The sequence below is a fragment of the Protopterus annectens genome, chromosome 6.part0, assembly GCF_019279795.1.
Source record: "Protopterus annectens isolate FY-2018-M chromosome 6.part0, PAN1.0, whole genome shotgun sequence".
Taxonomy (NCBI): domain Eukaryota; kingdom Metazoa; phylum Chordata; order Ceratodontiformes; family Protopteridae; genus Protopterus; species Protopterus annectens.
This window is the reverse complement of record NC_056737.1, coordinates 1,523,479,240-1,523,551,328: the sequence shown is the minus strand read 5'-3', so window position 1 is coordinate 1,523,551,328 and position 72,089 is coordinate 1,523,479,240.

Genomic DNA, 72,089 nt, shown 5'->3' with positions numbered 1-72,089 from the left:
GGGCTGTTTGGCCCAGGCCTATGCTGGTCCTGCTGTAGCTGTTTTCGCAGGATCATATGTAGCATAGCACATACCATGACAATTTGGGTACATGTAGTTGATGAGTACTGCAAGGCTCCACCAGATGTGTCCAGGCACCGGAACCGTGCCTTGAGCAGACCAAACACATGCTCTATTCCATTACATGTTTGTGCGTGTGCCTCATTATGGCGTTCCTGTTCAGGTGTGTGTGTGCATTTCTGATGGGTGTCATCAGCCACAGCTCCAGTGCATAGCCAGCATCCCCCACTAGGTGACCATGTGGGATGTCCCCATTGGCAAATGTCTGGTACAGCTGCGTCAGATGCCAGATATGGGAATCATGGTAGCTTCCAGGGCAGCCTGCACACACATTCAGTATTATGCCCTGGGCATCACACATGACCTGGCAGTTGATGGAAGGGAAGCCCTTGCAGTTGAAGTAGACCCTACCCCACTTGCTGGCTGGTGCTTTGATGCATATGTGCGTGCAGTCTATACACCCACTACCTCAGGATATTCCGCTGTTTGCTGGAAGAGATGCATATTGCTGGCCAATACCTCATGGGAATTGGGGAAATATACATGATCACCGACATGTGCTGACATGGCATCCAGGAACTGGTGTAGTACCCTGGATGCTGATGCCTGTGATATCCCCATCATATCACCAGTTGGTCTCTGGAAGGTACCTGTTGCTAATATTCTTAGGCCAACACATACCTTGGTTTCCACTGGGATGGGTTCCCCTCTGTTGGTTCTGTGTGTGAGGTGTGGCCTGCACAGCTCAACAATTTGCTGCAGGAGGTCTCTATCCACTCTATAGCACACCACTATCTCCAGCTCATGTAGCCCCTGGTAGGTTAGCCTGAGCCTGTACACTCTTCTCCGTCTCCTCACTGTGGGTTGTCCAGCAGCATTTCCATTGTCACCACCCTAAGCATGTTGCATATGTCGCCATATAACACCAATGGCAGCCCCTAATATTTCTTTGTCTCAGTAAAGCTTTTTCAGTTTTCACTTCTATTAGCTTACTGCAGTGTCTGTTGTGAGAAACATAATGGACTGTTGTTGGCAGAGTTTTAAGTGCTAGGCTGGGCTGGGTTAGTGTACTGCCTGTGTAATTGCCTGATTCTGATTGTTTTCACCGACTAGCTCTGCTAGTACTCCCTGGTAGCTTCCTACTATTTGTTGTGCTTCCTTTTTCCTTTCTGTTTCCTCAGGGGGGAGCGCTGCGCACACAAGCGCAAACACGAGTACAGCAGCTAACATGCGCGCACACATGCTTACATGGACTAAAACTTGCTTATTCAGGTTAACACGCACGCACACCAGCGCAAATGCACTTACAACTCTTTATACGGCCTTATACATGCTTACTCCGGCTTAAATGTGCGCACTCACGATTACACGCTCGCACTCTGTCTTACTCGGGTTTACAGGCGTGCACACGCGCATGCATGCTCAGCAAGAAACTTTAGTGTTATCCATGGTATACACCTTCCATTTCATGGCTTACCTGTTGGCACACCTCTTTCCATGATGTCTAACTGACAGCGGCCACATGCCACTCTGCTTCATTGAGCTTCACTTCTTTCAAACATACCCCCCTCATGAGGTCACCTATCTTCTACTCTGTTACTTCCCATATCCTACTCCTACACTCCACTGACTGTGCTCATTTGCTATGTAAACTAGCAATTCACTATCCTAACACTCATTTACATAGGATTGCCTACTAATGCTTGGTTACATGTCTTAGACTGAGCTTCCCCCCTTAGCAACCTCTACTCAGTGGTCATGTTGTCTTCAGCCTGCCATTCCCTTGCATTGTACATTAACAATTTCAATAAAATCCACATTTGTGGGTTATAATTTTTAGTATTCTGTGTTTTAGAGCGCAGCCCGTTTGTGCGGCGCTGCGCTACGCTTAAACATCGGAAATCGGCGTAAAAAAATATTTTTATTTTAATTTTGCATCAGGGAACATTTCCAATGGCCGTATATTTGGCCATTGGCATGCTTCCTGCACTGGATGCAACCTTTATTTGGAGCTGTCACGGCTCCGTTTTGCTATTTGCAGAATGGTACTCAGTTGTCAACTGAGTACATTTCTGCAAATAACACTGCTCTTACTCAGACAGGTTCGGGTTTCCTGAATCACAAATCTACCTTATTTGCATGCCTTTCGCCTGCAGTTGAGATGATTTGCATGTCCCAGCCCTATCCGTTTAAGAGCCATGTTATGAGCTCTCTTACACGCCCCTACAGGCTGTTCCTGGATCGCTCGTCGGACATGATGGCTGCATGGAGTCTTACTCTACTCTTAGACTCCATGCAAGCCATCATGAATCCAGCCAGTGTCTTTGTCATGCAGCCTTAATCTACATTTTTTTCAGGCATGGATTTGATGCCTCCCTCTTGTACTATGTTGACACAATGCCTAAGTAATTGAAATGAGAATGCAGTAAAATTTTGTTCTGAATTACAACTTATAACGTTAAGGTAGTATAAAACTGCACAACTACAGTTTTCTGGGTATGTGACTAACAAAAACACTTCACTGCATTGCCAGTCTCAAAACAGTTGAAATAAGCAATGAGCAGTGAAGGCACACTGTAGCACTCTTCCAGAAATACATGCTCACACACACACACACACACACACACACACACACACACACACACACACACACACACACACACACTGGCATCTCCCATACATGTGGAAATGTGTCAAATGAGTGCACTTAAGTATATTCACATGCAAAACATCACAATCTTTTTTTTGGGGGGTGGGGTACTCTGTTGGATAATATTTGGTTCACAAGTGGAGGAGTAGGCCTTAAAGAGATCACTGGTGCTTAAACAGTTGGCCATGGGTCAAAGGAACAGGTGTTAGTATGCATGCTGGAGATCAGGGCACATTGTAATGAATGCCAAATTCATTCCAGTTAAACTGTGCACTCATCACCCATTAACCAACTGCAAGACCAATATGATTTGAAATAGGCAGGAATTAGCATATCAGGGCAATATTGACAACAAAGTATCACAGTGCCAACTCACATTTATCAGAGGACCTTGTCTCATTGTTCAAAACAAGGTGGCCAACAACTTGCTGGCTTGGAGGTCAATCATGAAATCTATATATATTACACATGGTCTCTAACTGTTAAACTGAAAAAGTGAGTGCCATGCACAGATTTTTTTCTGTAAAATACAAGAATGCCATCACTACAACCTACATCCTGCTCTCTTTATTTCCCTAAGGACATGGACAGACCACATCTTCCAAGAAACCAGTCAATTGGGATGAATATGTCCTGTATCCCGCCATTCAAGATTACAGGCATCCACAAGTCCATCAGGCTCATCACCATAGATAGTGGATGTACTTCAAAAGCAGATAGAAAATTATCAGTGCATTCTGATTAAAGGTTTCTACAAAACACCTAACCAACCTTTAGAGGCTGATGGTAAGGTAAGTTTGGTCGAGTGATTAGACCAAGTCACTAACTCAGCAAGTAGGTCATGAACAGATAATCCAACCTTGAATGTGAGATCAATAGTATAGCTATGAAAATGATTAATAGAGTTGATCTCCTGAGAATACCCAATGTCCATTATAATGCAAAATAGTTCCTTAACAAAGGCTGAAGATGTCTCATAAATCCTAATACTAAACTCTCCAAGGACAAGCCATTGGGGACAGCTCAATTCCAAGAAGGCAAGAAAGTCCATGAACTCCAAAAGGGAATCTCTACTAGGGTACTGTGTACAGTAAATGACATTAAGTGTACAGTAAATGAGAAGTTAGCCAAATGAAGATCCAGCCCCCTTGACATATTCAGATGACATGGTTGATTCTGCTTTAGATTAACCAAAAAATAACACAGAATGGTGGATGACTGTTACATAATTTTAGCCTGGTCTGTCCTAGGGTGATGTAAAATCAGAAAAAAATTGAAGGGCCCAGAGTCACAACAACAAAACCAAAGTTATTATCCAATCATGTTTCAATAACAAAAACTAAATCTTTATTTAACATTTGTTGACTGGGAAAGTCCGACTTGAAACAAAGCCAATTTTCAGCAGAGGCTCAGAGAGAAACACTCCAGACACGTCTTTGTAATGTGGGAGGAAACCCACATGAACACAGGAAGGACATGCAGACTCAACACAGAAGGCAGCACAGCATTGAACAAGAGAACCTCTTGCTATGAGGTGACAATGCTACCTCTGCACCACTGCACTGTCCAAAGTACTAACTAGGTCCAAAGGAATAATTGTCTTATTACAAACTGATCAAACCTTGAGAGATAATCTATGAAGGGATGTCACAGGATAGTTAACAAGTCTGTTTGGTTGCACAAACATGTATCTTCTTAAATATTAATTACAATGTCCAGGCATTAAAAATAAAGGTCAGCAATGTAGCATTTTGTTATGTACTAGTTCAGACTGCATGGATAAATGTTGCCTCCCAGGTTGCATGGATGATCATTGACTTATACTGGTCTCATAAAAAGGAATAATTTTCAAAAATATATTTTAGTACAGAGGTTCTAAATAAATCAGTAATATTAGGACACTTAGTCTCTTCCGGAATAAAGATGGACTTGCAGGGTAGGCAACTCACTGAAGCAGTGTATATGCATCACCATGGTTGCCAACCATAACACAGTACCCTATGTAATTTACTTTTCCACTGGGAAAAGTATATGGCCAGTTGCCATCAACTACATAAGGATTGTCAGCTAGTTACCAAATCACTGTAGTATTCTGAATACAAAACAATGTTCTGTACTTAAATATGTATTTATTTAAAACTTACCCTATTATGCCTCTTAACTTATCACAATGAACTGCTTTGAATTCTACTGCTAAAACTAATTGTTTTTGAATTGTAAACTAAACTGTTATGTATACTTAAATTGTCTGTAACTGGAGCTTTTCTCCTCGGGTCTTCACTGAGAAAGGGTCTCTGACCCAGCTGGACAAATCCGGTTAACACATGTCAATAAATAAATAAATGTATTATATAATCTTCCTTTGTTATATCAATTATCTGTCTGTCTGTTTATGTAGCTATCTACTACATAGATAAACTGACCAAAAAGCACTTTATAGCTATGACCAATATCATGCAAACTTCAAAATTAGCCATGTATTCAAATCCTAAATGATAGATAGATAGATAGATAGATAGATAGATAGATAGATAGATAGATAGATAGATAGATAATAGCTATATAATTATAGTATTATTCAGTGCAATGCAAGACATAAGATGAAAGCAAAACAAACTTTTGTTTAGAACAGGACTCAGCAGTAGCCTGGACAGACAAGCAGTTTAAAACTGTTTCTGTTAACAAATGAGATATGCAATAGGCATGAATTTCTTTTTTATTAATTTATATAACATTTGACCCCTGTAGTCTTGTTAGTGCATGCTGCTCCATTATTTTTTAACTATCATAGGATCTGCGTCACATACTTCAGCCATGCTGTGTTGTAGATATGAAGAACAAATCCAGTAATCTTTCCATTTAGTTTGAGCAAAATGTTTCTTACTACTCAGCTGCACAGAATCTGATTTCTACCTGACTCAGCTACAAGCAAGACAGTCATACTGTCTACCTAATAGCAAAACTTTCCACCAGGTCCAGTAAATGAGCCACTGTGCAGCAGCCATACCCCCAGATTCACAAAAGCTTGCACTGAGTGCAAGATTGGTGCAGGAGGCAACACAGGCAATATGTCTGCCGTGCGATCCAGGAACAGCCTGCAGGGGTGTGCACGAGTGCTCCTGCACTAATCCTGCATGGACTAAGCCCTGGTATGCAAATCACCCCATTTGCAGGTGAAATCCATGCAAATGAGTTGATTTTGCAATCCAGGAAGCTTGCAACAGTCCATGCAAGACTAGTGCTATCCGCAAAAATGTACTCGGTTAGTAACCGAGTACATTCCTACAAAATCCAAAATGGAGCTATGACAGCTCCAAATAAAGGCTGCATATCATTGAGGAAGCATGACAATGGCCAAGTATAAGGTCACTGGCATTGCAAACAATACAAAAAATAAAAAAAATCAACTTTTATTTTTTTTTCGCCAATCTTGGTTGTTTAAGCATAGGGCAGCGGTGCGCAAACGAGATCGGGGGTAAAATAAGAAAATATACCTAAAATAAGCATTCTAACTAAAATCAGTATTCTGCCATGCAAGTCAATGGCAGGCAGAAGACAACCTGGCCAGTGAGTAGTGGTTGCTAAGGGGGGAAGCTCAGTGTGAGACATGTAACTATGCATTAACAGGCAATTCTATGCAAATGAGAAGAAGGATAGTGAATCCCAGTTTTCCCCAGCATGTAAGGCAGGTCCCAACAGTGTAAGAGTATGAATAGCTGGGTGCAAGACTAGGAGGTAGGTGACATCATGGGGGTGTGTGTCAGGCATCCTGTAAGTGGATTGGAGGCCTGTGGCTCGGGTTTGATCCTAGCTTAGCACAGCAAAGCTAGGGGGTGTGTCTAAATCTGCCTAGCACTCTTTACAAAGTGTAAGCAGGTGTGCATGCTGCACACCGGATTTTACAGGAAGAACAAAGAAGTTAAACCAGGAAATAGCAGCAGTGTGCACATAGGAGCCCTCTGTTTGTGTGGCGCTCACCCGGGCTTAAACAGGGAGGCAATGGGAAGCAGTAGGAAGGTAATCAAGGAGAACTAGCTTATCTGGCAGGTGAAATGTATCAGAATCAGACAATTACACAGGAAGCAGACCAGCCCAGCCCAGCACTCCACTATAAACTATGCAAACACCTTTCCCCCTTGTTTTTCCCAAAAACTCTGCACCACAGGTGTATACAAATGGGGTAATTTTACAAAACGAAAGCAAGAGAAGAAATGTTAGGGGCTGCTTTTGCTATCATAAACCAGCATGTGCAAGAGGCTGAGGGTGGTGAAGATGTCAATGCTGATGACCAACACACGGTGAGGAGGAGGAGAAGAGTGTACAGACCCAGGGAAACCTACCAGGGGCTATATGAGTTGGAGATAGTGGAGTGCTATAGGGTGGACAGGGACCTCCTACCGCAGATTGTTGAGCTGCGCCGGCCACACCTCAGACACAGAACTAACAGAGGGGAACCCATGCCGGTGGAGACCAAGGTATGTGTAGGCTTAAGAATACTAGCCACAGGTACCTTCCAAAGGCCAACTGGGGATATCATGGGGATCTCACAGGCATCAGCATCCAGGGTGCTCCACCAGTTCCTGGATGCCATGTCAGCACATGCCGGTGAGCACATATATTTCCAACAAATAGCAGAATACCCTGAAGTAGTGGGTGCTATAGACTTCATGCACATATGCATAAAAGCACCACCCCATGAACAGGGCAGGGTCTACATAAACCACAAGGGCTTCCCCTCCATCAACTGCCAGGTCGTGTGCGATGCCCAGGGCATTATAATGAATGTGTGTGCTGGAAGCCCTGGGAGCTATCACGATTCCCACATCTGGCATCTGATGGAGCTGTACCAGAGATTTGTCAGTCGGGATATCCCATACAGCCACCTAGTGGGGGATGCTGGTTACGCACTGGAGCCATGGCTGATGCCACCCTTCAGAAATGCACACACACACACACACACACACACACACACACACACACACACACACGAGAGCTCCATAATGAGGCACACGCACAAACAAGAATTATAATAGACCATGTGTTTGGGATGCACAAGTCATGGTTCCGGTGCCTGGACACATCCGGTGGTGCCTTGCAGTACTATCCAGCTACATGTACCCAAATTTTCATGGTATGCGCCATGCTACACAACATGATTCTGTGGAAGCAGCTGCAGCAGGAACAGCATGGGGTAGGGTCACACAGCCCCCCATCATTGCCAAGGTCAGCACAGGCACAGAGTGACTTGGAGGAGGAACAACCTGAGCCTGCCCCTGTAGGCAGAAGGAGGCGTGCACAGTATGCCTTGGCATTGGCATAGAGGTAATGCATAGCACACACACTGACAGAGAAGGAACCCAGGGAATGGAAACTCTCTCTGACTCGCACATAGAGTAAAAGGGATACCAAAAATGACACTACCTGCGCTTTACCATGTATAGGGAGTGTACTATGTGCATCTAACATAGACAGTCCTCCAGCATCATCCTCAATACTAGCACATCCGAAAGGTAAATCACCCTTCCTATCAATCACTGAATGCAGCAGAATGGTCTGCTAGTTGTATCAATGGTATGGATGTGAACATGCAAGGAAGGGAATTGGGTGGCTGAATGGTATGACAGCAGATAGTGGACAGATATATGGGCAGCATGAAACCATAACAAATACTGGTGTCAACAAAGTAGACAGTAACAGACAAGGTGAAAAAACCTACTGCAGGACATGTGCTGGTGCAAATGTGTGTCCCTAGGGCACAAACATGCATGTCATGGAGGTTCACATACCCAATAGCAGTCCCACCCATCCAGCAGGACAGGTGTAGATAAACACAAGGAAAGGCTGTGCTAAGGTCCTCAAGGTATGGCAATGGAGATCAACCCACCTCCAGACCTACACTGAGTATAACAGGTCAGGAAGTGGGATGTCATTCATGAAGGGTAGAAAATCTGAAATGGCAATGTAGGTCAATAAAACCTATAAACTGTACTACACTGATATACCTGTAATTTGCAGGATAGGTCAGAATACAGATTTAAAAGGAAGTCAACAGACTACCAGAAATACCAGTGTGGTCTAAGCAAATGTCCACAGTTGGCAGGTGTGTCCCCCAAACCCTATGTAGAAATGTATTAGCATCCATGTGTTGGAATAATAACAGTGAGCACAAAGTACCTGTGTTTGCCAAAGTAGAATGATGGATTGCTTCATGTGTACAACATGCAGAGCTCTGAGTGTTAGGTTGATGTGTGGAGGCCAACAGGGTACCTGAAATAGCAGGTGGGTAAAGCAGAAATGTCTGCAATTGTCAGGTGCGCCCCCCAACCCTATGTAGTATAGCAGTAGCATCTATATGTGGGTATCACAATAGCAGAGCACAGAGTACCTGAGCTGCCCCAATTATAATGATGGAATGTTGCATATGTACAATATGCAGAGATCTGAGTGTCAGGTCGTTGTGTGGAAGCCAACAGAGTACCTGACATATTAGGTGGTTGTAGGACATGCCCACAGTTGTGATGTGTGCCCCCATCAACCCTATGTAGAAATGTATTACCAGCCATGTGTGGGATTAATAGCAGTGAGCACCAAGTACCTGTGCTGGTCTAATCAGCAAGATGGATAGTTGCATGTCTACAACAGGCAGAGCTCTGTGTGTTAGGTAGTTCTGAGTGGTATGATCTTCTATGTGGCCCACCTAATCATAAAAGGTTTGCATCCAGATCGAAAGAGGTCATTGGGCCCCTCTACGCATCACTCACAAGACCCATCATAGAGTACAATGCCCCATTTGGGATGTACCTTACAAGATGCCTGCAACAACTGGAAAGACCACAGAAGTACCTCACCAAGAGGATCACTGGCCTCAAGCAGATCCCCTATGCAGCTTGACTGAAGAAACTCCAGCTGTACTCAGTTGCATACCGCCTACTCAGAGGTAATCTCTGCCTGATATACAAGGTCATGTCCAACCCAGAATTGATGGGCATGCTCCACCTAAAGAAAACCATATCCCCTCAAGCCACACACTCCAGGGATCTAAACCTCACCCCAACAATAAATAGGATGTGCTGGAGGGATAGATTCCTGTCCCAGAAACTTCCTATGCTCTGGAACAAGATTCCAATCTACATTAAACAGAGCTCCTCGCTAACCCTCTTCAAGAGAAACCTTGACGAGTGGATGGGAAACAGAAAGTCTACCCCAGGGATCACTTCAATGGCTCTGCTGGACAGAGGTACAGGGAACTAATCTAAGGGGGTGGTGAAAGCCAACACATTCTGGCTAGGCTTATAAATGCCTTCGGGCAGATTGTCTAGTACCTACCTATGAACCTATGAACCTATGCTGTGTGAAAGTGTTCAGCAAATAGCCATGGATGGTGTGTCCTGGTGTCCAATGGTCAGTAGTGTTGATGACTGGGCCAAGTCCACAAAACTGCAGTGCCAAACAGACTGGTATCCCAGCAAGAAATGTTGCTGCAGTAGACCATATGATTTGTACAGATGTCACAACTGTCACCATCTGGAAGATGGACATGGCATGAGTTTTGGCCCAGATGTACACACAGTACACAGGTGGAAGTACTGTAGAGAGAAACTGTTTAAAATTTCACAGTGAAATGGAGTCACCCTCTGTTTGTACATACAGGTTCACAGCACATCCGTTGGTTGTGTAGTATGGGGAATTGAGATGTACTGTGGGCAAACACTGGCAGAACACAAAAGGCAGAGGCATGATGTATGTAAAAGCTGCTGGTGTCCACCCACTAGCCACCAGCAGGGGAAAGGGCCATGTATACCTGTGAGGCAGTTGCAAATAGCTACCCTAGCACACATGCAGCCAGTCCGGCCCAGCATCAGCCTCAGGTAACACACAGGCCACCTCCCTGCTGCTGTGAATTAGTACAATATGATCCTCACGTTACTATGGGAATACTCACAGAATGCAGCATGCTTAAGAGGTGTCCCACACAGGTGTGTCCATAGCTGTAAGATGCACCCTGCCAGCATCCACACCAATGGATAGATAAGGACAGAAACAATTGCCATCATCACCTTGCACACGAATCCTGTCAACCCAGTGGAATGCATTGCCTTGCAGCCTGGGTCTGTACAACTGGCAGAATGCACTGGCCTGCTACAGATAGCCTGCATCAGTACCCAATGCCCCACTGTTCTCTGTCACAGGTCTGTGTCACACCCGTACAGCCACTGTATGTTACCCCATGGACTCCCACATAATGACAAAACACAGTCCACAGAACACAAATGCAAGGACATGTTGACAAATTCCAGTAGTATGTCCAGCATGTTCCAATGCATGAACTGTGGACCAACCTGTACATACTGCTGGGATGGAGTGGCAACTATAGGCATACCTATCAGATATCGTGTGCATAATGGTAGGAAGAGGACAGATTAATGTGGGGGGGTAGCATCGATACCATGGATTGTGTAAAGGGTGAAACCCTGATGTGTGCACATACTTATCATGGCTGCAAACACTGGGATGGGTGGCCACAAACCTGCTTGCAAACCAAATTGTGAAGGGTTAATGAACAGAATAATGAGCCCTGTCTCTGGATAACCTCAATGAGTCTGAATACCTGGGAGGTATGGCCACAGCATGATATGGCCATCCTGTCATGGTGATAATTGTACAGGCATGGGACCCACAGTCACAACAACACCAAGGTGCTGGACCATATACACAGACCCATCAGCAAGTGTCTGCAGTTTCCACACCAGAATGACATGAGTGTGCAAGAATATGTAGGTTGCACACCACAGTACTGGGCAAAGCTGCATTCAACTTGTAATCCCCAGGAACCTACTGCCAGCAAAGATGTATACCTGTCAGTAGTTGATGAAATAAACCATCAGTGGGTAAAACACCACATATCACTGAGTATCCCTGTCAACACCAAAACCGTGTACCAGAAGCAGCATAGACACAATTAGCAACAGTCTCACTAGCCTTTGCCCAATGTTGACCCACATTGTCAACCAATCTACAGATATCCTGCAGAAGCAGGTTACTAGCTATAGGTGTTGAGCACAAATACCTGCACTGGAGTACAGCCTACCTGGAGTCATGCATGCAATACAGACACTCATACTAGGCATGTTCACACACTTGGAGAAGCGAAGGCCATGTCAGAAAACAAATTACAGAAGGTTCATACTGGGCATGCTCACACACTTGGAGAAATGAAGCCCATGTCTGGAAACAACTGTAGACTACACACAGCAGTCAGTCACAGATGTCTGTGCAAACACTCCACATTACACACCGGTCATGCTCTGCACACACAACAGATGAGAATATGCACATATATCCAAGGACAGTACACTATAGCAGCTCAGACATACAAATAATAGATGTGGGAAGAGAGTGACACACAGTGACAGACAGCTCCCCTCTCATGAGGCCTGCCCCACACAGCACACTCCCATTTTGCAAAAACATATGATGTGCAAATGTCCATCACTGTACACAATTGCCCCTGGAGGCTATCCAGTCAGTACACCTTTCATTGCCTTTCTTTGACAAGCCTGCTGATGCCATTCCCTGTGAAATACATCTTTGGTGTAGGAGCCTCCCAGTAATCTCTATGGTGTGTTCTGTAACTGCATAATGCTCTAATGTTGTTGAATAGGTGTTCTAACCCTGTTCATGGCAGCTGTGAGTCTGTGCATATGTGTAGGGTCCAATGCTTTTGTGGACAGTCAGTACACCTGTCATTGCCAAACTTGACAAGCCTGCTGATGTAATTCCCTGTGAAATACACCTTTGGTGAAAGAGTATCCCAGTAATCTTGTGTCGCATTCTGTAACTGCGTAATTCTCTAATGTGCTGCAGGAATTAGACAGGTGTTCTAATCCTATTCATGGCAACTGTGTGTATATGTGAAGGACCCAATGCATTTGTGGACAGTCAGTACACCTGTCATTGTCCTTCTTTGACAAGCCTGCTGATGTCATTCCCTGTGAAATACACCTTTGGTGAAAGAGTATCCCAGTAATCTCTGTGGCGTGTTCTGTAACTGAGTAATGCTGTAGTAGGTAGGTGCTTTAATCCCATTCATGGCAACTGTGAGTTTGTGTGCGTATGTATAGGGCCAAATGCTTTTGTGGACAGTCAGTACACCTGTCATTGCCCTTCTTTGACAAGCCTGCTGATGTCATTCCATGTGAAATACACCTTTGGAGAATCAGGATTGCAGTAATCTCTGTGGTGCATGCTGTAACTGTGTAGTGTGATAAACTAGTTAGCTAGGGGTTCTATACTCAGACATGGTGAGTGTGAATGTTTGTGTGTGTTCCTTTGTCGGAGTGGGGAGCAATGTTTTTGAGGCCATTCACAGGCACTACAACCTCCATTGCCCTACTTTGGCAAGTCTGCTGACATCATCGACTGTGAAATAACCTTTGTGGAAAGCTATCACAGTAACATCTGTGGTGCATGCTAGAACTGTGTAATGCTGTAGTGTGATAAAATAGATAGACAGGAGTTCTAGTCCTGGACATGATAGGTGTGTGTTTGTAATACATAACCTGTGTTAAGGTGGCTGTGACTGTGTAACACCTGGACCCATTGAGGAGCCGGTTTTGTAATTTACCTATATGGTGGCCATATTATATGTCACAATGTCCACCTTACAAGGATGACAGATGTCAATCAGTGGAGATGCTGGGGTGCCAATCCACACCCCTACAGGTGATACAAGGCCTGGTGAACAAAGTAAGCAACCCTAGTATTACACAGAGTACACTATGAGCCTATGTCTCATATACAAACACACTTGCCTAGACAGCTACCGCTATGTTGATAGCACCCTACATACTGTTCACAGATAGCAAACATGGTGTGACTGCACTGGGCTAGAGAGGGCATGGCATCCTGTCCATCAGTACAATAGGCACATAACTGAAGACAGTGCACCTTCACTATGTTCCCCAATGGATGCCTACAACGTCTGTGGTGCCATCACATGTGGTCCACAAAGGACTGTCCATGAGCATGCCCTGCCACAAGAGGTTAGGAGTGGCACATGTGATGATAACAATCTGTGCAAATAACATGGGCCTGGCAATCCAGGTACACTTCCACATGTCACTGTACATAAATGTGGGATGTGTGCACATCCCAGACACTGACCATGTCATGGATTATAGAACACATACATGGCAAGCATTGCAAAGCACTGGCCACACACAATACTAACCCAGGTAACAGGATGGTGAATACAATACCCACCTGTGTGGGACATTCCGACACTACACACCTGATCCACACTGCAGACCATTGTCATCTGGCCTGATGCCAAGGTATACCCCTCACTTAGCCTTGTACAGCCAACAGCTACACACCAGTGAAGCAATGCACACATGCACGTCAGTACTGGCACCTTGTATCCCTGTGTGTGATTTATGATGCTTCCAACCACATTCACACCTGGCACAACTCCCATTGGCATACTGAAGCATTCCAATGGATGTCAGACACCTTCACATGCCCTTTGCCCATAGTACAGCACAATAGCTCCTGTGGTGCATGTGATACCTGTGCAGTACTGTATTGTGGTAAAATAACTAGGTAGGGAGTGTATTCCAGACCCTGGCAAGTGTGAAAATGTGTATGAGTCCCTTAGGGAGTGTGGCTGTGTTGCCACTGCCACCGGTCAATGTGGACAAGCACTTGTGCTACACCTACCGTATCTGTACAATAACACTGTTGCAGATGTCACTCACCAGCACATATATTTTTGGACAGCTTAGCAACACATAAGCGATATGGCACATGCAATAACTGCATGCACATGTGATAGTAATGCATTGTCAGTCAGGGGTTTGAATCCCTGTACTGATATGTGTGTCACACAAACATGCTTCAGTTTTACTCTCCCACACCTTCCCTAATGTACTTTGTCTCTGTTTGTCCCTCCCACACACTCCCTGGTGGATGTGGCTATGTACACCTGCTGTGCTTAGGCAGCAGCTAGTGTTTTGTGTTGATCATGATCAGCTTATGGCCTCTGTCCTCCTCTAGCTGATTGAATGTGACACAGCTGTGGTAAAATTCCCATAGCCAATTGCACGGAAACACACTACAATATCTAGGAACATCATGTTGGTGTTGGGCCATGAAAATCACTGTGAGTGGAACCTAGATCTGGCTTTTGGCAAACATCATCACAGATGGGTTTGGGATTTACCTCCAACAACATACACTGTGGAAAATGGCCAACAGCAACAGACAGGAGGGGATGTGCCAGACATAACTACAGAATGCAAGTGTTGTGTTCTTAATTTAGAGTAATGTCAGTTTAACAGGGTGTGTGTGGTTATGGCTAGTCTGCCTGTTTTAAGATATGTCATGACAGTGCGATATTTGTGAGGAAACCCCCATCTGTTGGGTCATCTGGAGACTGGCTAGTCTGTTGAACCTTTTGTTCCTTCTGTTACTCACAGAACACCTGTCTGAGAATGGCAGAAGCATAGTGTGAGGATTGCAGTCAATACATGGTGACAGCCATGAGAGTTACTGACTTCATATCCTAGAATGGACATACTTCACAAAACACAGTGGTATGACAGTAAATGTCTGAGGTTACCACAGCACCATGCCAATATTGTGCCAGTGTTCATAGCAATACTCACACGTCTGTCACCCTTTGTACATATGTCATGCAGGATATGTGCATGTGTTCCCCTTGCTCTGCAACTTTTCTAGATCTGGTGTCTTGTGGTAATGGGAATATCTATGCATGCTGTTATAAGTAATCCTGACTGCTGCTGATTATTACTGGCCCTTATCTGTTGTAAAATGGCAACACCATAGCCCATATGGGAATGCCAATGTCAGTCAACCCACCTGTCCCACCTCAGCTGGCCATGGCACCAGGCACCAGCAGGTCTGGGTCCCAGCCTGGGACCTCATCCTCCATTGTCCATGCATGACCTTTGGGTGGAACTGCTGCAGGTAATGGTGCTTGGCCCCCCCCTGGGAGTGGGGGAGGACAGGAACCTGTCACCCACTGTCAGGTCCAGTCTATGGTTTGTAGGGAGCTCGTCAAAGGGTTTCAAGATCACCTACACCAGCTTGGGGGCTGCATGGTGCACTCAGAGTGTGTGCTTGCACCTCCTACTCAGTCCCCAGCACAGCCAACTTTGGGGCCGTGAAGGTGCAGTGGTCACTGCCCATGGGTGGGGACCTCAGTACCACTGTTTCCATTTGGGGGCTCATGGGCTTGCAACTTCAAAACACTCCTCCCCATCCATGGTGTGTCCCCCCACATGTTTCATATACCGCCCCTGTATGTTTTTTTGTCTGTCTTGTGTCATCCTACCCAACCTATCCTCCCCAGTCACACCTACTCACTTTCCCCAACATCCCACTCGCACCTTCAAAAAAGGGCAATCTGTTCCCAAATAATATCTCTCCCCATACATAGCTGTCCATTCCACACACATGTCCACTGGGCACATGTAATGTGGTCTAATTGGCATCACAACATATTATTGTTGTCCTCACCTCTCTCTCAGGGGTTTGAGTGTCCAAACCTACCTCCAACTTCAGTGCATATGCACAGTTGTTGCTGTAGAAGAAATGGGCAGCTATGGACCTTCCCTACACCCTTCCTGCACATCCCCATGTATTTTCCCTACTGTTTTTCCCTCTTTGTGCCCCTTTTTCACCAGTGTCCTATCAACCATTTTTTCTTTTCTTTAAAGGAAATTAGAGCAGGGGTAAGTGGGAGTAAGCACATTTAAGTGTTAGTAAGCGGCTTTGCGTGGGTTTGCAAGATGGTAAGCACTGCATACACAAAGTAAGCAATTTTGAGGCTAATATGGTGTAACCAGATTTTATCGGCAGGTAGCATTGCTTACTGTCATGCAAACTCATGCAAATCTGCTTAAAAATGCCGTAATCACCCTGTATCTGACCACCCATGTTCTGCCCAACAACAAAATAAACAGCCTCTGCAAGGCTTGAACCAATGAGCCTGCACACCATAGTCAATGTGATTTACCAGTAGGCCATCACAGATATACATAGCACTGATGTTTTCACAAACATAGCATCCAGCAAAACCCTTCAGCAGTACGGGAAACATATTGATATATGTAGATGTATGTGTGTGTGTGTGTGTGTGTGTGTCCATACATATATAACTAAATAGATATATACCTTTCCCTCTCTATATTACATATGTATATATATATATATATATATATATATATATATATATATATATATATATATACATATACATATCTATACATATCTATACATATCTACATATAGGCATATAGATACAGAATACATCCTACACCTGCATGCCTACAACCATTATTTCATACCCATAGTTCCCTCACCCCACCCCCACATTCCTCATCCACAGCAGTCCTCTGTTCTACAGGCTCCAGATGAATCTAAGCACACCACTACACATTGCCTACTCTCTGCTTCTCAGACTCATCATGTAAGTTGTCTCGACCCATGGATCTTTAGGCTTCCCGAACATTTAGTGCGCAAACATATGTACTCTTCTTTGCTTGCCTTTGAGGCATGGTATGTTACTCCGAAGGCTCTTTTTAGCAGAATTTTTGGGTCGACCCACTAAGGATGAACATGCATTTGTTTCAAGATTAGACTTAGCAGGTTAACACTGTTTCTCCCACTGGTAGTATCCTGGCAGTAGTCTGGGAAGCAGTGCTGTGCTATACTTAGTGGTGCTTATTATTTGATTTGCATGATATTTGCCTTTTGGCATTGATTTCCCCTTCATTACATGTTATATATGTGTCTTGTATCCTTGAGTCATGTGTACGTACACTGTATGGGGTCCTGGGAACTTCAACACTTCATTACAATAACACCTCACATCTGGACTTACTGCAGTACTTCAGTTCACATATGTATGTTATGTAGTCAGTTATGGCACATATGACTGTATACTGATGCCTTTCACAGGTTCAGTTCGGTTATACTATGGTGAGGACATGTTTACTACTACCTCATTCATCTGTACTGCTGTGGTGGCTTGGTGGATAGCTACTGGGACTATGGTGTATAGCATCCTCGGTTCGTGATCTGCATGTCTAATTATTTTGTTGCTGGGCTGACAAAGGCCCATTGGATACAGAGTGATTAATGTACTTTAAAGCAGTTCTAAGGCCTTAAGCCATCTTACTAGTGTGTGCATATGTTTACTATTGCTTATTTGTGCTTACACCGCTTACTAGTGCCTTATTCAGTCTGACACTGATACTTCACATGTGCATTTCTTGGGGTACTCCAGTTCATATATATATCTATATATATATATATATATATATATATATATATATATATATATATATATATATATATATATATATGCTATTTAGTGGGCTTTGCAACAAAACTATTGGTTATAATGTGCTTTGCCATGTAAAATAGACTGCATTACAGTGGGACTCGAACCTGGAATGCCTGCTCATTGAGCAGATGCTCTGCCCACTACACTACTGCTGTGATGCTTCATTGTCATATATCTACCATAATGTCATACCCATAGGTCCTTCCCTGGGCCCCCAAGCTCCATGTACATAACATCCATCCATTCTCCAGTTGCTAGCCCAGCCATACCACACCTCCACACATTGCCGTCTCTGCACATCTTGGTACACCTCCAGTATACTGTCTCAACCCAAGCTTCTGCAGGCTCTTCATCCGTTTAGTCCACGTACATATGAGCCTTGCCATGATGGTACTCTGATACTAGTGCAGATATCGATGTTACTCACAATTTGTGGATAGTCCCACCAGGGTTGGATCTGTTGTTGTGTCAAGATTAGACTTAGCCGGTCTACACTGTTTCTCCCACTGATAGTATCCTGCCAGGGGTTTGAGAAGCAGTGGTTTGCTCACACACCTGGCCAGCCTCATCTCCCAGTTTTGCGGAACCAATGCCCCAGGTGTGACATTTTGTGCATGAAGTACACCCACAGGCCCCCACGGCATGCACCGTTTTTTATTATTCTCTTCAGTATTATGCAAGACTACTGTTCCCACAGTATGATTGGACAAGCACTGTCCTTTGATACACATAGACAGCCTGAAATACTGTGATTGATCAATGTACACATGTTTGCTGGTATTTATCTACATACTTACATACATTTCCTATACTGTTGAATGACTGTGCTGGATGATATGTTTGTGATAACAAGAGCTCTACGTGTATCTGCCATGGCTTAGTGGTAACTCACTTTGACTATAGTGTGCAGGGTTGGGGGGTTGCAACCTGGGAGTGCAGCTTATTTTGTTACTGGGCACAATGACAGCTGTTGGCTACAGAGTGACTAAGGCACTTTTGTGCAATTGTAAGCGAGTATGCTCTGGTTTGGGTGAGGGTCAACATTGCTGACCTCTGGTTATGGCGTCTTACACTGAGTTAGCTTCTACATTGCTTAACCACTGTGGGCATTGCTTACTGCCACCCAAACAGGCTTAAACCTGCTTACTGCTACTTACCCCTGAGCTACTTTATATATTTATTTTACATTTGTTGACTGGGACAATCCAACTGGATGCTTGTCCATTTTCAGTGGTGGCCCAGAGAGTAGAGCTCCACAGTAAACCCAGCTACTCATTACAAGTAATACAGAGGTGTTCACATTCATAGAGAATAACATACTTAACATAGCTACATAACATAGTCTTCATGTTTAGTTTACGTTAACATGTCAGTATTATACATGCTTAGTTCAAGTTTACATGTCAGGTATGACTGTTGACAAAGGTCAGTTTATGGTGAAGTTAGATTCCAGTTTAACAGGCCTGGATAGGTTACACTAAGGTATTTGGTTAGGTTTAGTTATTCCATACCTGTGTGGCAGAGTAGAAGATAATAGTGAAGGAGTAGGTAGGTAGGTAGAGGGGGTTACATTGTAACTGTATAGTTACAATGGCTGTTGGAATAATTGGTAGGGGAGCAATAGGGAAGGTTTGAAGGATGTTGGGATTTGTATGTGAGGCAGGATAAGAGGTGTCGGTTTCACTAGTTGATGCAGGGGTATAGAGTGTAAGGTGGGGGGGATTTAGTCAGTTGGTGAGCATGTGCTGATCCAAGTGTGCTTGAGGTGTTCCTTCAAGTGTTATTTACATGTATCCTTTGGGACAGCTGAGGTAATACATGTGGGTAGGGAGTTCCAGATTCTGCCAATATATTTGGGAAAGAGGGTGTCACCTACTTGTAACTTTAAACATTAATAGAAATGAAGAAGAGGTTAATACGTAAGTGGTGTTAAAGGGGCACAAAAAGGAAAAGATAGTAGGAGAAATAGCCGGGGATGTGCAGGAAGGCTGAAGGGAAGGTCCACAGCTGGCCATTTCTTCTACAGCAACAGCTGTGCATATACACTGAATATGGATGTAGATTTGGACACTGACACCCCTGGGTGGGGGTGAGGACAACAATAATAAGTTGTGATGCCAATTAGATCGGCTTACATGCCTACAGTGGGGTGTTGTGACCATTTGTTCTTTGGTGTTATTTAGTGGGTTTTGCAACAACACATTTGGTTATACCATACTTTGCTATGTAAAATAGACTGTGCTGCAGTGGGACTCATACTGGGCTTGGTGGCTCATTAGATGACAACTCTGCCCAGTTCACACTATTGCTTACGTCCACGAGGCGGTCCAATTAAAACCGCTCCAGCCAACACCTGCACGCCTTGTCTCATTATTTTATACCCATAGTCCCCCCCCGCCCCTCCTCTACAGCACTCATCCTTACTCTGGGTACAGAACAGGTCTAACCACACCACTACACACTGCCCACTCTCCACTTCTTGATACTCATCTCATATGTTGTCTCGACCCATGGGTCATCAGGCTTTCCCAACCTTGTAGTCTGAGTACATACGCGCCCTGCCTTGATGAGACATTGTACGGATGGGACTCCAATTACCCAGTAATTTTTGGGTTGTCCCACAAGAGATATTTCTGTCTATGTTTCTAGATTAGACTTAGGGGATCCACAGTGTTTCCCCCACTGGTTGTATCCTGCCTGTGGTTTGGGGAGCAGTGGATTGTTTACTTTGTTTGTGGGTTTGTTTGTATGTTTCCCCTGTTTGGCTGGTGGGGTGATGGTACATGTTATACGTATGTTGATTGGGCTCCTCTCCCCCATTGGTGGTGCCTGTGATCATATGTCATTCTTATGTGCTGTATCATATCATAGATATATATCTGTGTATACACACACACACACACACACACACACACACACACACACACACACACACACACATACACACACACACACACACACATGCATATAATTCTATATCTATCGATATATATATATATATATATATATTTATATATATATATATATATATATATATATATATATATATATATATATATATATATATATATATATATATATATCTATAGATATACGTATATATATATATATATATATATATATATATATATATATATATATATATATATAGCTGTATATATATCTAATGACATGTGGATGTATGGTTGTCTGCATATGTATATATCTATATGTGGGTATTTATATATATATATATGTATGTCTATATATGTATACAGATGTACTACAGAGAGGGAGAGGTATATATCTATTTAGTTATGGATATATCTACACACACACACACACACACACACACACACACACACACACACACACACACACACACACACACACACACACACACACACACACACACACACACACACATACATACATCTACATATTTAGCTACATCTCCTGTAATGTTGACTGGTATTGCTGGATACTATGTTTGTGGAAACATCAAGATTATGAATATCTGTGGTGTCTTAGTGATTAATCACATTGCCTATGATATTCAGGGTCCTGGGTTTGAGCCTTGCAGGAGTTGTTTATTTTTGTTGCTGGGCAGAACACAGTCCATTGGTTTGCGTGGGTTTGCATGGAGGTAAGTACTGCTAACTTCCGGTTACAGTGATTTACACTCAGTTAGCTTCTAAATTGCTTAATCTGTGTAGGCAGTACTTACCCCTGCACAAACAGGCTTAAATCCGTGTGTGTTTCCCATATACCTGAATTAGATGTTCCTATTAGGTTTCGTGTGCATACCGGGCAACCTTGTGTGCCACTTATGCTTTAGAATACCTACAAATAAAACCATTAGTGTAAACAAAGTCACACGTGAAGTCTACTGTTATTACTAGGGAAACATTCGTCCCATGCGGGACAACCCAAAAATTGGGTATTATACTTTCCTCTAAAACCATGGCTGCAAAGGTACGCATGGCTATGTGCATGGACTACAGCGTGTGGCAGACCTAGGATACTTGGATCGGGAAAACGTACAGGATGAGTCCCGAGTGGGGGAGGAGTGGAGGGTGGGCAATGTGTGGTGGTGTGCTAGCTACAGGCTGGTAACCAGGGAGGGGATGGTGGCTGCATGTGTGCAGCGGGGGTGGGGGGGTGGGGAGCGGAACTGTGGGTAATGAATGTATGGGTCAAAGATGGCCTGGGTTGGATGGGCCTGTACTGGTCGGCCCGCCTAGTGGGTGGGGGAGAGGGGAATGTGATAAAAACATGTGAAACATAAAAGAAGACTAATTTAAATCCCTATTTAAATGAAACACTTACAATAAAATGAACTTGAAAGTGAATAGCAGGGCGGACATCTTTGGCTGGGGGGGTATGCCAATTCGTATGACACATATATTGTTTGGGGCCTCTCAACCCCATTAATGGTGCATGTGGACATTTATGTTTCTGTTGATCTACCATTGCTATCTACAGATGTCTGGCCATATATACCTATATGGGTATATATATTTGCTTACATATTTATAACTATGTTCATATATACCTACGGAGATATATATCTGCGTACATATATGTAACTTGCCATATAGGTGTTGACATACATATGTGTAGATGTCGACATTTGCATGTATATATGTTCATATATTTGTATATATATATATATATATATATATATATATATATATATATGTATATATTTCTGGATATATAATATATATATATATATATATATATATATATATATGTGTGTGTGTGTGTGTGTGTAACTACATATATAGATATGGTGTATCCATTTAGATAGTAATATATTTACACATACACACACATACATTTAGATGTAAGTATACATTCTTTGTATTGTTGCATGACTAGGTCGGATGTTATGTTTATAAAAACATAAGATTTATGCATATTTGGCATGACTTAGTGGTAAACCATGGTGTGCATGGTCCTGGGTTCGAGCCTTGTAGAGGCTGCTTATTTTGTTGCTGGACAGAACACCGGCCATTAGATACAGAGTGATTAAGGCACTTTAAAGCAGTTGTAAGCGGGTTTGTGCGGGTTTGCATGGAGGTAAGCACTGCTAACTTCCGGTCACAGTTTGTTATACCCAGTTAGCTTTTCCTTTGCTTAATCTGTGTAAGCAGTGCTTACCCCAGCACAAACGCACTTAAACATGCTTACATGTGATTACTACTGTTAATCTGTGCTTACACCTGCTTACTGCTGCCATATTCATTATGATATTGACTCTTCACATGTGTATTTCCTGCAGTACTACACTTCATAAATATATTTTATTTAGTGGGTTTTGCAATACAAATATTGGTTGTGCTTTGCCATGTAAAATAGACTGCGCTATAGTGGGACTCGAACTGGGAATGCCTGCTTGTTAGGCGAATAATCTGCCCACTACACTATTGCTGTGCTGCTTCATTTGCATATATCTTCCTTGTTATCCTCTTCAGCCTTTTAAGCTGCTTTAACCATAGCTAGGCAATGGGCACACCTGCGCTCCTATGGTTAGCTATACTCGGAGTTTTAAAAAACAATAAAGGGGTTTCTTCTTTTGATTTTTATGTCCTGTTGCTCTTGTACACATGGGCGACTGTTGGTGGGGATATGCAGATGCCTATGAGCAGTCTTGCTCATTTATTTCCACTTTCTGCTGTTCAACATTTCAGGGGCATGTTTATTCTGAGAGCTCTTCTCTCAGACATGCCCCTTGCACTCATACATGCTCCGTGTAAGCCTGGGAGTTTGGGCAGTGCACCTTCATTAATATGCATTGCGCGTTGCCGTACTCCTCCTACACGGGTCCTTCCGTGCAGGACTACGCTAGTACTGCACAGAAGATTAGTGAATCCAGGGGATAGTATTGCATTAGCATGGAACTGACAGTGACCAAAAAATACTGATCACTGAGTTTAACTGCATCCTTAGAAATGATACAGAGCAGTTATTTGGAGAAGGTTGAAGGAGTTTCTGTGGATCAGAATGCTGGAAGATATCCATCAGTATGACTTTTCAATCAGGAGGTTTTGTCAGGCCATGATTATTCAATTTTGACTGCAAGTTGGTGTAAAAAGATGAGTAGAGGCAGTTATCTTGTTTGATAAAACTTGTTTAAAGCAATCAGTATGATCCACCTAGGAAACTGACAGTTAAACCATAAAGCAGATATCTGTGGTCATGAAAGTAAACTTGAATGGGTGAAGTGCTAAAATAGAGGAAGGCAGGTGGTAGAAGGGGACACTTCTGACAAAAAAAAAAAACAACTGATTAATCAAGTGAATCGTGGATCACTTCTGAAACAATTATTGCTTAATGTCTTAATGGATGCCATGAAATGTAGTCTGAAAAACTTAATGTATCTGTTTGCCAATGATATTAAGCTAGGTACAGTACTTTCTGATGGGCAACAATAAGAAATGGATTTGTCTTGAAAAAGCTTCTTAAATTGAACCTATGAACCTAAATGTGCAGTCATGGGAATCTTGGGCTCTGTGCATACATTCATGGTGATTCACCAGACCTGACATAAGGTGCTACTGCAATAGGCTTAAACTGGGGAATCAGTTTTTCCACTGAGACACACATAAAGCAGGCAAAAGCATATTTTGATACATGACAAGTCTTACACACAACAAACAGTACTCGTGAAATATCAAACCTTTGTTTCAGCAAGAAAAACTTAACTGATCTTGCATCATCACTGGTTGAAGGATATAGAATTGCAACCATTTCAAGTATACATTAAAAATAAATATGTGACATTATTTAAAAGGTGTCAATAATACTGAAATATCACTGGTAACTTAAAGATTTGCACCTTTTCTTTGCAATTACCCAGTATTTTAAGATAATTACATACATTGCTTTACTCAATTGTCTAAAATACACTGTGCTTTTAATTAAATATATGTTTCATATAGTAATAATAATTACTACATGCAGAATGCAAACAAATAATTTTACTATATGCATTTTCACAAAAAATATTTTGAGCTACACTTTTTCTTAGGAGAAATTTGATTCAAAGGTTGTATTTCGACTTGTATAGTGTCAAACAGTTCGGTTAAAAAATACAACAGATTTTTCTCTTAGATTCCAGATTTCTGTCTTTCTCAGTTTTAATTCCTACCCCCCCCCCCACCAAGACACACACTGCAGGGTACAATCACTACTACTTGATTTTTCATTCCTAATATGCTTATTATGTTGACAACTGACTCAGATCTCATGTATATATAAATTCATTCACTGATTCTGATAACTAATATCCCGTTGCTTTTACCTGGATAAGATAAAAATGTAACTATATAAATTATACATATACAGTAGTATTAGATGAAAAATTACCTTAGTAGGACTGATTCAAATTATTTGTTTCAAACAAAAACCTTATCTTGGTCTGTATGACTGCATGCCAGACAGTATCTACAGCTGAAACCACATGCAATGATTATCTGATATTTCTGTTTCCTTTCTGTGATGTCATAATTACCTAGCAACTTCATGTGTCGGGTCTATATCAGAGCATCGAAGTATTAAAACTTAGAATGTTCTGATATCAAACACTATTCAGAGAATGCTAAGAATAGCGATCTTGCAGAACAGTGAATTATTTCCTCGGGAAAGAATTTGGTTGGCTGTTTCTGTGGCTTCGTTATTTTTAGCACTGTGGTGGAAAGTTATGGGTTGGGTTCAGGTAAGTGTGCGATTGCTTGTACGTTAGGGTTAGGGGCATGTTAAGTGAGTTAGGGTTGGGGCACAGGTTAGGTGTATGTGCGATAATGACAGACTTTAGGGTTAGGGGCGGTTTAAGTGAGTTAGGGTTAGGGTGCGGGTTAGGTGAGTGTGCGATAGTGACGGACCTTAGGGTTAGGGTTTGGGTTAAGGTAAGTGGGTAGATAGTAGTGTATGTTTAGTTTACTGTAGCGTTAGATGTAGGAATTTAAGTGTATGTGTGTAGTTACTGTTTGTTTGATGTGCTTGTGTTGTGTGTATGTGTTTCAGAGCAGCAAATTTTTTCCATGGGAAAAAATTTGCTGTTCTGAATGTTCGATATTTTCATGTTTAGATGTTTTGGGGCCGATGAAATAGCGTTCGCTATTTTCATCTTTCATTAAGATGATACAAACACCATGTGTCTGCAAAAGTCATCCATAAGTAATGTCAACTTTGTTTTCTAAATGAGTTTATAAATTACCATTGGAACATAAAATATTCCAGTGCACTATTAAAAAAAGTTTGAAAGTAGGCAACCTTTAGGAGTTCATGTAGCTGTAAATTTAATGGCCTCTGCCACATTACATTGAAGCTTCTCTGAACTTGGGGTCAACTTATATTTGATGCACAAATGCTTGGTGATTTTTCAAAAACTGGAACCTGCAACATTTTTTTTATGCCGTGTACTTGCATAGTGGTATCATACAAAATATCTGAACTGCAACTATAATACATGCTATAAACAATATTGCAGGATAGCTACTATTTCTGTAAGCGTGCTCTCATTAACTATTACTTGTTAACAGCAGCCTTTTGAACATAGTGAAACTGGAGCTTTTGCTTAATGGAGTATTTTAATACAGAAAAATTATAATGCATAATCATTTTCACATCAAAGCTGTTATCAAAACCTCTTCACAATGTTTCCGTGTAGCAAAACCTTCCTTCATTTGCTGAATTTGCATATCTTTGATTACAGCAAATTAGCATCATGCTGGGAATAAATATTAAACTTTCATCATTAAATGTCCTGCATTCTATTAGAGCACCAGGTAAACAAACTTTAAGCTCTGAACACTTTAAGCATTTATTAATTAGCAAATGTTTCATGCTGATATATTCCAGCGTACATATACAAGGAAATTTATGGTGACATAAGACAGAAAAGACTATTTTTGCAAAGTTCTTTGATAATAAAAAATAGATGACCAGGAGATCCAAAGGTAAAGGTTAAGCTCTGTTTTATGATGTTTGCTAGATTTAAAAGTAAATCAGGAAGTGCTTATTTAACATTAAGTGAAAGAACTGGCTTAGTCACAAGACACAGATTTAAACTGAACCCTAATCCAAGAAATCCCCAAGGAATGAAAGGTCAGACTTTAACAGCAGTTTGTGTATAGATTAAGGCAGGCAGAACCTTCTATCTCTTAGTTGTCCTCATAATCCACTGAGGAAATGAACAAGGAAGTCTTGGTTTGTACAGGACAAACTCTTCTAGAAACTAAGGGAACCAGGGAATTCTCCCAAAGGAAATAATTAAAGTTAGTTTACTCTACCAGTGTGCAAGAGGAGTGCTTTCCACATCTGCTAACAGTGCAGTCCTGCAAAGAATGCCAACTAGTAATAACATGTAAGTTTTTTTCCATAGAAATGGCATACTTTTTACTTCAATGAATTCCCATTTATCTGTGAAGTGAAAGCGGCTTGTAACCAAATTAAAATCTTAAATTTATCCTTTACAGATGTTTGCATTCAACATATTTCTTTCCAAATGCCTATTGTTATTATTAGATAGACTACAACCCATTTGCTTTGACGTATGTCTCAGATTTTCAGTATGTTAATTGGAATTCAATCAAATACGTGTGTGTGTGTGTGTGTATATATATATATATATATATATATATATATATATATATATATATATATATATATTTTTTTTTTTTTTTTTGCATTTTTAGACAGCAGAAGTAAAGTAGCACTTCATGATGAAAGAAAGCAAAAGTGGTGTTTAAACAATGACAGGTGAATGCATTTGTTTCCTGCTGCATGGTGCTGTTATTCAAACAAGTGTTATATCCAGTATATGAAATAGTTGTCATATGAATAAATAGCATTAATATTTATAAAGAATATGGAAATGCAAAGTACTGGGGCTCAGCACATTATATTCTAATAATGACATACTGAATCAAAAATATTTCTGACATTAAGGTGAAAAAGATCTATGACAAAATTTTCATTCTTAGCAGAAAAAAAATGTGTATGCAACATTTTTGCAATATGGACTAAAGTTTGGATGGTCTCACAATTACTAACAATAAGTCTGTTGTCAATTAATGCCTAACTTGTGCAAACTGATTTAGCCACTATAATAGTAGACATTTCCTTTACTAATGCAGAATCTAACAGAAAAACTGGAAAGTTTTAGCTTTTCTCAAATGAATGTCAAATCTCAGGAATTTATTGATATTGTAATTTTGCATGGAAACATAAGAGTTATATATATATAATATTTTAAAGGAACTTCTAATAAGAAACCTCTAAAATTTATGAGTAATTTTGGGCAAAAAGATCAAAATATTGTGAAGTGGAATGTCTGTAATGAAATTAAATTTAATTATGGCTTTAGGGCCAGACATAAAGCTAACCAGTCCCTCAAAAGAGTTCAGCAATTTACTTTCAATACAAGCAGGACACCAGCTGAGCAGAAAGTGTAAACATCTATTCACATAGCTAATATATGAAGCTGTCACATTACGAAAGCTAAAAGACAATTTAAATTACACAAATAAATTGTAATTTTTACTTTTGCAATTAGTGTGACTGCATTGTTAAAAAGGTATAGCAAATAGAAACATAAGGCATGTCTGAAGTTGTTAGCTTAGCTTGGAAATTTTAAACATTTTAAAAATGTGAAATAATGTCACTGCATTCATTATGAAGGTGTGAAAACCTGCCTAATTTTAATGAAATCATAGTAATCTGCCAACATTAGCTTATGAATTGTTATGGCTTACCAGAAATGGTCAAATATTTAAGTAAAATGGTTTTCATTTATCTTTAATGCAGGGGGATACATATTTTCATTTATTTATTTAGCCTGGTAACCCTAATAAATACTTCCAAGAAAAATATTTATTTGCAATGTAATCATTAAGAAAAATGGCACATTGCAAATATCAAAAACAAACAATATCTTATGTTTTATTGCACCATTAGCAAAATACAGTAATTTAAATTAGTTAGCAAAAGACAGTAATTTAAATTAGCTAAAGGAAGGGTTTATAGATACAATATATACTATTTAGGGCTTGTATATGGATATACACCTGACCAGACACATGCAGTAACTGGAACTTTAAGAAAGGTTCCTTACAAAAAGAATACATGAATAAACAAAATGCCCAACACTGATCACCATAAAGCCCTTTCTCTTTACCCTCTGTCAGACAAACTATTCAGAGGTAAACTTTGGTGTACAAGGCATCCCTGGACCCTTTTTTGATGAACCTTTTGCACATCCAGAAAACAAATAACATCAGAACTAATAGTTCAAACGACCTAAATTTTGCTTGCAACATAAATGGGACATGTTGGCGAGACAGATGCTTCTGAGAATTTCCATTCTCTGGAGCAGGCTCCCCATCCATTTGAAGTAGAGCTCCTTCCTAAATTTATTGTAGCGCAACTTGAACCAATGGATGGGTAATCAGAAATTCACCCCTTGTCTAGTGCCTATGTCTCTAATGGACAGACGCAGTCAATAAATCAACCCCAATATAAATCAAATTTCACTTCTGGATTGCATAGAAAGGTTTATTAGGCCCCTATGAATCTATGAACTAAATCATGTTGCTCTTTAAACTTCCTGTCTTTGCTTCGCTGCCTCAGTTTAGTCACACATAATTCAATATAATTTTGAGAATTCTAATTTCTAGTGAAGGAAAATGTTGACAGTGGGGTACTTCTACTGCTTATACTGCTGCTTAAACTTATATGTTATAGCAGCCATATTAGTCTGTTATTCTGCAGCAGGGTTAAATGGACTAGGCACCTTAAAGGGATCATCTCCAGTGAGGTAAATGAACACTGACATTGCACCTTCAATGTACACTAAAAGCAGTGCTATACTGTAGGATTTTATGCAACCATTGCTTCAAGTTATTTGCCTAATTATCCTAGAGTAGCAATGATGCTGATGGAGTGATCAGTAAATCGGTACAATATGAATGATATGGTAAGCAATTTGACTGTGTAAGACAGAAGATGGCCGTTGAGCAGAAGAGATGTTAAAGAATAGACAATTTTCAGAATTTTGGCTGATTCTGGAAGGAAAATAGCTTTTTATCTATGTTTTTCCAATTTTGGCTTTTCTGGTTCTGATTTCATTACTTTCTTCAGTGTACTGCAGTCTTCATTTATTTATGAAGCTACTGCTTGTTTGATGGTCATGCCCATTTGTAAATATGTTTATATGTTCTCTTGCGCCATAGCCAAATTATGGAACTCCCTCCCACTCACAATTACCTCCATACCATCATGCACCCACTTCAAAACTTTACTAAAAGTGCACCTAAAAACATGCTGGCTATGCCCTTGCAACTCCCACTATAATATCACCCACCCCATCCAACCACTACCTTTCTTTCCATCCCACTAACTACCTTGATTATAGCAAGCTCAGATGCTCATAAGCCTAGTACTTATTATACAGCAGGAACTTCTTATTGTAACATTTGTTAATGTCTGTTATGTACTTCGCAGATAAAGATTCTGGTTGTCTACTGATGTACTATGTTCTTCATCTGTAAATATGTTTTAAGTAATTGCTATGTTAAATTGTTAATCGCTATGTAATCCAATGTAACTACTGTCTGTTAATTTTAACTGTGGAGCTTTTCACTCCGGGCCTCCGCTGAAAATGGACCTACGTCCAGTCAGACACTCCCGGTCAACAAATGTAAATAAATAAATAAATAAATAAATAAATAAATATGAAGGGTAAGTCCTTTATCAGATTTGGACTTAGCAATAGTTATTTTCTATGTTCATGCTTGGATCTCAGGGTATGCTGTATTGTGTACACCACTGTGCTGGATCTCAGGCTATGGTACACTGAGTATACCATTGGGTTGGATATCTGGTTATACTATACTGAGGTTAAAATTATGTTGGATGTCTGGCTCTGCTACACTGAGGTTACCATTGTGTTGGATGTCTGGCTATACTATGCGGAGTATACTATTGTGTTTGATCTCAGGCTATGCTACATTGAGTATACCATTGTGTCTGATCTCAGGCTATGCTGCACTAATTATACCATTGTGTTGAATCTCTGTCTATACTACACTGACTGTACCATTGGGTTGGATATAGGTTCATAGGTAAGTAATAGGCTATCTGCCCAAGGGCATCTATAAGCCTAGCCAGAATGTGATGGCTTTCGCCACCTCCATAGATTAGTTCCCTGTGCCTCTGTCCAACAGAGCCATTAGTTCCCTGTGCCTCTGTCGAGCAGAGCAACTGCAGTGATCCCTGGGGTAAATTTTCTGTTTCCCATCCACTCGTTAAGGTTTCTCTTGAAGAGTGTTAGTTTGGGGCTCTACTAATGTAGATTAGAATCCTAATCCAAAGCATGGGGAGTCTGGGACAGGAATCTATCCCTCCAGCACGTCCTATTTATTGTTGTGGTACGGTTTGGATACCTAGAGCGTGTGTCTCTTGGGGATTTGTTTTTTTCATATATGGCTATGCTACACTGAGTATACCATTGTATTGGATCTCATGCTATGTTACACTGAGTATGCCATTGTGTTTGATCTCAGGCTATGCTGCACTGAGTGTACCATTGTGTTTGATTTCAGGCTATGCTACACTAAGTATACTATTGTGTTGAATCTCTGTCAAGACTACACTGATTGCACCATTGTATTGGATCTCATGCTATGCTACACTGAGTATGCCATTGTGTTTGATCTCAGGCTATGCTGCACAGAGTGTACCATTGTGTTTGATCTCAGGCTATACTACACTGAGTATACCATTGTGCTTGGTCTCAGGCTATACTACACTGAGTATACCATTGGGTTGGATATCTGACTATGCTACACTGAGTATACTATTGTGTTGAATCTCTGTCTATGCTACACTGATTGTACCATTGTGCTGGATCTCAGGCTATGCTGCACTGAGTATAGCATTGTGTTTGATCTCAGGCTATGCTACACTGAGTATACCATTGTGCTTGATCTCAGGCTATACTACACTGAGTATACCATTGGGTTGGATATCTGACTATGCTATACTGAGTATACTATTGTGTTGAATCTCAGTCTATACTACGCTGATTGTACCATTATTGTACCATTATGTTTGATCTCAGGCTATGCTACACTGAGTATACCATTGTGCTTGATCTCAGGCTATACTACACTGAGTATGCCATTGGGTTGGATATCTGACTATGCTACACTGAGTATACTATTGTGTTGAATCTCTGTCTATGCTACACTAATTGTACCATTGTGCTGGATCTCAGGCTATGCTGCACTGAGTATACCATTGTGTTTGATCTCAGGCTATGCTACACTGAGTATACCATTGTGCTTGATCTCAGGCTATACTACACTGAGTATACCATTGGGCTGGATATCTGGCTATGCTACACTGAGTATACTATTGTGTTGAATCTCTGTCTATACTACACTGATTGCACCATTGTGTTGGATCTCAGGCTATGCTGCACTTAGTATACCATTGTGTTTGATCTCAGGCTATGCTACACTGAGTATACTATTGTGTTGAATCTCTGTCTATACTACACTGATTGTACCATTGTGTTTGATCTCAGGCTATGCTGCACTGTGTATACTATTGTGTTTGATAGGCTATGCTACACCGAGTATACCATTGTGCTTGATTTCAGGCTATACTACACTGAGTATACCACTGGGATGGATATCTGGCAATGCTACCCATCTTGTGATATAGGGGTTGATATTTAAGCTGGTAAGCTTATTTATGATGCCCAAGTAGGGTATTGTGTCGAAGGCTTTTGCAAGGTCCAGGTAGGCTGTGTGGACTACCTTGCCCTCATCTATGGCTTTAGTAACTGTTTCAAAGAAATCAACTAGGTTTAAGAGGCAAGATCTGCCCTTAACAAAGCCGAATTGGGTAGGGTCCAGTGTCTGGAGGCTCCCAATGTCTTTGTTTATGAGTTCCATGATAAAACGCTCCATAGATTTACAGACCAGACTAGTCAGGCTTATGGGGCGATAGTTCCCGGGGTCCATTGTGGCACCACCTTTCTGGAGTGGGACCACTGTAGCTGTATGCCATTCTTTGGGTACATATCCTGTAGTAAGGCTAAGTTTGAACAGTGACTTAATGTGAGGGTTCAGTTCTTCTTGGAGTTGGTGTAAGACACAGCCTGGGACACCGTCCGGTCCCATAGATGCTGTGTTTTTTGCTTGGGAGAGGGCAGCTTTCACCTGTGCATCTGTGATGTCAGGAAGGTTACATTCAGTTGGGATAGGCATTTGCTCCTTTGGGGGGGAAGGGGGGGAGAAGTTTGCGCTGAATCTGTCTGCCAGGATGTTGGCTATGTCTGTAGGTTCGGTATATTTTGTACCGTTATGCAACAATTCAGAGCATATCTGGGAGTTTCCACCCATATTCCTGAAATAACTAAGGAAGGCCTTGTGGTTATCTTTAGTGTCTAGGGCAATTTTTCTTTTGAAACTGGCCTTTGATGATTTTATGAGGGATCGAAGTTTCTTGCTAATACTGATCAGAGATGCCTTCCCTTTTTGGGATTTTGCTCTGTCATGTAGTAGCTTCTTCCTTCTGTTGTATAGCTTATTTATGGCCGGGGTCCACCAGACTGGTCTCCTGTTCTTGGAGGAGTGAGTCTTGGTTTTATTTGGGATAGCATGATCCATGCATTCCTGCAGGTGCTCATAGAATGCATTTGTAAAGGATTCTGCTGATTGGGCTGTAGTATCCTCTGTCCCAGGGGCTTTGAAGGATTCCACCTCAGTCTTGAGAAGTGCAAAGTTGGCTTTTGAGAAATTCTTTACAGTGATTTCCTTGGCTGGGGGTGGGGACGGGATATGGATGTCCAGGGAAATTTGTTTATGGTCTGATCTTACCAATGAGGGGTTTACCTCTGGCGTGGAACATAGAGTCCCCATGTTGGTGATGACCAGGTCCAATATGTTGTTCCCTCTTGTGGGAGTGGTGACCAGTTGTTCCATCACATTAGAGTTTATAAATTCAAGGAACTGTTGGGCGAGGGTGTTTGGGCTTGAGTAGTTTTTCCAGTCAATGTTTGGGTAGTTGAAGTCACCCAATAATATAGTGTTTGGAGAGACCTTCATATTCTCCAGTGTTCTCAGGAATGCCAAGGGGGGTTCCTGTAATAGGGAGGGTGTTCTGTAGCAGGCTACGAACTGAAAGGCAGTTTTGCCCGCTGTTAGTTGCACGTGGATGGTTTCCGATGCTTCGTGCAGTGCCACTAACCTGGAGGTGTAGGTATCTTTGATGAATATAGATACTCCCCCTCCTTTTGTGCTTCGGTCCAAGTTTTGGGGCCAAAACGCATGGTATGAGTTATAAGCTGGTAGTGCTGGGGTGTTCTCAGGAGCCTTGAACCAGGTTTCTGTTACTGCACAGACATCGATTTTCTCCATACTGAGGAGAGCCTTGAGTGCGTGCATCTTGAGGTTTAGACTTCTGGCATTGAGTAGCATTACCTTTAGTTTTTTTATCCTTGGGTTGTCTGTGGAGGTGGGTTTGTCCTTTGAGCCTTGCCTAAAAAAGGCACTATGGGGGTGGCAAGAGCGTTGGCCAGTATACGAAAGCCTAAGGGTGACAGGTGCTTGTGTTGAATCTCTGTCTATGCTACACTAATTGTACCATTGTGCTGGATCTCAGGCTATGCTGCACTGAGTATACCATTGTATTTGATCTCAGGCTATGCTACACTGAGTATACCACTGCGCTTGATCTCAGGCTATACTACACTGAGTATACCATTGGGTTGGATATCTGAGTATGCTACACTGAGTATACTATTGTGTTGAATCTCTGTCTATACTACACTGATTGTACCATTGTGTTTGATCTCAGGCTATGCTGCACTGTGTATACTATTGTGTTTGATAGGCTATGCTACACCGAGTATACCATTGTGCTTGATTTCAGGCTATACTACACTGAGTATACCACTGGGATGGATATCTGGCAATGCTACACTGAGGTTACCATTGTGTTGGATCTCTGGCTATACTACACTGAGTGTACTATTGTGTTTGATCTCAGTCTATGCTGCACTGAGTATACTACCGTGTTTGATCTCAGGCTATGCTGCACTGAGCATACCATTGTCTTGGATCTCTGGCTATACTACACTGAGTATACCATTCTGTTGGATCTCAGGCTATACTACACTGAGCATACCACTGTGTTGGATCTCAGGCTATACTACACTGAGGATACCATTGCATTTGATCTCTGGCTATGCTACACTGAGTATGTTACTGTTTTTACTAGTCTCGCCCAACAGAGAGAACATTCATGAAGAAGAAAATATGCTTCCATTCCAGACTTGGACAAATACAGATACCATTGAGATAGATTTGATATGGTTACACTCTTTATTAACATGATGGTAACCGAAAGTCATGGCTTCCCAATGTGCACTAGTCTAATGGGTGTGTCTTAAAGCTGTCCTGTACTGTATATTGCAGTACACTGGTGGCACTTTCTGAATAACAGAGTCAGTGAGGAATGGCGATGGACAATTAAAAAAAAATCAGTTCAAAAAGTTATGTGAATGCCAAGTAGCTACACATAGCAAAATAACCAGTCAGTTGGATAGTTGAACTTGTTATGCAAAATGTAAACAACACTATAAAATTGGTAAGAGATTTGCAGGAAACAACAATTAAATAGATTGTTCAGAGCAAACTAGGCATCAATCCATTCTAACTTAGGAGCTACACCAGCTTTTCTGCTGTTTATGTACAATTTCAAAAACAATATCTTTTGTATAACTGTCTGAGGGGCAAGCATAGCACATTGGAATAACAAAATAAAATATACAGATGTAAAAAAGGCCAAGGCATGCTCTTTTCATAAAGAAAATAATAGAATAGAATATGGGGGTGAGAAGTAAAAAAAAGTATGTTTCTGTCCAAATCAGAAGTCTGTTAGATAAGTAAGGCAAAAGGGCCAGTGATTAATGTGATAAACAGAAAACAGAATATTATCAGGAACTCTTCTTTTCTGAAACTCTTGGAAAATGCTGACAGTACTGAAAAAAAATATTACTGGTTTTGGCATTCTTATCCAGAAGATGTTACAGACTTACAGACAGACTTTTGTACCTAAATGAACATGTGTGTTCAAATGACATCAAATATAAAATGTTAATACTATTTTCTTTATGGATTATCTAAAATACAAACACTGTTATTACTTTAAAAAGTTTTATGTGATATGGGTTTTTAAGAGGTAGCGTGTCCCTCTGCTTATTCTCATGAAAACATTATGTACACAGGCTATTAGTGGAATTTTATGCATGGAAGTCAGTAAGGTTTTTGAAAGTAAGGATGGCATTCATAGTCACTGCATTAACATGTAAAGGTGATTGGCACACTTCATTAACATATGCTGAGCCAAAACTGCTTTCACCTAGTGGTGGTTTCTGGCCAACAAGGCAGAGACTTACTCATTATAATTTTGAGAATCAGGAAGAGGTTTAGTGAGCATGTATGACCTGCACCATGGTACTGGTGGGATGAATGGCCTTTCCACCTCACTGGATACTAAGGTATGTATAGCCTCACTACACTTGCCATGAGGACCTTCCAGAGACAGGCTGGGGACATGTTGGATATCTCACAGGTTTCTGCCTTGAGAATACTTCAGCAGATCCTGCATGGACTCTTGACTTGTGGGTATCAGTACACCTATTTCCTGGAGTCTCCCCAATACTGAGCCTGGACTATACGGGTAGCACATTTCTCTGAGGTACCCAGTACAATAGATTATGCCAATGTTGTAATTGGGGTTCCATCTGGTCCACAGGGGAGTGGTACCACAATAGAAAGAGCTACCACTTCATCAGTTGCCAAGTAGTGTGTGTTGCGAGGTGGGGATCATCATCAATATGTCTGCCCACATTCTAGCAGTTCACACAATTCTTAAATCTGCCACACTAGCTAACTCTACTGCCTTTTCCTGCATGGTAGGATGCCTAGTGAAAAATATTTTCTTTTTTTGTGTGTGTTATTTAGGTAGTAATTCATGATACCCTTCTGTATAACTCAGATACAGCATTCAAGATGTTTACTGCATGTTGCATTCTGCATAACATGATCATGTGATGGTCTAGTGGTAAAGTGGCCCATGCTGTTACTGCAACTCCCATTTTCAATTCGACTATGACTAATAATGACCAGCTGGCAGCAGTAGTAAGGAACCCCATCTAGCAGGCTCATCCACAGCATACAGATGTGCAAGTAAAGAGGTGACAACTAGTGCAAAACTAGTATTTCCTTTCTTGTAAAAAACATGGAGTATAATATAATAATGCAGTCATATGTATGGTCTGTGTTGTGTGGTGCATGGTATACTGCCACTGTTCATCAGACATTCCCCTTGTATCTTTATTTTTTTTTCAGAATAGGTTTTCATATTATTGTTGGCAAAAGTCATGCCTGAGTAGTCATTGACACCTATCCAATAATGTCATTAGTTATGATGTAAGTAATATTCACATTTTAACTGATTTTCACAATGTTGTTTGCTTGTGTGGTATACGTCTGAATGCACATACTGATTCCCATAAGGTTGTAAATTGAATAAAAATAATTTATTTCCTAATCTAACTTGAGTTCATATTTAGCACTTTAATCATTAAAAGTCTCATGGGCTTTTTAAGTATTATGCAACATTTCCTCAGTTTTAATATTACATTTCAAAATTACTTATTAGTCATTTCTTAAGTTACCACACATTAGATTATTTCATTTTCTCAAACACAAGAAGTGTCCTCTGAGATTCCTCATTTGTGCAGTGCTGAGGGTGAAGTGGCAACAGCGCTAATTTACATGGCAGGATATTCACATACTTTTTTAATTTTTTTTATGTTGTATGTTATAAATATTTTTCAGTTGTAACACTGCTCTGTTTTAAGTTGTGATAATGGTAGGCCCTCAATGGTATAAATCAGTGCAATTTAAATGCTATGGTATTCTGCTTTCTCTCCAGATATTTTCTTTACTTGTAAATAATATTATTATTGAAATAAATGCATGCAGATACTTGCTTTAGTAATGTGTTGTCTGTACTCATGTATTCTGCATATTTTAAAAATGTTGACTTTTTTTTTAATAACTCATTGCTTGTACAATTAAATGCTGACATCTCTGTGTAGAAATCTACTTGTAATTGCATGAAATATATAGCTTGAATCACAGCAGATTGCGGTCAATGTATCTGGACAGTCCTCCTTCCTCTTTCCCTTCAATAACTGTCTCCTATTTGAGATTGGTAAGTACTCACCAGTGTGCAAATTGAGGCAGCCATGGTTGCTTGGTGTGCGACCATAGTACAGATCAATGTGTGATCATAGCATTATCCCTACTCTATACCATTTCTATGTAGTGCTGGAAATCCTATCAAACACTGTGGAGAACTCAGACCATTTGTAGCTTACTGTGACAGTGCACTGAGCCTTAACAATGTCGCAACTCATTTACAGGTAGGCAGCCAATGCTTTGTGTGTTACCTGGCTTAGTTGTGACAAATTCCTGTACCTGGCACCCCTAACTAACACGTTATGGAGTTTGAGATCCTGCCATTAAACATGGTGACTTTATGCCACTTTCTTCATGTTGTCTCATAAATATAACTTATCATCACTATCATCATCATATGCTCCAAATTCATCGGTGAAGTGGAACTTTTGTTTCTGCTACTGACCCTGTAAATAATTAACTGAATACATTATGTTGAGATGGTGGGGTACACTACTGTATGCTGTGCAATGTATTGTAGTGGAGACCTACCATGGATACTGTGTTCATCAATACCATTATGTGCTGAAGAGGCAGACCAATTTAAACCTAGCCAATTTATCATTTTTGTGCTTGAAATAACCAATCCAGTATGGTTATAGATTTACCTTACTCATCCCATAGTCAATCATTTTATATCACCCTCTATTAGAATAACTGTGATCATACCATAGATAATTTGAGGGGACTCATGCATGTGTTAAAGCAGTTAGGAGCTGCTTCTGTCCATTTGCAGATGGGGGAAGTCCTGGAGTAAATTTTCTGTTTCCCATCTATAGATCTGAGTTGTACTTGAAAATGGATGGGGATGCACTTTGTTTTATCTGGATGGGGAGTCTGTTCCACAGTCGCAGAATCTTCTGCAAAATATACCTGTTCCTCCAAACCATTCTGTTGATGTTGCAGAAGAGGTTTATATCCCTGGATCAAATATTTCTGATGCCATTTGACTTGTTGATGAGCAGTAATTCCATCAGTAATGTGTCAGCAGATGCCTTGTATGCCAGACAAAGATCACCTCTTAGCAGTCTGTAGGATACTCCCCAGGATTCATGAAACTCCATGCAAGAATAAGATTATTCCTGCACAGAGTGGTTCATGTTCATGTCCATTTAGAATAGCAGTGTGCCTTGCATATGCATGGAGGTATACTGCTATTTAATCTAAATGGACATGAACCAGGAACGAGCGCAGTGGGCATGTGCCAGCAGTGCCTGCAGATTTAACATGCCCCTTTCACTCAGAAAGTGTTGTATGGCACTTTGTGACACAATTGAGTGTCAATGTATATAATATTAGAGCCTGGCTCTAATATTATATGCTAAACTAGTGCCCGCAGACACTGAAATGTAAGTAGCTAACATTTCAGTGTCTGCGAACACTGAAAAAAATACACAAAAAAACAAAACACAAACACCTAGAAGGCAGCAGCCTTCAAGTGCACACCCCCAAATGTATGCACTCTTGCCCTACAGGCATGGAAGCAGTAGGGCAAGAGGAAAGCAATACAAATTAAAAAAATGCATTTTTTTCATCAAATAAATCTGAAATTTAAGCAGTGCCCAGCTTGTTTGCACAGTGAGCCGCTATGCTTAGCCTGGCCAAAATCCTGAAAATGATAGACAAGTGCTACTGTGATACAAAACACCATCAAGCAACTGTAGCATCATAGAACTGCCATGGTTTAGCATGTAGAACATGCTTGGTTCAAATCCCTCCTCTGTCAGTTTATTTAAAAACCTTTAAGGAAATTGAATGATAGCTGTCAATCATATGGCTCATGAAAAGCACAGTAGGGGTGGGAATATGTAAAATACAACTGTAAAAAGCACTTTATCAATTTAATGAAAAAAAATAGATTTAAGCAATGCTTTGCTAGTGCAACCATTGCTTTCTGGCTATCAGCTGTGCTTACCTGGTTTAAGCATTGCTATGCTGATTTGCACAGAGCTAAGCATAGCTCAGCATATTAAAACCGGTCAATCAGGAAAACTGCCCTATTTAAACCACACAGGCAGGAATACAGCCATAACTATTTGGGATTGCTCACAGCAGGACCAAAATGTCTGATGTTGGTGAAGGTGTTTGTTTCAGAGTGCAATGTTGTGTCATTCAGTAGTCCAGAGTCATGGTTGGGCTCCTAGTAAAACAACATGATGGCAGGCTGCTGCAGGGCCAGTACCAGGGCTTGTAGTACAAAGCAGAGGCCTGGCACCAGCTTGTATGTGATCTCACCAGTGCCACTGGCATACCCTGGACTGGTGAGCAGGTAAGTCACCACCATAACCTGAAGTGGAGGAGGGGTGCACTCTTGGACCAGTGAATCCAAGAAACCCAAGTGCAGGATGTCCCACCTGTCTGTAAGTATGCAGTCTTATGTATCTCTAAGTATGGAAAAAGTTAACCTTGTGACTGTGCAGGTGTGATTAATGTGTGATGTCTCCATATACAGCTGCTGTGGAGAGGTCCCAGGATGTTGAGGCTCATGCCCAGCGACTGGCCTGGCTGTGTCAGCAGTATGGTGAGTACAGAATACCCCCTACTATTAGCAATAAGAAATCAAAATTATAGTAATGGTAGTACTGCCTTTATATATAATTGTGCTGTAAAAGTCAGGAATAAATGCCTGTGTCAGGCTGTCAGCATTACAATGGAGTATTCCCAGCTCTTGTGTAATACAGATGTCAGCAGCAAACAAGGTACAATATGCAGGAGAGGAATATTAGAATATGTATGAGTGTGTCTGAGTGAACCTGCCAAGAAAGTGCCATGTCAGGGCTACTGTAACAGTTAGAAATGAAAAGCATTCCCCTGTGCAGATCATGCAGGAATAGTAATTGTGGATTTCTGAGTTGTACACAGATATGTATGTCAAAACTAATAAAGGTGATCCCAAACACTGGTGTGTGTCAGCTCACTTGTACATGAAAAATAGAAATGTGTATGTCCTGCAGAATGCATTACCTGAGGTGAACTGAGTTAGCACTGTTTGTCTGCTACTTTAGAATGGGCATGTCAAATAACTGAAAAAAAGCAACAGTACATATTTCCATCAGAATGTGTTTTACTTATTTGTCTGCCAGCATTGTCTTGTGTTAACCTTTCAATTTCAGCTGTATGCAGCTGTAAATGTACTGAAAAATGTATAAGGCTAACAGGCGCAGACTTAAAACCTACACTGTGTACCCAGGAATCTAAATTGCAGTATGTACTTGTAAAACAGTCAAATGTGTAATACAGCTGATGTGCACGTTTCACAAACAGTGACACCAATGTCTGTTGTGTATGCATAATTCATACTGAAAATGGGAAACAAATAATGCAACATGTCATAATAAAAGTACTGTGCACAAAAATATGTACTAGATAAAAATGTCACAAACAACACACACCTCCCCAGTAGCACAATCTGATAAGAAACAGGCCTGTAGTTCAATTTTGCACACACACCATGGTTCAAATTCAGGGACAGTCCCTAACATCTCAGTCTGGTACTACAGTTGTAAACTGCAATCTGAATAGAAAAAGTAATGTACAAACATACATTTTCCATACAGGGCACACAGGTAAAGAAATCTGAATAGAAATACTAATATGATGTGTATAACTATGAAAGGTGTACAATTGCTGTGTTGCTCAGCCCCAGTCATGCAAATAGATGCAAGCTAGACATCCACACTCTGCAGTCTGGCCCAGACAAGCCCCTCAAGTGTCACGCTGTCACAGATAATTTCCCCAGTCGCCAAGAAACCTGCATACAGAGAATGTCACAGTAGATGTATGCGAAAGACACAACACACACTCCAGGGCCTGCAACTAATATGTGAATCCTAAATATGTGTAGAAACAGCAATGTAATGTGCACACAGTTCATCTTCACAGGTCCCACAGGTAAAGAAAGTGGTATAGAAACAGGTCTGATGTGTATAACTAAAATAAGGGTACAATTGCTCTGTTGATATCTGCAGCTTTGGTGTGCTATAGCAGCCCTATGGCCCAGGTAGAGTGTAAGTGTGGTCAGAATGTAGAGTAGTGAATAGTAGTGTATTGACAAATATACTTGTTAGCAGTTGTCAATTGAATCTGTTCCATTCCCCCACCACTCAACTGATCCAACCATTACACAGAAACCAACATGGGTATGTCCCTAAACAAACCTCTGCTGTTGGGACCATTGTTCCATTTGGTTTATCATTCTTTAAATTGTGTGCATACTAATATTCCCTGTTGAATAATCATTTTATTGCCTGCCACTCATACCACTAACTGGCATGCTTTTGCAACACTGAATGCCATTCCATATATGCACGGGTTCTGATTGCTATGGCACTGTTATAATTGCACTGTTTTGGGGTAAATGGGAATATCCATGCATGCTATTTTGACTAATGTTGTAATGTGTTGTGCATGACTAACCAATATTCATTGTTAATTTCCACACCATAGCACATATGGGAAGGCAGATCCCAGCAGATCCGCCTCTCCCACCCCACCTGGCTGAGACACTGGGTCCCAGCTTGTCTGGGACTCAACCCAGACCTTCCTCATCTGCTAGTCCTGTACCACCCTCGGGTGGAACCACTGGAGAGGATGGGGGTTGCCCCCCTGCAAGTGGGCACGGTGAGGATGTTGTCACCCGGGACGAGGTCTGTGACATGGTGCACAGTGTCCTCCAGACGGAGTTGGATGACCCACTACACCAGGTGGAGGGCAGACTGGTGCAGCTAGAGGGGCTGATGGTCCCTCCGGCCCAGCCCCCAGCACAGCCACCTTCGAGGCTGTGAAGGAGTAGTGGTGACTGCCATTGGGTGGGGACATCAGTGCCACTACTACCATCTGGGAGCTCATGAGCCTTGGATTTCCAACCACCCTCCCAGTGAAGGTGTTTACCCCCATGTGTCATACACTGTCCCTGTCTGCTGTTATGTTTGTCTTGTCTGTCTGCAAATGCAACCTCTCCTACCAAACCTCCCTCACCACACTTATTTATAATCCTTCCTTAACATTCCACTCTCACGTTAAAAAAGGGCATTATAGCCAAAGTGATTTACCACTAAGCCATTTCACATGTAAATAACTCTGATGTTTTCTCAAACATATCATCCAGCACAGTCATTCAACAGTAGGGGAAATGTATGTATATATGTAGATGTATGTATGTATGTATGTGTATATGTATATATACATATATATATATATATATATATATATATATATACACACACACACACACACACACACACACACACACACACACACACACACACATCCATAAATATATATATATATATGTGTGTGTGTGTGTGTGTGTGTGTGTGTGTGTGTGTGTGTGTGTGTATATATCAAAGTATATATATAAAAAGATATATACATGTGTGTATATATATATATATATATATATATATATATATATATATATATATATATGTAAATGTGTATTGCGTTTGCACATTGTATCCACACTCTGAACCTCTCGCTGCAAAACATCTGACCAAAGGCAGTGTTAATGGGGGTGAAGGGGCCCAAAATAAGTACCTCTTGTAACTGTTGATATCATCCCCTCCTCCACAGCTGAACAGATCTGACTTGCAACACAATAACCAACACCTGCAAGTCTCATACCCGGGACCCTACACAACATAGCCACAACAACTTAACAGTAATCCATCTTAGCTATACGATGTCAGGATGATATCAATAACATATCATGCAGAACAGTCTGTACACCATAGGGAATGTACAATGTTGAAGCAGTAAACATTCCAATGATACATATATACACACACACACACACACACACACATATATGTATATATATATATATATATATATATATATATATATATATATATATATATATATACATATACATATATATATACATATATAGAGATATATATGTATATATACATACATACACATATACATATATTACTACTTATAGATATGTATAAGAAGAGTATATTTAGAGGGTGCACAGCATATCGAACAGCCAGTATTCCTACAGCTGCCACCTTTTAAAATGGCCAGTGTTTGATTCTTTCATACAAAAGACAATTATTGCATGAAACATATACCCACAGGTAAGTCAAAGGATATGACATCACACACAAGTTTGCATACATAGACATGTTTATTTGTGTACTATTTCAGTTGTATATGCCATTTCATATAGGAGTTAGGTGTTTGAAAGTAATGAAACTCTCAAACAAAACATTTGATACTGTAATCTGAAAATGTAACATATGTGGCTGTCCAGATTAAGGCCTTCAAGTAGTACAACAGTAAAGAAAACACTTGCCTTGAAGATAAGAACCAATCAACACTTATTAATTACAGATGTAGTTCAACAGCCTCCGATTATACTCTGTACTCAACCCCTATGGGGAAAAGAATTAACTTGCCACAATGAAAATGTATCTGTTACATAACATTAACTTAAATCATCACTATCACACTGACAGACAGAATTGTATGTAAGACAGTAAGCTCTCGCCCACCACTGTCCCCATGGTGAAATGTATGAAAATGTACAGCCATATACCTTCATGTGTCTTACTAGTGACATCTCTCACATGTAACAGCCTAGGTTAAAAATGGTGCATACCCCTCCCTCATAGAATGACTTACAAGGGCATATAACAGTGTTACATACATTGACCTCTGGACTGTACAAGGTCGCACACGTTTTGTCCAGCTGTAGTTCTCATGTATATGGACCTTACCTCACAATTTGTGTGGGAGTACACAACATCACTGGAATGATAGCAGGAATGCCAGGACTAAATAATGATAGGCCATTAGTTAACCTCTTACTGCATGACATCTGGACAAAGCCTGGTATATAGCTAAAGGACAGAGGCTGGAACACAGGGCCATATTTTCAATATTGCTATTATACACTGTGAAAGCTACTGGTGATACAGGATTGGTTGCAACATACCCTTACTCAGGAATATGAAGACAGAAACACAAATGGATGTTGCCATGTACTGATAGCAGTCAACAGAGAGAATTCCACTGATATATCATAGACAAGACCTGTGTGGTGAACAGACAAAACATAACAGCCACTTCTCTGGCCATCATGTGGATAGACCCACAGTTGAGATCTATGCAGACAGACTGCATTCCATGCAAAACTAGCATGTACACACAAACCCTGTAAAACTGGCGGTATTCGATGCATATAACAGCAATACTCATACTGTCTGTAGGTCTGGAACCTTATACAAACATGTAGTTAGCCTGTGTCTGCAAGTCTTGTTGTAAGAGGTATTGCTGCCTGCTGTCTGTAACACTACTACCCACACACAGGAAGGATGTCTTCCATATATATATGTATACACACACACACACACACACACACACACACACACACACACACACACACACACACACACACACACACACACACACACACACACACACACACACACACACACACACACACACACACACACACACACATGTCTAAAGCTATACACACACACACACACACACACACACACACACACATATATATATATATATATATATATATATATATATATATATATATATACATACATATATAAAACTATCAAACTTCCAAAAGTTTTTGCTTTGATATATATATATATATATATATATATATATATATATATATACACATTTCCCCTGCTGTTGAATGACTGTACTACACAATATGTTTGAGAAAGCATCAGACATATCTATACACACACACACACACACACACACACAGATATGTATGCATCTCTAGATATATATATATATATGTATGTATATACATAGATACATATATATATATATATATATATATATATATATATATATATATATATATATATATATATATATATATATATATATATATATATATATATATATATATATATACATACACAGTTGTAAGCGGGTGCAAAATGGACAGTTATGTCTGGTGTGAAATACATGTTGGGAATACATTGCCCTTGTTTGTGAAGGTGAGATTGGTATGTTGGGGAAGGTTAGTAGGTATATTTGGGAGGTAGGTTGGGGAGGTAAACACCTTGGAATGGGAGTGGTGTTTGGAAAGTGGAAGCCCATGAGCCCCCAAATGGAAACAGTGGGACCAAGGTCCCCACCCATGGGCAGTCACAACTGCACCTTCACGGCCCTGAATGTGGCTGAGCTAGGGTCTGAACAGGAGGAGCTTGCGGACCCTGTAATTCTATGCCAAAGGCCTCAAGGTGGTGTAGCAGATCCCCCAATTCTCTGCGGAGCTCCTTATGCACCAGACCCTGGACCTGACTTCAGGTGACAGGATCCTATCTGTGTGTGCTCCCAGTGTGGGGAATGAACTCCATCCCCTGAGGTGGTTCCACCTGATGGTAGTGCAAGGCCAGCAGATGTTGAGGTTCCGGTGTGGGTTCCAGATGTGCAGTGGCCTGGTAACATGGCCAGATGAGGTGGGACAGGTAGTTCTGCTGGAATCAGCCTTCCCAAACATGCTATCATGTTGCAGTTATAGAACATATGTGGGTAGTAATAGTCCACACAATCCAGGATTACTTCTAACAGCATACATAGATATCCCCATTAACACAAAACACCAGATTTGGAGCAGTCGCATAGCAAACAGAACACATGCATATATGGAACCATAGTGGCCCTTACAATGGCATGCAGGTGACATTATTAGCAACAGGCCACCAATGATAGTGTTTTAACATGGAATATGACTAGAAACACGTTGCAATATTTGTCGTACAATGCGATGTATGTCCCAACAGTAGGTTTGCTATATACATACCCATTGAGTTGTGTGTTCAGATTATTGTTGCAGATATGGTGGGGGGGGGGCAGAAATGTCAATTAACAACTATTATATCCTTGCAGTATGAGGACCTCAGACCCTTTTTCCTCGTTATGTCTTTCAGGCACCATGTCTAGAGAGCAGCTTTCAGTTTATTCCCCCCAGGAAAATGATGTGATCATCAACTACCTGGTGCAGCACCACCAATTCCTCTTTGGTCGTACAGTCCATGATCTGCAGGAGAGGACTGCCCTGTGGAGCAAGGTTGTCCACAGGGTAAACGATGTTGGCCTGTATAACTGCAGTTATGAGCATGTCTGACATCACTGCACTGACCTCAGCCGCCACACCCGTCAGCATGCTGCTGCAGTTAGGAGGGACCGGCTAGTCACAAGGGGGTCATGCCATCTAGCCCCCACGACACATACTGAGGAGCTCCTCGCCAGCCTCGGGGCACTTTGAAAGGATTTCTGTCTATACACACTGAGCAGAGTGGAGGAGTGGCATTGACTACAACTCTGATCTAAGTATCCTGTTTTTTTGGCTTATTTATACTGGTTATTGCTTCTAGCAATTTATATATAGCACTTTTTTATTGCCAGCTGCATACTTTTTACTGTATTTTATTGCTATTAACTAATTTGCATGGGTAACGGATTTGTTTGCAGTTAAAACTATTCTGTAGAGTCTCCTTGCTCCTTTATCTGCTTAAAAACTTTCATTTTGTGGCTCACTGCTGTCATAAAGATTTCTATAGTGTTTACTGTCTAAATGAGTGTAGGCTAATAGCTTTAGTATTGCCCCAGTTCAGATTTGCTGGCTCTGGGCCTGTTTGTTTTTGCAGTAATTGTTCTGAGCACATTACTAGGCCATCTTGACTTAGCAGAAGCCTTTCTTTACCTTTGTGGCAGGATTGTGTTGATTGGCTGCTGGCTAGTGGTGGCTGGTTCTTTTATTGCCTGCTGCATACTTTTTACTGTATTTTATTGCTATTAACTAATCTGCATAGGTAACTGATTTGTTTGCAGTTAAAAGCATTTTGTAGATTCTCCTTGCTCCTTTATCTGTTTAACAACTTTAATTTTGTGGCTCACTGCTGTCATAAAGATTTATGTAGTGTTTATTGTCTAAAAGAGTGTAGGCTAATAGCTTTAGTATTGGTCCCCACCCTCCCTTCCTGTTGGTGTCTTGTTATACTTGGTGGCTTTGCAGTTGCCCACCCCTACTGTAAATTTGATCTGGGACACTCCTCCCAGTCTAGTGTCATTAGCTCATTCTACCTAATACAGAGAGAACATCTGAGAAGGCATTCTGTTCCTCCTTTTTCCCTTTCTTTAAATAAAAAAAAAAATGCCTGAATCTCCTTGTGTTCTGACTGTGCTTCTCAAACATTTTGGAAATGTAGAGTATATTTTAGTGCATTTATTAAAACTGTATTTGCCTTAATATTGCTACAACTCAAGTGCTCTAGGTTGCACTGCATCTGAATTGTTTGTGTTTTAGCTGCTTTTCTGTATATATAGACTTCTCTGCATATGTAGACTAGCTACTTATTCTACTGTATTACTGCCTCTTAAATCGTTTTTCAGTTGTGCACTTGCCTTGCTTCATTTAAAAAGTTTTAAATTGCTAATAGTGTAGAGTTTTAATTGCATTTACTATTTAGGACTACACACTCAAGTGAGTTAGCCTTTTCTGTGTTTATTTACTGTATTATTGCATTGTTTAGCTTGTTTTAACAAAAAAAAAATATTGTTTGCTCGTTTCCCACCTTTCCTAGACAGTATAGTCCAGATCCCAGGCTTTGCTTGTCTCAGGACTTTATTTTCTGTGTTCAGAGCTATCCAGACCTTGCTGTGGTAGAGGGAAGTCCTACTGCTTACCAGTGGGAGTGGTGAGCATTGTACTGCCTATCTAACACTAGAGGAGTGGTTTCCAGCTCTGAAATTGTAATTTTATTAGCCTTTTTGGGTGATCCCTTTCAACTTTCTGGCTTAAAAATGCATGTGTTTGTGCATTTTCCACATCGTGCAGCACTGCAGGGCTACAGTTAAACTATTCCAGGTGCCAGAAAGTCTGCTTTTCAAATTGTCCCTTAGAACTAGCTGCTTTCTCAGTAATAGCACTAAAATCTGAACCTCTGTGACTACCACTTGCTCTAGAACCTGCTGGAAAGCACTAGGAGCCTGAAACTGATACAAACACTCAACTCTCCTTGTCAATAAGGAGAAATTAATCATAGAAACTAAACAGCCTATAATTGCAAAGTACCGTACAAAGGTAAGGGAAAACAGCTCTTGTACTTTACAAAAAAAGCACTTTAACAGGCATGTCCAAGGGTCAGCATCCGGTGATTTCTCCTGTCCACCTGGTGAATCTGGGCATACTGGGGCAATGCAGCAACTGCTTCATGTACACAGATAACCTTCTCCTCCTACCTCCCAACACTACAACCTGTGAGAGATGCACTTACATAGCCAAACTGGAAGCAAAGCTCTCTCCAGCCAAGATTGTACTAGACAGTCAAGGGGAGAAGGTTATCACCTGCACTACACCTCAGGCAACACATAGCCCCTCAAAAGCCACACCATCAACACCCACACATAGAAACACTAAACCAATATATGCGGAGGCCATTAACATTAACCTGCCCAAGCAACAAGGACTTCCAAAGCTGAAATGCAAACAAACACCAGTCACAACCAAAGTGACATATAGCTCACAACACAAGTGTGCCATGCAACAACAGCCCTAAGGCAAGACAATGTACCCAGCACTTTAGTCATAGGTGACTCTATAGTCAGGCACACTGATGTCCCACTCACCAGGCTGAACAAGGAGAAAATTACAGTCAGCTACCTGTCAGGTGCCAGGATCCACCACATAATGCATGCACTCAAGTCACTTCACAACAAGTACAAATACAACTCTGTCATTGTCCATTTGCAGTGAATGACTTGAGATGTACCTTCCTGGACTACATGAAAAGAGACATGGAAGAGCTCTTGGATCATGTGGCCCAGGGCAGGTATGACCCTAGCCCTGAGTAGCATCCTGCCTTTGCCCAGAATGATACCAAAGTATAAGGACAAAATGATTGACTTCAACAATTGGCTAAGCTTCTGGTGTCATTCAAAGGGGATCCAGTATCTGTCTGCCTGGGAAGACATGATCGACAAACCATGATGCTTTACCAGAGATGGTCTGCACCTGCCAACCCTGGGATTCAGGTTACTGGCTAAAGCTCTTGCCACCCCTAAAGTGCCTTTTTTAGGCAAGGTTCATAGGGCAAAACCACCACCGTAACAGATACAAGCATGCAAAATCTGAAGGTAATGCTACTCAATGCTAGAAGTCTAAACCTCAAAATGCACTCTCTTGAGGCACTCCTAAAAATGGAGAACATCGATATCTGTGCAGTAACTGAGACCTGGTTCAAGGCTCAAGAGAGCACCCCTGCAATACCAGGCTACAAATCTTAACACACTTTTCGGCCACCAAACCAAGACCGAAACACTAAAGGTGGTGGAGTGTCCATATTCACCAAGGATATTCACACCTCCAGGCTAGTTGCCCAACACAATGCATCTGAAATTCTCCAGGTGCAACTAACACTAGGTAAGACTGAAATCCAAATTGTAACTTGCTACAGATCCCCCACCATGCCCCAAGAGTCTCACTACACCTTTCTAAACATACTGGAAAATATTAAGATACAGCCAAACACCCTAATACTGGGTGATTTCAACTACCCTTCCATTAACTGAGCAAACTACTCAGTTACCAACACCTTTACCCAACGGTTCTTGGAATTCATAAATTCCAATGCCCTGGATCAACTAATTCATTGTCCCACCATGGACTCCAATACCCTAAACCTAAAAAAAAGAGAAAAATACCTGTAACTGCTGAAGGTGTCACACTGATAAATGAAAAAAGGTAATGCAAAACAAGTGACACCACGGAATTCAAACTGACGATAAAATCCTTTATTAGATAAAATCCAGGGAAATTGAAAAGTAAAAGTTGAAGCATATTAAAAGTTCCCTTTAATATCCAACAATAAATCCTTTATTAGATAAAATCCAACGAAATTGAGAAGTAAAGGTTGAAGCATATTATAAGTTCCCTTTAGTATCCAATGATAAGCGCTTTCAGAATAATCCTTCATCAGATCATAATTATGAAAAATGGGGAACTTCGTTTAAAAAGAAAAATTAATCAATCAAAGTTAGAACACTGAATGACACCTTATTTTATATGGACAATAGTCAAAAAAGAAATATATCCTGAATAAACCATCCAATAGATGGCTGATATACATAGTGACCTAAAGCGTGAGCCACTTATAGGCCAATCAGCAAGTTGCTATCACATGAAGCAGCCCACTGGTTAAGTAAATCAATCAAAAGTGACTGGTTTGCCCATAAACCAATGGGGAAATCCACTCATAGGCCAATCAATAAGCTTTTATCACATAAAGCAGCCCAATGATTGTGAAGCAGGACGTACATAATGATTGTCAATGATAGGGAGAAATTCCTTACAAGTACCAATCAGCACTGCTCACTCCCAACAATTGTCAAATACAGCCATGCCCAAGGCAAGCAAATGGAAAAGAAACATTTTCTACTGTGACCAATCACAAAATATCTAATTCGCAAACAAACCAATGACGGGGAATTCTCACAAACCAACAGATCACCTCCTTTGCACACGGCAATCCAGTGAGTACAAGGTCAAGCTGTGCATGGCAATAGCCAACAAAAAATATCATCCATTGTAAAGAGCTATAAGATGTCTAATAGCCAAGCAGACCGATGGCAGGGAAGTCCCATAAACCAATCCATGTGTTTTTTATGTGTTTTCTACATAAGGCAAACCAATCATGTTGTATATAATGGTATCCAGTAACAAAAGGCATTTCTTTGCAAGAATCAATCATTGTAGCTTATCACAACCAATGGCCAAAAGATTTTGCGGCATAACCGTGTATGATGTAAAAGCACATCAACAGGTAGCATATAGATAACTATCTTGCATATATTTCACCAACATTCCCACTTTAACAATTCAAGATATTAGAGAAAAAAATCATACTATGTGGTTACCAATAACAAGAAGTATGTCTTTATATGGGTATTGCCATCTATCATAAAGAAGCACATGAAAAATTTAAGTAATTAACATTATAATGAGCAAAAAAGTGTCCAAGAAGTATTAACCATTGTGACCAATCACAATATACCTGATGAACAGGCAAACCAATAACGTTGGATTCCCATAGACCAAGCCATGTAATTTTAACATATATGGCAATCCAATCATGTCACGTAGATTATAGCCAATAACTAAAGGCATATACTTCCTAAAGCCAATCAACATGGCCCATCATAACCAATGACCAAAAGATTGTAAGAAATTGCCATGTAATGTATAAAAACACATACATAAATAACATAAAAATTGCTGTCTTATATAAATTTTTACAACTTTCCCACTTTGTTGACAATTCAAAGTCACAAAGAAAAAGCCGTAGATAGCAGTTGCCAATGGCTGGAGTCATATCCTTGCAAGAACAATGCTGTATATCATACGAAAATACATCAACAAATAAAATGAAGGGCACAAGTATTTCACGTTATGACCAATTGTGAAACATCTAGTTAGCATAAAAGCCAATAACGATGGACTATCAAAAAATTTTATCTCATATTTAGTCTAATGGTTGTAATTCTTCAGAATCAACCACTAATAGATAATTTTTCAGAATCAGTGTTTCAAATAAAGATAGAAAAACGGCTTTCTTTTATAGCAAATACATTTAGCACACTCTTTCTGTTTAACTAATGGACAAACGCCTGCCTTTAAGCATAGGTCTCAATGGTACAACCGCATTTAAGCCAGGTGATTTATCTGCTGTTAGATTGATAATCCATTTTATTTCATTTTTTTCAGTGAGATTTGATATATCGCCTTGTTTTAAATTATGAGTATTTTGAATGGCTTTAAACTTGAAAGTATGAGTAGGGAACTGTACTATATACTCAGTAAGTGCATTCTTGATATCTTTATTACGGATGTTACATAGATGTCTTAAAATTCTATTCCTGAATTTCTGATCGGTCTTCCCCACATAGTAAACATCACATCATTGGCATGTAGCGAGATAAACAAGAGGCTGAGTATTACAATAAACATGGCAGGAGAAAGCATACTCAGAACCTTTCACAGGATGTATAAATTGATTGGTGGTTTCAATGCTATTGCACGCTAAACATTTATTGGAGTGAAATGTTCCCTTTTTCTTTATCACATTAGTGGGTGGGTGAACATCTTTTAGACATAATAAAACCACAACAGGCACCCAAAGAGGCAGAAGGTAATAATAAAACACAAGGCTGTAGGTGTAAGCAGCAGCAAGTTTAATCACATAAACGCCACACAATGCAAAGCGTTTTCGTCCACCAGAATTCCTCAGATGTAAAATGAAAGAATGAAGGCTGTGCCTGCTTATATACCCCTCCCAAGTACAGGGAATATTACTGTGGATGGACCATGTCATACCCTACATGACTTTAAAATTTACAATTACAGCAGTGAGGAGATTGACAGGAAACATTTTCTTTTATTTCCAAAAGGTTTTAAATTCATCCCCTCTAAAGGGGGTAATTTAGTGGACAGCTTAATAGACCTGAGGATTTTTCTATGGAAAAAGAATTTAGATATTATGTTTCAGGGGCAACAGGATGGTGGTACTAATAGTGGTATTAGAAGACCTAGTACCTATATTCCCCCTATACACCCCCAGCTAAAAAATTTTGAAAGGGAGGTCGAAGAAGAAATCAGGAATGTTTATAGGGGTGGATGGCATGGTAAATTTAACATGACTAGAGAAGAAAAGGTACTTCTCAAATCCATTCAAGAAAATAGATACCTGAGGGTGATGCAACCCGACAAAGGTGGAGGGGTGGTCTTCATGGACAGTATTTTGTATTCCAGTAAGATGATGGATATGCTTAATGATACCAACAGGTATGTTAGGGTATCCAAGAATGAGATTAACTTAGCATACCGTAAGATTGATTTGGTTTTACAGGACATGCTGAATGACAATTTTATAAACTAGGACACTTTTAAGTATCTCAGTGTGGACAGACCCCGTATCCCTGCTATTTTCGGGATACCCAAGGTACATAAAAGTGTGGAGGATCCACCCCTGAGACCCATTGTGGCAGCCAATGGCTCTAAAACCCATCCGTTGGCTAAATTTTTGGATATAAAATTAAAAGATATTTGGGTTAGGGCCAATGGTATACTTAAGGACTCCTGGGAATTTTTGAGAAGCATTAATAGCAACATGTATTCAGATTCCTTAATATTTGTAACCCTTGATATTCAGGATTTATTTAATGTGATTCCACACTCTACTGGGTCAGAATGGTTCCAGGATGCCATTCACCAACATGGAAAACTTGACCACAATACTTTTCTAGTTTATACAGAGTTGATGGATTTGATATTGAAACACAACTTTATATTTTTTGTGGGTGAGTTGTTTAAACAGATCCAGGGAGTGGCCATGGGGGCAAGTTGTGCCCCTACTTATGCCAACATTGTGCTCATGGTTTGGGAAGAGAAGTTTGTGTTCCAGTCTGAATATGCACAATATTGGGTATATTACAAATGTTACCTGGATGATATTTGCATTTTTTGGAAAGGTAGTATGGCAAAGTTAACAGAATTCATAGACTATCTAAACCATACCACTAATTTTTTGAAATTTACTTCCCATATTACACATGACTATATGAACTTTCTGGACTTCACTATTAAAAAAGACATCCTAGGGCAGCAGTTTACATCTAATGTATATAGAAAGGAAACCTTTTCTAACTCGTACCTATATTTCACTAGTTCCCATCTGTTTAAACAGAAGAGAAGTATTATCAAGGGACAATTTGTCCGTAGTTGTAGGATGACCTCTTTGGACTCTGACTTTGAAGACGAAAGTCAGAGAGTCAAAGAAATGTTTATATCTAGGAAGTATCCTAATTATTTAATTGATGAGGTTTTGGAGGAAGTAAAGAATGGGAGAAAGGATAGGTTTGCCCCTATTTTGGGAACAGGAGATACAAGTGTGATAGTACCAATAAATGTGCAGGGTACCACACAACAACCAGGGGTGACGTTACCAGGGATGAAATCAAGAAACCTTGGGGGTAACTATGTGATGTTTTATAATCAGAATACCTCTAGGGTTAAAAACATTATTACTCAACACTGGAGCAGGTTTAGGTGTTATTCAGAGTTGGACGTTTTGTTTACCAACACCCTAGGATTTACATATAAAAAAGGCAGGAACCTCAAGGATTTGCTGGAGCATAATGGTTCTATTGTTTCATGTAAGAAATTGGGAACCTACAAATGTGGGGCATGTGCCCAAGGCCCATATATACTTAGACAGGATTCTGTATATATCCTGTCAAGAGACCATCAGATTCACAGTAGTAGTTTTTCCAACTGTAATAGTGAAGGCTTGATTTATTTAGCCCTATGTAAAACCTGTGGTGCATTTTACATTGGAAAAACTACTTGTAAACTCAAAAGGAGGATTTATGAGCATTTATATGCTATTACAGTTGAAGATATTAAAAATGCCTTGTTTAAACATACACTGACATGTTCCCAAGCAAAATGGGGCTTCTTTGTTGTAGAAAAGGTGCAATGTGATGTGAGGGGGGGGGCCCATGGGAAAATAGGATAGAGGGGAGAGAAATATTTTGGCAGTTGTTATTGGAAGCCAATAGATTCCCAGGGCTGCATGAATACATATCCATTGCCCCCATTTTAAAAATGAGAGCTGCAAAACTATAAAATAAGTATATATACTGTTTTGCAAGTTCCTTTTGTTGGTTTTTGATTCAAGTTTATTTATCTGTCCAACACATTGTGATGGTTTTAGTATTTATATATTTATTTTAAAGTTCTTTTAAAAAATGTGCATTTTTTTATCTACTTTCATCTGTATTTGTGGCAAGTTGGTAGGCTGTCACAAATATTTTAGTTACAGGATTTAATTGGTTTCAATTAAACAATTGTTTTAACTACTAATTAGATTGGGAGGGGTATATAAGCAGGCACAGCCTTCATTCTTTCATTTTACATCTGAGGAAGTCTGGTGGATGAAAACGCTTTGTATTGTGTGGCGTTTATGTGATTAAACTTGCTGCTGCTTACACCTACAGGCTCATGTTTTATTATTACCTTCTGCCTCTTTGGGTGCCTGTTGTGGTTTTATTGGTACCTGGTTCTGTGGCACCCTTTCCTTGGAGTTTTTGGATTACTTGTTACATGGAGGTATCTGAGGCAGAGGCTAGCTTCCAGGATGGGGAAGCAGTTCAAGGTACTGACCTGGATTCGCGCCTGTCTTGTGTGGAGGGGCAGCTTACCCGATTGATTTTGCTTATGACTGGTAACTCTCAGCGAGGGAAAGACAATTCTTTTGATATCAACCCTATGAGGCCTACCCACAGTAAGGATTGCATTTCCACTCCTGCATGCAATCAGGAAGTCGATTTGGATCGCAGACAGGCTGATGTGCCTGTAGAGGAAGTAACTGCAACTTCTTCTGGTTTGCCGTCAAGAGGCACTAGAGGTGGGGCTGCATTACAGAAGGGAGCTGCAACTAAATTTTGTTACAATCATTTGGCATTGAATTCCCAGAACCAAGGTCCGAATGGACAGTCCTCCCTTTTAGGGGAACGTGGTGTTCAGGGACATGCTCCTGTGGAAATGACTGATAGTATGGCTAATGGTGACAATGGAGTGCACGTGTGGACGGACTCTTCCTCTTTGGCTTCATGGCTTGTTAGTTACAAGTCTTTTTCCAGTCACCAAGGTACTGATAATAACTTTATATTTAATGACCGGGATGTTGAGAAAGACAGTGAAGTGTCTTATAGAGCCAATATTAAAAAACTCACTGATTTAATTTACAAACACAAAACTCTGCGTATTGACAATTGTTACTTGCATGACTGTATTAAAAGGGGTATAGTACCCAGAGGATTACGTTTTTATAAATTTCCGAACAATGTAGTGGAAGGCTTCCTCTTTCACGAAGAATTGTTGAGTATTTTTGACCGTAGTGGTTTTGAAGTCATGAAAGCCCTGATTAAAGAAAATGAAAGGATTATGGGGCGAGTATATCAGGAGATAGAATACATTAATGAAGTAGTGACTAATGATCTTATGTTTTCTGTTGAAAATGAGAAGAGAAAATATTTTATTATTAAGCAACAGGTGGAAGAAAAATGTCATGTTATTTTTAAAAGGAAGTGTGGCAAAATAGATAGGGATTTGAGGGATTACAGACAGAAAAAAGCATACCCGTACCCTAAGAATGACAAATTTGGTCGAAAAAATAATTTTTTTGATAAATCTGGACCACAACACAGTACTTATTCCTCTTCTTTTCCATCAGGGGGACACAATGCCTGGGACTCTATGGACCATAGAGTAATCTACAGTGATTCAGGGATGGGGGAACATCAAGATTCAAACAATACTGAATTCCCTGAACTTAGAAGATCAGATAGGTTAAGACACAAATCCCCTGTGTGGTATTTTTACAGGGGTCCCCCAAATGGCACGAGATAAACAAGAGTGGTAGCCAGGAAGGGGGACTAGCTATCATGTTGGACCAATGGAGTACAGGGAATATTACTGTGGATGGACCATGTCACACCCTACATGACTTTAAAATTTACAATTACAGCTGTGAGGAGATTGACAGGAAACATTTTATTTTCAAAAGGTTTTAAATTCATCCCCTCTACAGGGGGTAATTTAGTGGACAGCTTAATAGACTTGAGGATTTTTCTACGGAAAAAGAATTTAGATATTATGTTTCAGGGGCAACAGGATGGTGGTACTAATAGTGGTATTAGAAGACCTAGTACCTATAATCCCCCTATACACCCCCAGCTAAAAAATTTTGAAAGGGAGGTCGAAGAAGAAATCAAGAATGTTTATAGGGGTGGATGGCATGGTAAATTTAACATGACTAGAGAAGAAAAGGTACTTCTCAAATCCATTCAAGAAAATAGATACCTGAGGGTGATGCAACCCGATAAATGTCTTCATGGACAGTATTTTGTATTCCAGTAAGATGATGGATATGCTTAATGATACCAACAGGTATGTTAGGGTATCCAAGAATGAGATTAACTTAGCATACCGTAAGATTGATTTGGTTTTACAGGACATACTGAATGACAATTTTATAAACCAGGACACTTTTAAGTATCTCAGTGTGGACAGACCCCGTATCCCTGCTATTTTCGGGATACCCAAGGTACATAAAAGTGTGGAGGATCCACCCCTGAGACCCATTGTGGCAGCCAGTGGCTCTAAAACCCATCCGTTGGCCAATTTTCTGGATATAAAATTAAAAGATATTTGGGTTAGGGCCAATGGTATACTTAAGGACTCCTGGGAATTTTTGAGAAGCATTAATAGCAACATGTATTCAGATTCCTTAATATTTGTAACCCTTGATATTCAGGATTTATTTAATGTGATTCCACACTCTACAGGGTCAGAATGGTTCCAAGATGCTATTCACCAACATGGAAAACTTGACCACAATACTTTTCTGGTTTATACAGAGTTGATGGATTTGGTATTGAAACACAACTTTATATTTTTTGAGGGTGAGTTGTTTAAACAGATCCAGGGAGTGGCCATGGGGGCAAGTTGTGCCCCTACTTATGCCAACATTGTGCTCATGGTTTGGGAAGAGAAATGTGTGTTCCAGTCTGAATATGCACAATATTGGGTATATTACAAACATTACCTGGATGATATTTGCATTTTTTGGAAAGGTAGTATGGAAAAGTTAACAGAATTCATAGACTATCTAAACCATACCACTAATTTTTTGAAATTTACTTCCCATATTACACATGACTATATGAACTTTCTTGACGTCACTATTAAAAAAGACGTCTTAGGGCTGCAGTTTACATCTAATGTATATAGAAAGGAAACCTTTTCTAACTCCTACCAATATTTCACTAGTTCCCATCCATTTAAACAGAAGAGAAGTATTATCAAGGGACAATTTGTCCGTAGTTGTAGGATGACCTCTTTGGACTCTGACTTTGAAGACGAAAGTCAGAGAGTCAAAGAAATGTTTATATGTAGGAAGTATCCTAATTATTTAATTGATGAGGTTTTGGAGGAAGTAAAGAATGGTAGAAAGGATAGGTTTGCCCCTATTTTGGGAACAGGAGATACAAGTGTGATAGTACCAATAAATGTGCAGGGTACCACACAACAACCAGGGGTGATGTTACCAGGGATGAAATCATGAAACCTTGGGGGTAACTATGTGATGTTTTATAATCAGAATACCTCTAAGGTTAAAAACATTATTACTCAACACTGGAGCAGGTTTAGGTGTTATTCAGAGTTGGGCGTTTTGTTTACCAACACCCTAGGATTTACATATAAAAAAGGCAGGAACCTCAAGGATTTGCTGGAGCATAATGGTTCTACAGTTTCATGTAAGAAATTGGGAACCTACAAATGTGGGGCATGTGCCCAATGCCCATATATACTTAGACAGGATTCTGTATATATCCTGTCAAGAGACCATCAGATTCAGAGTAGTAGTTTTTCCAACTGTAATAGTGAAGGCTTGATTTATTTAGTCCTATGTAAAACCTGTGGTGCATTTTACATTGGAAAAATTACTCGTAAACTCAAAAGGAGGATTTATGAGCATTTATATGCTATTAGAGTTGAAGATATTAAAAATGCCTTGTTTAAACATACACTGACATGTTACCAAGCAAAATGGGGCTTCTTTGTTGTAGAGAAGGTGCAATGTGATGTGAGGGGGGGCCTGTGGGAAAATAGGATAGATGTGAGAGAAATATTTCGGCAGTTGTTATTGGAAGCTAATAGATTCCCAGAGCTGAATGAATACATATTCATTGCCCCCATTTAGAAAATGAGAGCTGCAAAACTATAAAATTAGTATATATATTGTTTTGCAAGTTCCTTTTGTTGGTTTTTGATTCAAGTTTATTTATCTGTCCAACACATTGTGATGGTTTTAGTATTTTTATATTTATTTTAAAGTTCTTTTAAAAAATGTGCATTTTTTTATCTACTTTCATCTGTATTTGTGGCAAGTTGGTAGGTTGTCACAAATATTTTAGTTACAGGATTTAATTGGTGTCAATTAAACAATTGTTTTAACTACTAATTAGATTGGGAGGGGTATATAAGCAGGCACAGCCTTCATTCTTTCATTTTACATCTGAGGAAGTCTGGTGGATGAAAACGCTTTGTATTGTGTGGCGTTTATGTGATTAAACTTGCTGCTGCTTACACCTACAGGCTCGTGTTTATTATTACCTTCTGCCTCTTTGGGTGCCTGTTGTGGTTTTATTGGTTCCTGGTTCTGTGGCACCCTTTTCTTGGAGTTTTTGGATCTTTTAGACATAATAAACATTTAATATTTTTCTTATTCTTGAATGTAAATTTCGGTGTTTCCCATACTATGTCATGAATTTTGGTATCCTGCGTTAAGATGGGCCAATTCTTCTTGATGATATCACATACTTGGGTGTTGTCATTAGCAAATGTTAAGATCATCCTCAATCTTTGTTCATTGTCATTGGTATTAACAGAGAAATTATTGCTATCATTTGGTTAATTAAGAAAATGGGGATAGCCCTTAGTTCTTCTGACTTCATTGAGTCTGTCTATATCAACACTGACATCTTTAGTAGAGTAACCTCTATACAGCAGGTTAGACTGTAAATGCTTAACTTCATTTTCATAGTCATAATCCTCAGTGACGGGAAATTTTGGTTACCTCATTCTCCATGATATTTTTAAAAATATGTCTGGAATGTAGGCTGTTCTTATGGAGGTAATGATTCTTCCATGTCTGTTTTCTATGTATTGTGGTTCCAATCTTTCCTTTGGCCTTTAGACATCTTATAGCTGATTACAATGGATGATATTTTTTGTTGGCTATTGCCATGCACAGCTTGACCTTGTACTCATTGGATTGCCTTGTGCAAAGGAGTTGATTTATGAGAATTCCCCATCATCGGTTTGTTTGTGAATTCGATATTTTGTGATTGGTCACGGTAGAAAATGTTTCTTTTCCATTTGCGTGCCTTGGGCATGGCTGTATTTGACATTTGTTGGGATGGAGCATTGTTGATTGGTACTTGTAAGGAAATTCTCCCTATCATTGACAATCGTTATGTACAGCCCGCTTCACAATCATTGGGCTGCTTTATGTGATAAAAGCTTATTGATTGGCCTATAAATGGATTTTGCCATTGGTTCATATGCAAACCAGTCACTTTTGATTGGTTTACTTAACCACTGGGCTGCTTCATGTGATAACAACTTGCTGATTGGCCTATAAGTGGCTTCCGCTTTTGGTCTATATGTAAATCAGCCATCTCTAGAATGGTTTATTCAGGATATATTTCCTTTTTGACAATTGGCCAAATAAAAGAAGACATCATTCAGCATTCTAACTTTGATTAGTTAATTTTTCTTTTTAAACAAAGTTCGCCATTTTTCATGATTACGATCTGATGAAGGATTATTCTGAAAGCACTTATGGATACTAAAGGGAACTTTTAATATGCTTCAACTTTTGCTTTTCAGTTTCCTTCCTTGGATTTTATCAAATAAAGGAGTTTATCGTCAATTTGAACTCCGTGGTGGTGTCACTTGTTTTGCATTACCTAATATCCTAGACCTGGTCATTACCAATATGTAAGATAGCTGCTCCACACCAGTCATTGGTCAGGTTTGACCATAAGCAAATCACCCTTGACATCGACATCCCACCCCCACCCCCCAGTTAGGAAACCTGGGTAAAAAACGTCTCCAAAGCCAACTTTATGCTACTCAAGTCAGAAGTGACAAACTTCATGGCACCTATGCAGATGAGATCTGAACGTTTGACTGCTGAATCCTACACTAAGGCACTGTACGAGCACATCCACTCATACATGAATCATGCCATCCCAAACAGAAGCAAGATGCTCTCCTCCAAAAAAGGAAGCCAATCTGGTGGTCCCCTGCCATAAACAAGCTATACAACAGAAGGAAGAAACTGTTGCAGAAAAGCGGATAATCCCAGGATGCAAAAAACTCCCTTACCAGTCTCAGTAAGAAGCTGAGATTCCTCATAAAATCCTCAAAAGCTAGTTATGAAAATAAAATTGCCAAAGATTCCAAAGAAAACCACAAGGAACTCTATAGTTATGTCAAGAATCTAAATGGCAATGCTCAGATCTGCTCTGAGCTACAACAGAATGGTATTAAATATACTGATCCCAAGGATATTGCCAATATCCTGGCAGATCAATTTAATGCCAACTTCACCCCCCTCTCACCCCTAAAGGGCCCATCTCAATACCAAAAGATTGCCAAATTCCAGTAATCACAGCCACACATGTAGAAACCACACTCTGAAAAGCTAAGAATACAGCATCCATGGGACCAGATGACATCCCGGGCTATGTACCACATGAACTACAAAATGTACTGGCAACTCACCTAAGTGTCATGTTTAATCTTTGCCTTACCTCAGGCTTTGTGCCCACTGAGTGGCGCACAGCTACAGTTATCCCACTCCACAAGGGGGGATCCTTGGATCCCGGGGATTACCGTCCCATCAGTCTGATGAGCCTGATCCTCAAGGGCATGGAATGCATTATCATGGAACTTATAAACAAAGACATTGGCAACCTTCAAACACTGGATCCCACACAGTTTGTGCCCGTGAAGGGCCGATCTTGTCTCCTGAACCTGATTGTCTTCTTTGAATCAGTTTCTAGAGCTGTGGACGAGGGTAAGGCAGTCCACATGGCCTGTCTGGACCTTGCCAAGGCCTTCAACACCATCCACTACTCTGGAGTCATAGATAAACTTACTAAGCTGGGCATAAATCCCTACGTCACTCGATGGGTTGCCAACTGGCTTACTGACAGAACCCAGACTGCAAAAGTAGCTGACTCCAAATCCAGCTCCAGACAAGTGACAAGTGAAGTACCTCAAGTTTCAGTCCTGGGACCACTCTTGTTTGGCATTTACTTCTCTGAAGTACAGGCAAACACTAAGGGACTCTGGCTAACAAAGTTCGCAGATGACTGCAACCTGGAGCCATTACTGAACCCCCAAATTATGTGGATATTCTACAAAAGTGCATTACAGAAACAGATGTTTGGTGCCAGAGCCATGGGCTCAAGCTTAATGTCAAGAAATGTATAGTTATCCTCTTTGGGAAAAAAACATGTACCCATGAATTACCACATAGGTGGCAGTACACTAAACACCGAAAGTGTGATGAGAGACTTAGGGAGACAGGTGGACAGTGGTCTCACCTTCAATAACCACATCGCCACAACAATCAGGAAATCCTTCTATGTGGCACACCTCATCACTAAGGGCTTTTCATCCAGAAAAAAGGAGGTCATTGTCCCACTGTACTCATCCCTCATTAGTCCCATTATAGAGTATAATGCCCCATTTGGTATGTACCTTACAAGACATCTGGAAAGGCCGCAGAAATACCTCACTAAAAGAATCACGGGCCTAAAGCAGATGCCATATGCTGACCATCTAAAAAAAACTCCAGCTATACTCTGTGGCATATCATCTATTCAGAGATTATCTCTGCTTAACATACAAAGCCTTGTCAAACCCTGAGCTGTTGGACATGCTCCACTTAAAGAAATCACAATCCCTCAGAGCCACATGCTCCAGGGATCTAATCCTTGTCCTCACTATGAACAAAACATGCCGGAGGGATAGGTTCCTGACCCAGAGACTCCCCATACTCTGGAATGGACTGCCCATACATGTCAAGCAGAGCGCCTCCTTGGCCCTCTTCAAAAGGAACCTTGATGATTGGATGGGAGATAGGAAATTCACCCTGGGGATCATGTCAGTCACCCTGCTAGACAGGAGTCCAGGGAAGTAAATATTGTGGGCAGAAATATCCAGGGAATTGTTATGGCTAGGTTTGTATAGGCCCAAGGCCAATAGCCTAGTACCAACCTATGAACCTATGAACCTGCCCACCAGCAAAGCCAAAACCCAGCTGATAGCATTGTGGAGGTGTGTGCTACCCAAACAATGAATGAGGAGCATGCAGGTAAGGTCACAGGGCACATCAGTAGACCACTGTTGCTTATCCATCTGCATCTGTAAAGTTTCATCATGCATATGTGAGATAACATATCTATATATAATATATATATATATATATATATATATATATATATATATATATATATATATATATAGTCTGTTGCTGCAGTGTAGTAATGAACAGATGTGCATAATCTGTAGTATTGTGGGTTTGTACTGTTGATGTACTGAAATGCTGCTCCCACCCTGTACCAATGCGACAGGTGTGGCTACTGATATCACATCTCGCTCACAATTATTTAGGTCCCTCTGGTATACCTCTGGGGCAGCAGCCTGTACCTGGTGAGTATGGTTCATAGGGTCATAGGTAGGTACTAGGCTATTAGCCCTGGGGCCTATATAAGCCCAGCCAAAAAGTTAACCTGGCATTTGCCATCCAAGAAAATTATTTTCCTGTGCCACTGTTGAGCAGAGCCACAGATGTGATCCCCGGGGTGAATTTCCTATTTCCAATCCAATCATCAAGATTTTTCTTGAAGAGTGCTAATGAGGAGCTTTGTTTGATATAGATAAGTAGTTTATTCCAGAGTATGGGATGTCTTTGGGACAGGAATCTATCCCTCCGGCATGTTCTGTATATTGTGGCGATAAGGTTTCGGTGCCTAGAGCGTGTAGCTCAGAGGGATTGGGATTTCTTTAAGTGGAGCATGTCCAAGAGCTCTGGGTTTGACATAGCTTTGTATGTTAGGCAGAGGTCACCTCTGAGTAGGCGATATGCGAAGAAGTAAAGCTGGAGATTTTTGAGACGGTCTGCGCAGGGCATCTGTTTGAGGATGGTAATCCTCTTTGTGAGGTATTTCTGCGGCCTTTCCAGTTGTTGTAGATGTCTTCTGAGGTACATACCAAAAGGGGTGTTGTACTCTATAATGGGTCTAATGAGTGATGAGTAGAGGGGAACAATGACCTCTTTTTTTCTGGATGAGAAACCTTTTGTGATGAGGTGTGCCACGTAAAAGGATTTCCTGACTACTGTGGCGATGTGATTACCAAAGAAGAGACTACTGTCCACCTGTGTCCCAAGGTTTCTTATCACACTTTCGGTGTTAAGTATACTACCACTTATAGGTTCATAGGTTCATAGGTTCATACTAGGCTATCTGCCCTGAGGCAATTATAAGCCTAGCCCGATTCTGTATGGCTTACACCACCCCTTGATTTGAGTAGACTGTGCCCTTTAAGGTTTAGTTTACTGTGCCTCTGTCTAATAGTGACACGGGAGTAATCCTTGGGACAAACCTACGATCCCCCATCCACCTATCGAGATTCTTCTTGAAGAGATTCAGTGAGGTGCTCTGCCTCACATGAACTGAAATTCTATTCCAGAGCGAAGGGAGCCTCTGGGTTATGAACCTGTCCCTCCAGCAAGTTCTATTTATTTCTGTGCTGAGGTTCAAGTCCCTCGAGCGTGTGGCTCTAAGGGATTTAGATTTACTGAGGTGGAGCATGTCCATTAATTCTGGATTTGACATAGCTTTGTATGTCAGGCATAGATCGCCTCTAAGTAGGCGGTATGCAACTGAGTAGAGCTGGAGTTTTTTTAACCGAGCAACATATGGCATCTCCAAATCCAACTTCCAACTGGGATGTTGTAGTTCATGGATACAGAGTTTTTACCAAAGGCCAAAGGGGATGACAATGCACTTTTTGGCATTGAGCTTAAGGCCATGGCTTTGACACCAAGCATCTGTCTCAGTGAGGCCCTTTTGCAGGATGTCCACATCATTAGGAGTTCCGATTATGGCTCCTAGTTTGCAGTCATCTGCAAGCTTCATTAGCCAAAGACCTTCTGTGTTAGCTTGTACTTCAGAGAAGTAGATACCAAACAGGAAAGGACCCAGGACTGAACCCTGTGGTACTCCACTTGTCACTGGTCTGAAGTTGGATTTGGAGTCTGCTACTTTCACAATGTGGGTTGTCAGTGAGCCAGTTGGTAACCCATCTTGTGACATAGGGATTTATACCTAGTTTAGTGCGTTTATCTATAATTCCAGAGTGGGGGATGGTGTCAAAAGCCTTGGCAAGATCTAGATAGGCTGTTTGAACCACCTTACCCTTGTCTACAGCTTTGGTGACTGCTTCAAAGAAGTCTATCAGGTTTAGGAGACATGATCTGCCTTTTACAAACCCGAACTGGGTGGGGTCCAGAGTTTGGAGATTACCAATGTCTTTGTTTATAAGTTCCATGATGATACATTCCATGGCCTTGCAGACAAGGCTCGTCAGGCTAATGGGGCGGTAGTTCCCGGGGTCCGTGGTAGCTCCCCCCTTCTGGAGTGGGATAACCATCGCTGTGCGTCATTCAGCAGGCACAAAGCCTGAGGTGAGGCTATGATTGAACATGGTACTTAGGCGGTGTGCCAGTTCATTCAGTAGTTCATGTAGAATGCAGCCTGGGGTGTTGTCTGGTCCCATGGATGCTGTGTTCTTGGCTTTGGAGAGTGTGGTTTTTACCTGTGCAGCCATGATTACAGGAACTTTGCATTCTTCTGGTATAGAGATGGGCTCTTTAGAGGTGAGTAAAGTTATCACTGAACCTATCTGCCAGGATGTTGGCAATATCAGTTGGGTCTGTATATTTAGTGCCATTGTGCTGTAACTCAGAGCAGATCTGAGTGTTGCCATTGAGATTCTTGACATAGCTATAGAATGCTTTGTGGTTGTCTTTGGAATCAGTGGTGATTTTATTTTTGTAACTAGCTTTGGAGGATTTTATCAGAGATCGTAGCTTCTTACTGAGGCTGACCAGGGAGCTTCTCCTCTCATGGGATTTTACTCTCTTTTGCAACAGTTTCTTTCTTCTGTTGTACAGTCTGTTTATGGCAGGAGACCACCAGATTGGCTTCCTTTTTTTTGGAGGATAGCATCTTGGTTCTGTTTGGGATAGCATGATCCATGCACTCATATAAGTGCTTATAAAGTGTAATTGGGTAGGATTCAGTAGTCGTAACTGTATTGTCCATCTGCATGGGTGTCCTGGACCGGAACACCAAAGGCAGAGGTGTGTCCATATTCATTAAGGATATCCACACTTCCAGGCTAGTTGCTCAGCATAATGCAGCCGAGGTTATCCAAGTGCAACTAACTCTGGGCAAAACTGCAATCCAAACTGTAGCTTGCTACAGATCACCCACCATGCCCCAGGATTCCCACTCCTCTTTTTTTGATGTACTGGAAAATATTAGGGTTCAACCAAATACCCTAATAATGGGCAATTTCAACTACCCCATGGTGGTGTTTGTTCAGGTTTGCCAATACACCAGCCATGTTATGGCCATGTCATTTGCCATACACACATTTAATACACCTACCCATAATCCATGCTGTACATGTTCACTTATTGTTGCTGTTAACTGCACAGCATCACAGTGGTCACCATGGTGGCATATCTGAAGGGTATGCAAGAGTCCTGCAATATAACTAACAACCTGGCATTGCAAGATGTGTGCACAGAGATAAACATAATGGTGGGACAAATGGCCTACAGTAGGAACATGTCTGAAACATCACCCTTATACAGTGCTACAACAGTGTATATACCACTATTACAATGGTAACTGCTACAGATATACACAACAGCATATCACAATACCACATTCCACAACCCTTACAACCTGTAATGTGATCCTAACATGAGCAATGAATGTGTAATATGGAATCCTATGTTAGGACAGCAAATATGGGGAATACATACCTTAACAAACACTGGAAGCATATGTGTGCACAAACTCCAAATAACATATTGTGGAAGCAGCTTTTGAGGTACTGATAGCATACACTCTTCATGAGTATGCACCTTCTATCAAGTACAGGTCCTCAATGTCACACCAAGAAATGGTCTGCTGTCCAAGACATATGTCCATCACATTTGCCCACTCACCTGCAACAGAGGCAGATGAGGCTTGCACACATCTTACAAGCCATGGAATGGATCCCATATCCAACAGGTAGCATGCAGGAGTGGGAGATGTAGCCTTACCTCATCATTGCATATACCATGGCAAACAGTGCAGACAGTCATATATGTGATGAGGAAGTATGGGACAACATTAATGTAGAAAATAAAGAAATGACCATCCAAGACAGATGACAACACATGTTGCAAACTGGTCATGGAGGCTGCCAAGAAACATGCCGCAATACTGAGGGAGTTGCAGGAATGTCTAGCAAGTACTGGCTGTTCAGTACCTGTGTCGACAATCACCTGGACTCTGCATAAGTGTGGCCTATGAGTTAAGGTAATCAGATGGGACAGTTGTTCCTCAGGAAACATCAGCCAGGGTTCTCTACAGGTAGCATATGCATAACATCAGAAGTCCCCCAAAGGCATGTGTTGCAATGTGTAATGGTGTACCAAACCCAAGTTCGAAACCTACAGACAGTATCAATTAAGATACATGTTCTGCACAAGCAACAACTCACTCTACCTCAGGCCCACCATCCCCATCTGTACCTTGCTGGTGCCAGTGTACACCTGTATGTTTGCCATTCATTAGCAGGGACTAGGCCGGTATACATGGTGTTCTGAATGTGGGACACTGTAAAATGACACTCATGTCTGGCCCATAGTTGTCAAGCATCTGCAAAAAGGCTGAGGATGGGGAAGGGTGTCATCCTGAAACACAACAATGAACTGAAGCAGACATACAAAGCTCACTAAGAATGGCTGTATCTGCACACAGTCAAGGTCATGAATTGTGGCAGATATAACCCTGACTCCACAACAATAGTGAAGGCACTGTGTGACCTCCGAGGGCTGTGCATTCTGGCATAGTCTGGGGACATTTGTAGGGCATAGTGACCAAATACTGGCAAGGTCAGATGGGCCATGCTATTATACCCCTTCCAGGAATAGTAACTACTGTAGTACACTTAACAGTTGATGCAACAAACCATCATGTTAAGGGTGTGCACATTTATGCATCCACATATTGTATGCATGTCAATCAGCATCTGCACAACTAACACATTTGTTTGATACTGCATTTGATTGCACAGGTCATATGTCACATATCAGATTTTTGTAATGTTAACATATGCAGTATTGTGGCCCCATGGCATATCAGGGAGGAGGGTGCCATGTCAATAAGGGTGTGTACACTCCTCTTAGCCACAGTAAGCTTTGAAGGTTGTCAGTGTAATTGTATTTTATTGCTTATACATGCACTGCTGATGATGAGACCTGCAAATCAGACATCAGGCATTCACTATTGACATCTGTCCTCATATCATCCCAGGTATATGTCGGACAAACACACAGGGGCTGTGAGCAGCAGAACAAACATAAATGACACACATATACACATTCAGCAATGGCATGTAAACCTGTGAGGTATTGTGCACAGTACATGCCAGGGTGCTGAACATGTGCACAGCAATACTGTTTACATGGGTGCAATGTGTTCCAGGGGAAGGGGCATTACCTACTAACGCAACTCATGCATCACAAAGATGTATAATGTTGGTAACAGGGATGGACTATTGCTGCAGTGCATGCTGTTGAGTGCCATATGTCATGCATGTTGACAGATGGGTAATAAGAGGTCTGCGTGTAATATCTTTGTGCAGCCTCACCTGTCAGTGCATGTGTGTGTGTGTGTGTGTGTGTGTGTGTGTGTGTGTGTGTGTGTGTGTGTGTGTGTGTGTGTGTGTGTGTGTGTGTGTGTGTGTGTGTGTGTGTGTGTGTGTGTGTGTATATATATATACAGTTAAGCAATGATGTACAGGTCTTAAAGTGTGTTTCTTGTTTTCCCCTCACAGGTTACGAGGTGGGTCAGGGTCCCTCCTGCAGGCAAACTGATGTTAGTGTCCATACAGACTCTGACAATGATGATAGGTATGGTAAGGCACAGGCAGGGTTGTCTGGGGTTGAAGCTGTGCCACAGGTTGCCATCCCACTGTTATCCACCCCATCCCTGCACACAGTCACATTACCTATGCATGCTCCATCACCAGTGGCCATAGATAAGGGACAGTTGGCGGGTGGTGGCATGGGATAGGACAATATGGTGACTATGGCAAGTGTATCTTGACACAGCAGCCATAGCCAGATGCCCAAAGAGGTACCACACGGGCAAATGTACAGGGGTGCTCATAGGAGAGCTGCTGGTCATCATGCCTCTGGCAGAAGTGCCACAGCTAGTGTTACCAGATGCATGTTTCAGGCCATCATGGAGGCACAGGCATGTATGGAACGTTATACCAGACAGGGTCTGAGGCTCCAGAGGGTTACTCATTGTTATGGACAACATCTGTGATCTTGCAGGTGCCCACCGCTATTTTTCAGAGGTCCTGGATAGACGATTGGGTGAGATGGTGGGAATCCTTGACTGTGCGATGTCTGTGCTTGAGCAGATGGTGGGAGTAGTGCGACAGACACGTGGACGTAGGTCAGCAAAACCAACAGGTGGAGGTTGATGTGGACATGCAACAAGTCAGAGCAGCTCCCGTAGTGGCAGTACCAGCACCAGCACAGCAGGGGTGGGGTGCTGTCCACACCACAACATAGCAGGCCACGTGCACGTGGCCCTAGCGAGTCCCAAGAGGGACCCAGATCCAGTGGACATATGTCATCATCAGGGGAGAATAGCATATCTGGCCTTGTACCTGGTAGTGCCCGTGGAACCCCTGGCAGGCACAGTTCTCATGCCCAAGGCTGGAGACGGTGAACTGCACACCCTGCCAGGTACAGTCTGCAGCTGTCCAACAAACCTCTGTATAGGGCAGCCACATGGCAGAACTGTGCGCATGCATACACACACACACACATCACCAACACAGCTAGGGAAACCCCATGCCTACACACACCACATTTCCACAGCCCAATTAATAATGAAACCCCCTAACACACACACATGATGTCAACCAAACAGCTCAGCCTAGATCTCTGGCAAACCTACAACACATCCTGTGCATATGATGATACCTGTGCCACATCCCTGTCAGCCATAACATCAATGCAGGGACAAGCTAATATGGCTCTGATGCACAGGGTGAATGTACTAAGGTGTACCAATGTAATGCTGTGTAACATGTTTTCAGCACTAAAGTTTAATGCTTGCATGTCAAGATGTATAGCTGTCCAGACATGATGCATTATAGCTGTTATTCACACTGACTGATTGTGGTCTCTATAATGTATTCGGTTTGTGTTGTAGGTTTTTCTGTGTCAGCAGATGTTCGTCTGCTGTTATTTCCTACAAGGGGTATGGCACTGTGGTGACACCTTGACTATGTCATATCCTGGGTACAGCTGAACACAAGTCACAGGTCTGTATAACAGTTACTGCATGTGCCACATGCCTGATAGGTCTGAGGGGTGTATACAGGTGAGTGCATGGTGGCTGATGTCAGCATCCCTTCTACAGTGGACAATGGTAAGCGTACTGGGTGGTACACACCACATGTTTGTGTATAACACACACACATATGCACACACACACGCACACACACACACACACACACACACACACACACACACACACACACACACACACACACACACACACACACACACACACACACACACACACAAATTGATGCAATACACATAGAATACTTTACACATGGATGTATGTACTTTTGCAGGGAACCCATTTTAGCCTATGTAATTCCAGCAAGACAGAATAGGCACAACATCAC